At 39.5% G+C, this 72,089-nt stretch overlaps 1 protein-coding gene across 3 annotated transcripts; it reads left to right on the top strand.

The window, feature by feature from the left end:
* The first annotated feature begins 388 nt into the window (after positions 1-388).
* SS18 (SS18 subunit of BAF chromatin remodeling complex) lies at positions 389-44,955 on the top strand. 3 transcript variants are annotated; one of them, XM_050915774.1, is made up of 11 exons: positions 389-458; positions 4,289-4,365; positions 5,682-5,766; positions 19,021-19,174; positions 24,593-24,814; positions 34,227-34,394; positions 35,115-35,219; positions 37,413-37,505; positions 38,226-38,348; positions 40,967-41,100; positions 43,249-44,955. In XM_050915774.1, exons 1-11 carry the CDS (start codon positions 390-392, stop codon positions 43,273-43,275), a joined length of 1,257 nt encoding a protein of 418 aa, XP_050771731.1. In that variant the 5' UTR covers position 389; the 3' UTR covers positions 43,276-44,955. The 3 variants fall into 3 exon arrangements, with proteins under 3 accessions (XP_050771731.1, XP_050771732.1, XP_050771733.1); XM_050915775.1 differs by lacking the exon at positions 37,413-37,505; XM_050915776.1 differs by lacking the exons at positions 35,115-35,219; positions 37,413-37,505.
* The last annotated feature ends 27,134 nt before the right edge of the window (positions 44,956-72,089 follow it).

Below are 72,089 nucleotides of genomic sequence, written 5' to 3' on the forward strand. Positions count from 1 at the left end.
CCACTTCGCCGCCTGTCCGGCGCTGAGGCGCGTTGGGCAGGAACGTACCAACGCCGCGGAGGGAAAGGGGTAGCCAAGAAGGTCGCGTGACAAGGGGAGGTCATGTTCAAACGGCGCCGCGCCGACTCTCGGTCCCGTCGTTTTGGCCGAGCGGGGCGAGGCGGCCACGGCCCCATCGGAGCTCCCCCTGGCAGCGGGAAAGGGGGAGGAGCAGCCGGTCCTCCTTAACCCTTCCCCGGCGGGACGGGGATGGGCCGTCCCGCTGGGCAGCCGCCCCCGCCCCCCCGCGCGCAGCGTTCTTCCCGGATCGCTGCCGCCTCCCGCCGCTGCTGGTTCCGCGGGGCGCGTGAGTGGGCGGCGGGGGCGGACCCTCCTGCTAGCGGCCCGACATGTCGGTGGCGTTCGCGGCCCCGAGGCAGCGGGGGAAGGGCGAGATCACGCCGGCCGCCATCCAGAAGGTGAGGGCGAGAGGAGAGGAGGGGCCGGCCCCGGCCCCGGGGGCTACAGCTGCTTCCTGCCGCCGGGCCGCGCGGGGAAGGGGGTGGCGGCGCCCCGGAGCGCCAAGGCCCCGGCGCGGTGGAGGGCGGGGGGCGGCCGGGCCGCGCTGCGCTCGGGGCCCGGCCCGGCGGGGTCGGCCCTGGCGGGGTCGGTCGGCAAGGCGCTGCCTGTCTGCACTTCGGCACTTGTTCGGGGGTCCCGGGGCCGGGAGGAGGCGCCGAGCGAGCGGGCTGCGCCGCCTGCGGCGGGGCCCGGAGGCCGTGCCTGGGCGGGGGGGGGGCGGCCGGGGCGAGGGCGGCCGATGTCCCTAGGCCTGCTCCCCGCGGCTGCCCCGAACGCTCCCGGGGCTGCGGGCGTGAATTAACCCGTAAGGACTCGGCCTGGCACCGTGGGGAAACGGAGGAGTCGAGTAACTCTTTCCTGTGAGGGGTGCCTGTAAGTCGGACTTTAGTCAGGTTGTTCCTAAACCCTGCCTGACTCTGGGCTCTGCCTCCGCGGGGTAAGCGGCGACTACAGCTCCCAAACTTGGTCGGCCTAGTAGTAAGGCTCCCCCCGTAAACCTTAAGTGTTATTAAAGAAGAACATTATGGTCGGAGCCAATGACAGCGACTCTGGACGACTCCATTTAAGCTTTTGTGGGAGGGAGCAAGTTAACTCGCTAAAGCAATCAAAGAAAAGCATGTATAGGATTTGTAATAATCCACGATGTTTTGTATCACAGAAGCAAAGGAGCATGTTCAAGTTCACTGGTAACTTGGTGGTACTTAGGAACATAACTGGAGACTCACATTGTAATTGGTGTAAATAGCCATGGATCAAACAGATTTCAGATTACTATAAGCTCCTTGTGTAGGAGCCTTTCGGGTAGATATAGCTAACCTTTGATTTAGTAAAGAATGAGAGTGTCAACAAGGTAGGTGTTGCAGGGATCTGGCCCTCAAAGAAGACCTCAGAGTTACAATGGAGACCTCCAGGGTACTGTAGCAGAAGTCAATGCTTGAGAAGTGTAGATGAAAAATATGTACCCACGGGGTGGGAAGCTGCCTAAAGGTAGTCAGTAGAGACTTCAGGTTGCTGGGATGCTGTCATGGTTTAACCACAGCCAGCAACTAAGCACCATGCAGCTGCTCCCCTCTCTCCCCTCCCAGTGGGATGGGGAGGAGGATCGGGGGAAAAAAAGTAAAACTCGTGGGTTGAAATAAGAACAGTTTAATAACTAAAGTGAAATATAATACCAACTAATAATAATATAATAATAATTGTAATGAAAAGGTATATAACAAAACAAAGAAAAGAGAGGAATAAAACCCCAGAGAATACAAGCGATGCACAATGCAATTGCTCACCACCCGCTGACCGATGCCCCAGCAGCGATCTGCCCCTCCCGGCCAACCCCCCTCAGTTTATATACTGGGCATGATGTTCTATGGTATGGAATACCCCTTTGGCAAGTTCGGGTCAGCTGCCCCGGCTCTGCTCCCTCCCAGCTTCTTGCACACCTGCTTGCTGGCAGAGCATGGGAAACTGAAAAATCCTTGGCTTAAGATAAGCGCTACTCAGCAACAACTAAAACATCAGAGTGTTATCATCAACATCATTCTCACACTAAATCCAAAACACAGCACTGTACCAGCTACTAAGAAGAAAATTAACTCTATCCCAGCTGAAACCAGGACAGGTGCATATGGAGAATGCAGACAATTAAGTTTTTCTTGTGCTGTAGTCAGACCATTAATTTGATGGTGGTATGCTGGCAAAACCTTAGTATAGTTGAAGGATCTTTGCAATGTACATAAGCTGTCAGAAGCCCTGGAGGTGTCTTCATCCAGCTGGAAACTAAATTCTCTTTTGATGGTGGGTGTTTATAACTCTTTCAAAGAACTATTTCAATTTTCTATCAGCAACTGCTCAATCAAACTTGTATAAAACAGCGCCTGCAGCCCTGTCTAGGATACAGTTGTATTCCTTCTTGTTTGGTTTTCTCTTGGCCCTCTCATTCCTTGCCTCTCTGCACTTTCCCGCCCCCCCCCCCCCCCCGAGGTCCAGCTTACATGGAGACAGTGAACAATGTGACCATCTAAGTGGCAGTTTCAAGGTCTGCTTGTCTGCTAAGCCTTAAGTATCTGCTGCTTTCCTCTGGAAGGTGGGAGACAGTCGGAGGAGAGCCTTGATTGAAGGCTTCCTTTGCAAGTGCTCTATTAGACTTTGATATCAAAGGTATTGGCTCCTTTTTCTTTATTTTTTCTGCTGAAAATGGCCACTGTGTTTCTTATAAAACTTGATGTTAGTACATGTGAAATGTGTCTGTGTAGCAGCGTGTTTGTGATCCTCCTCAGAGTGCGTAGCTACAGTTCTGCCTAGTTTCTGAGGCTCAAACAGTAATTCAGAATACTGCAATTCTGTCTGTGTTTAGTGCTTAATGACAGTGTTTCCAGATCCAGCAGTTTCAGGCAAAATAATTGCTCAGGGATCGTTCTAGACAGTTCTGGTGAATTACTGTTTTGATTTTAGGAAGACCTGGCTGGTTGGCTCATGCTTACATGGATATAAGTCCTGAGTGGACTGCATGAGGTTTGTGACTCCATACCCTTTTCATAGTAGAGATGGATTTGTTGGAAGAAAAAAAGAATCCGTACTTATTTCTTCTTTTTTTTCTCCACACCGCCCCCCCCCCCCGAATTTGTTTAGGTTGGATTCTTAGGGAAATAAAGGTGAAGTAATAGCACTGTTTGTGCTTTCCTTGTAGAAGCATGAGCTTTTTGGCTAGTCTCAACCATGTCTGGAAGAAGGAAAGAGTCTTGCAGATGGTTGAGATCCTATTAGTTTTGTGAAATTCAGCAGCTGGGTAAAGGGATCTAAAATAGCTCTCCACTGAGAGGAAGCAAAGGGAGAAATCAATGCAAAATTTTCCATTTGGCAGTAAACTTTCCATTTAGTTCACTTGACTTGGGTAACTTGGCTGGTAGCTCAGATTAGCCATGGTTCTACTGACTGTTGTCTGATCAGAGTGTGGGAGAGTGGTTAAAAAGACATGAGTGTGGGGATGTGCAGATCTAGGAAATGAGGCTTAATTTTTTTCCTGTTTATGGAGCTTGGAACACCTTGAATTCATGAGCTTTTTATAGAAAACCATGAGATCTGCAATTTCCCATGATTTTAGGACTATTTTTTTTGTCATAAAATTAATTCACATATGTTCATATTCCTGGACACTTCTGAAGTATAACAGATGTGTTGTGCCCATTATACAGACTATTTATAAAGAGCAGTTTAATTTGAGATTCTTCATGTAAATACGGCCTAGCTTTCCAGTGCATTTCCTTGAAACAACCTGTCTGGTAAGCTCAGTTTCTATCAATAACAATTTCGATGCCTTTTATTATTAAATTTATGAACAGGTGCAGGCTTTAGAAGGAGAAGGGAAACTTGGGGCATAAATTTTTAAGTAAATTTCTTTGTAGAGATCAAACGAAGAAATGTAAAACTTTGAAAACTTCATAAGAACTTGGTGCAGAGCAAGCATAGGTATTTGAGTGGGAAGCTTCACAAGTGTAGCTATGATAGTGATATGAAACCCTTAAACTGAAAGCTGTGAAACTAATTGGAGGGGGAAAATGGGAGCAAAAGAGTGTTCTATAAATAATTGGTTAAAGTAGAACTTTCTGAAATACTGCTCTTTTTGTTGTTGTTTTTAAAAACTCTGAGAAGAGGAGCAAGACTCAAACTTATCTTCAGTTTCTTTCCACAAAAACCATGAAACTTACTCCAAACTTCTTCTTTATCGTTTCAGATGTTGGATGAAAATAACCATCTTATTCAGTGTATAATGGACTATCAGAACAAAGGAAAGACGTCTGAATGCTCTCAGTAAGACATTAATCCAAATCTACTGTGGACTGGGTGAATTTCCATCTAGATCACCATTCCTGATTTGTGTAGCTCACCTTGTAGAACTGTGCTGTGAAGAACAGAAAAGTATTGCTACAGATACTACATTTACAATTTATGGGTTTTTTTATTTGCCATATGGCTATCACTTCTGTCACTGAAATGTTGCAGCTTGCCTACTGCAAGCTGATGTCATGATGATGACACTCATAAAAATGGAGACTGTATAACCAAGATCTTTTTCCTCTACATCATAATTACACTTTGGGAAAGAGGTAGTTTTCTTCTCAAACCTTTCAAAATCATGTAGGAATGGACCTTCTTCCTGATGGCATGTTTGAAAACTACATGCTTACCACTTGCCCAAGAACAAGCAGGCTTGTCTTAGAAGTTTGGCTTGCCAGAATATCCCATGTGGACTTGCTGTCTAGTGGGGTCTCTGGAGAGTGATCTGAGAGAACTGTGGAAGGAGTGAATTATTAAGGAATATTATTTTCCCATTACTCTTTTCTGGTATGGGAGGATCATGGCACCCTTGTAATCGGAGAAATACGGAGTCATGTGACAGACGGGGCATCACAGTGTGGCTCGAGTCCCTTACTAAGAGAACCAGTAGTCTGGGAGTAGAAGGGGGGTCAGAAATAGTAGGTATTTTTGCTTTAAGGGAATGCTTTTATTGTAGCACAGTTACTGTATTAAGCTGTTTGCAAGCCTGTAGTTATGTATTCGTAATCTGTTCCTGCTTTCAAGGTTATTTTTGTGGCTGGGCTAGATGTTGAGACTCTGGAATGTGGTTCTGTAGCAGAAAAATCATTCCATAGCAAACTTCCAAAGCTCAGGGTCCTGATGAAATGTTTGCACTGTTCTTAGTCACGATTCATATAAATCTATGATATCTTCTATCTGGGGACATAATAGAAGGAGCTCTCTTTCCCTAGTGTTTGTGATGGAAATTACACCAAACAGCCACACACACACTCTATATGTCTCCTGGTAACTTAGTTTGGGGCAGGAAGCGAAATAGGTGAGAACAGTGTCACCCAGCTTCAGATTTTTCATAGCAAGACAGAAGTTATAGAGAAGATATAGGCACAGATTTGATGGAGATGTTCGGAAAGATTGGGTAATAGGTAAGTATGAGGGAAAAGGCTTAGGATTCCTAATAATGGTACTCTTGTAAGTCTCTTGAATCTTGTTTTACATAGATAACTTTCTTCATGTGTAGAATTAAAGTAAATTCTGATGTTATTGTATTTGTGACTTAAGATCTGTTTTGCTTTTGTTTATTTTGATAGATACCAGCAGATGCTGCATACAAACTTGGTTTACCTAGCCACTATAGCTGACTCCAACCAGAACATGCAGTCTCTACTACCAGCAGTAAGTACAAAATAGTGTAAAAGTAGCAAATAGATTTCATTTGGGTTCCTGGAGGAAAAAAAAACCAAAACCAAACAGAAGTGTTTGAGGTAATGACCAAACATTTAGCCTCTGATTTACTGTACAGTGAATACATGGTGCAGTGTCTCTTCATGCTGTATTTGGAGTAATCTCACTGCTTAGGTCTTGCTCAAAATCTGGCTTGTTTAACTGAAGACTGTTATTCTGAATTAAACGCATAGTGCACAGATTATCTGGCCTGCCTCAGTCTTAGATTGTTTCCCCCCCTCCTCAACTGAGAACTCTAGTGGTGTGGCTCCTACAGCAGTACTCTATTTTTCCTCTTACATTAGTGAAGGGTTTGTGGGGGTGGGATTTCGCTGGAATATCATCTATTCTTGTGCCTCAGTGGAATGAGGTTGGGTAAATCTTTGCTTTTCTGTACTTTAGGTGAGTCTCTTAAATTCTTTGCCTCTCCCCTGTATCAGAAAGCAACGTTTTTTAAGGTGGATAATGATAATATGCAAGAAATAAGGTCACATAGGCTTAACTTGAAGCACTGCATCGCTTTATCCAAGAAATGCTTCATTTGTAGTACTTGCTATATTTTTTTTTTAATCTGGAGTTTTTGGAATCTGTATACCTGAACTCTTTATTTTACAAGATACCTCAATTTTTTTCCCCCATTCTTTTGTTATGGAGCAGTAAGGAAAGGTACAACAAACATTAAAATAGCTTGCTATCTGTTTGCTTTTTGTGTTAATCAGAAAGCTTGGGGAGTTCATTGTGAGTAACACAAGGAAGTTCTTTGGTTTTTGGTAATAAGACTTTTCTTGAATTAATATAGGCTTGATTCATTTCTGTAATATGAAGTTAAAAAGAATGTCTATAAAACAGCCATTCCTAGATACTAGTTTTCACCAGCTGAAATTGAATTACTTTTTTTTTGGTCTCTGGAGAAGTATTCTCCAATCATTGCTACTAGCGAAGCATCCTTTCAAGTTGGTACCTAGAGGACTATAGAAACAGTGCTTCATTATGTCCAACCTGTTGTGCCTGTAGAGGCTTCTCTTTTTATAAATCCATGCATGTAGCTGAGGGGGAGGGAAAGAAACCTTTAAGAGGGCTGTGTGTACTACTCAACTAATACGTTTTTGGAGACTTAATTCATATCCTGGTTCTGATGACAACTGGAAATGAATTTGACCTTATCCTAGTCCCTGGTGAGCAGCCCTGTTCTTAAAGTTGAATGTGATGACATTCTCTTCTTAAAAGAAAATGAAGGTAGGGCTGGGAAAGACTTTTGCAGATCAGGACTGAAGTGCATTTCTGATCTTGACTGTAAGCAATATTCCACAGTAGTGAGAAAATAGCGCAGTGTGTTTTCGTGCGGGGGGGAGTCCCCTTTGGACAACAGAGGGGGGGAATAAAAAGGTAGCTTCTTGGTTTTTCTTTTGAACTAAAATACAAAATGAAATTTAGATGTTCAGTCTTACCTAAGTGTAGATGCTCTGACCTACCAAGTCAAATTTTTGAAGGTTTGCCTGAAATGTGGTAATGTAATCGGATAAAATGACTTTTTGTTGGGGGTTTTTAGAAAAATATTCTTTAAATTCTTTGTGTTCCCAACAAATTTTAGCCAGAAGAATTTGGGAACATGGGAACATGTGAGCTAGTGCTTTTTTCAATGCAAGATAAACTACTTTAGACTCTTTTCCCTTATTGGCTTTCTGTTTAAGAACCAATGAGGCTCAAGTTGACTTGGAAGTATTATGTTTCTGTTCACCCTGCTTCTGTGTCAGCTGTTGAACAGTCTTACTAAATTCAAGGGTTGTGGGTGGCAACAGTTAAATATGGAGCAAGATACTGTGTGTGTAAACATCTACTACTTTTAATAATAAAATACATCAACTTTATGATACTTCCATTGCAGTAGTTTCCCACATAACTTAGGAGGGCTTGAGTCTGGATAGCTTCTGAAGTTGAATTGTATCTGATCTATTCATATCTGAAAGATTGTTCCCCTAGTAAACTATACTTTATTTTTCGTTTAAATTTTATCTTGTTTTTGTTTTAATCAGGTAAATACACTCTCAAGAAATTTCACAACTTAACTATTACTTTTTATAAAATGCTTTATATGATAAAATGACATTGAAAAGAGAATACTGCTGTTAAGATAGCATTCACACTGAACAAAAGAGCTAAATGATCAGGGTCACTGAAGTTTTTAATACAAGCTTAGATGACTTCAGCCTGATGATAACTTCATTGTATCCTCTCACAATACTCTGTAGACTTAATGCTTCATATTGTTGGGAAAAACGCTTGTAGTCAGCTTCTGTGCCTCTGTCCACATCTTTTAGAATGCACTATTCTAATCAAGTGACTGTACATCCTTTCTGAAAGGGTGGTATTACCTGTAGAGAATAAGATAAATCTTATACTAAAGTATAGTGAACCAACTGTGTTGTGCAGAGAAATGCTTTTATAAAGGGGGCCTGGAAGTGAGGAAAAGGTGAAACGTGAAGCAAGCATTGCAGGGCGTGGTCAAAGGGAACTGGAAAGACTTTGAAACCTAGTGTCATAACAAAGCTCCTGTTGTCTTTTTATGCATGATAAATTTAGAGTATTACATTATGACTTCTGGGGTAAGAGACCTTCCTTCACATCAGAAGACAAAAGTGCAAGATTAATGTCCTTGAGATTAGCCAGTCTTTTTTCAGCCATGTGAACAGCAGCATTATTAAGGGCAGGGCTGTTTTGGACTGTATTCCCAGCTGGATGAGAGTGGTGGCTAAGTCCATGTGTGAAGTTGATGCAACTTTTTGCTGCCTCTTTCTGAGTTATGGCAGGTATTCTCTTTCTTGGACAGCAGTTGAAAGTCTGTTTACCACCACCATATGGGATAAGCTAGCTTCCCAAAAAGGGCTTGTTTGGTGAGGAACACAACACTGTTGTGTTCTTTTGATTTTCATTGGTACTACTTTTGAGGATGGCAACAGCAAAGTATTAGTCTCCTTGAACTGTAGAGAGCAAAGATGCAATTAAAGTTTGTTACTGGGACTCCAAGAGAACCTCCAAAAAATAGTAGTGAAGTATTGTGTCATGTGTTTCTAAACACATTAAATCTCAAACTGCAAAACAGGCGTTTTATCCTCCCCGACTTTTTTTTTTTCTTGAGAGTGTTTAGTGCATGCAAAAGTCAATGCAAACTATTGAATGTTTATTGAATAAAAAAAAAAAAACCTTATCCACTTGGACATTTTCCCTCCCCCATATGTCTTCATTTTGCCAAATGTTTATAAGAAAACAACCCATGACCATCACTTTATTGGGAAAAGTAGAGGGGAACTTTTGTCCTGCACTCCACCCTTTTCATTTTGGCATTAGTTTTATAACAGGCAAATATTGAGGTCTGCAGGAATTATTTGATTGGGAACATTTGTTTTGGTTTTTTTTAAACACAAAAAAAGTGATTTTTTTTTTTTTCAGAGTTTTTCTTACATAATGCAGCTTGCCTTCTGTCAGCATGTAGAGCACTTGATTTCAGTGTGTATTTCAAGAAGGCGATGAAAATAAATGCTTATGGTTATTACTCACTTCTATAATGTACCAGTTTTCTTTTATATTGAAAGTGCCAGTTTCTTCCAGTAGCAAGCTAAACTCTGTATGTGAAGTGACTTCCAAGAAAACTCATTGTGTCTGAGTTGTAGAAAAATGTGCACATTGCATTGAATTGTTTTTCTTAATTTCATAATATTGGAAAGGTTATTAATAAACTTATTAATCAAAGAGTGATTTTTTTTCTTGCTTGAGATACTTCTCTCAAAACTAATGCTTTTTGTAGGACTTGTGAAAGCCCTTAATGTATGCTGTTCCCAAACTTGTCACACAGATTGGGGCGGAGTCTGTGCCATTTCAGTTACAAAACACTTCTATATAAAATGGTGATTGCTTTTTATAAACACTCAACATCAACAAACACTGAAATGCTGGTTAATTCCAAAGAAACTGCTTCAAGAGGTAGAACCATTAAACATCATTACTAGCACCTGACTAAAACTTTTTTCAAGCTCCTTATTGGAAGATTGGGTTTTTTTGCTTTTTGGTGTTCTTTTAAAGCTGTGGAGTTTGGGTGGCTGAGTAAGAGTCTTCAATGTAAGAATGGTTTTACTTAATCAGTGGAAAGTTTCATATGATCTTAAATACACTTCAGTATTTTTCAAAGAGGTAATGTTCAATCTATGGTTTTAATGTACTTGTGATATGATTAGTTTGTAGAAACAATTCAGAGTCTTAGGAACTGAGCAGTGCACTTTGCTTTTTTTAGTAGCCTTCATTTTGAACATAAAAGTTGTCTAAAATATATATGTTAATTGAATTATCTTGATACTGTTTTTCTTGAAAAAAGCAGGATGGCATCCAGAAAAGAAAAATATGGCTCAGTTTTAACAGCTTAAAATAAAATTTGCAAATAGAACGCCTGTTACTGAAGATGAGAGGAATCCTAAATTAATAAAATTCTTGTCTGGTTAGGTACCAAATGCCTGGGAAAGTCTGATATCTGTGGTAGTATAGCAGAAAGTCTGTTCGTGGTATCTGCTTTCCTGCTGATCACAGCTGGCATCGGTCTTTAAACCTCTGGCTTAATTCTGTGTATATTGAATGTTAGTGTGTTGATTAAATTAGTTTTAAAGCAGATACGCGAAGCAGTATGGTGTATTATTTTGCATTAGCCTTTCAGAACACAAGTCCATGCCAAATTCAACTATTTGTAAACTGAATTAATAGAGAAGAGAGCAAAAGAAAGGTTGAATGTTTCCTGTCAAGAGGCAAGTGAGCTATTAGTCAGAAGTGGAGCTTGGTTTTTGAAGAATAATTGCTCTGATTAAATGTTTCTCTTAAAAGTCTTTAGAAATTATTATGATTTTTGAAAACTGTTTAAGAGAAACATTAGATAGCACATTTTTTTGAGAAAGTGAGAAAAGATGCTGCATTCATACCTACTGTATTATGTGAGTACACGCCAAGGAACTTTCCTGCTGCTCTTCAAACGAGAGGCAAGTAGAGCCACTGTGGTTGGGATGGATTAAGCTTCACATTCCTGTACTGTTATTAGAAACTATCAAGCTACTGCAAATCCATAATTGATAAAAAGCTATCTATTTGTGCTTGCATCCTCCCTGAAGAACATAATTTCTTAAATTATTCCTTCCTCCAACTCTTCATACTCAACTTTTTATTTGCTCTGTTGATTTTGCATAGAAAAAAAAAAATTTCCTGTGTTTTGTGAGCAAGAAACACATGGGGTAAGCCTCCTTTGGTAATAGTCTCTAGCCCCCAGTTAGTTAGGCTTTGTCGCTAAAGAATGAGAAATGTGAGACATTTAGGTTCATGTTGTAGTGCCACATTACTCTTCAGAATTCAGTGTTACCACTGTGTTAGTGATCTCAGAGACTTGGCGCTTTGAACAAAATGGTAGATAAGACTTTTCCTGAAGTTGTACACAGTATTATGGGTCTGTTAGAGATGAGATTTAATTCTTTATTGCTGTCAGTAGCCTAGTTCTTAGGTATGACTGCAATAATCAGTCATAAAAGCAATGCATTATGATCTAGCTGTGTAAGTGCTTACAGAGAGGTCTGGTGTGCCTGTATCACTTAATTGTCTTTGCTCCAAGCCCAGCACGTGATCATCTGTATCCATTTTCTTTTCTTTGAGGCTTTGCATGCTATTTGACTTCTGACCTCTCAGTGAACACTCTGATCACTTACGTGTTCAGTGTATGTAAAAATGTGGTTATGGGATATTAACCAAAACAGAACTAGTTTTACAAATAGCTACTCAGATTTTTATTTTTTTTTCAGTGGAGCATGAAAGAACACAACCATCATTTATACCAGGACACTGAAAAACTACTCATTATGGGAAGGAAGTCTTGTAAAATTGTCAGTAGTACAAGCTTTTTAGAAGACTTAAAGGCAAACCAACCAAATTTGCTATGATTTAAGTTTTGTGGGTTGTTTCTCCCCTAGCCTATTTGTTGAATCTCTGTAACACCACCAGTCCTTGCATTGATACGCATCTTTTGGGGCCAGTAGCGTCATCCTGCTTTAGCAAAAAAGAATTGGGTATGCTGCGTTTTTAAAAAAATTTTCAGATTGTGGATCTTCAGTTTATCCATGTATGCCATGGTCTTATAATAAAAATTGCTTTTCCACATTGTTTGTTTTGCTCCAGAGAGGCTTTTAAACGTTGGAAAGAAGTTTGGCTGTTGTTTGACAAGATTTCTTTTCGACAGTAATGGTTATGCTGACATAACCAGAGCTGTACTCTCATCAGCTGCAGTTCTGCTGTGCAATGTTTTAAAGTTGTTGTATGATGAACCAATCTGGAGAATCAGTCCAGATTAACTAGGTGGAAAGGGGGATATTTTCATTCTGGATTAGTTCAGATTAACCTCAGGGCTATGTAAATGGCTGTGTTGGCACAACTGAAAGGGTACTATTGGGGAAATGGAGAGCTGCTGGAGGAAGCTTCTTAAGCCAGCAATTCCACTGAAAAAAAAAAATCAGAATATGGGAATTTAAGTTGTTAGCATGTTAGGAGTGAATTCATAGACCACTGGGGTACTCCACTTCAAATAAGAGGATCACTCTAACCTCTGTAAGCTACTTTGCATGTATTGCTAATCAGGTGTGTCCACATGGGGAGCTAGTGCACTGTACACAAAAAACTGCTTATATTGCCTACTAACTTCTGTGGCTGATTTAGAAATCAGTAAAAATAGCAGCCAATTTGAATTAGGAGTATGCTCTAAAGTGTAATTCTTTCATACCTGAAGATGTGATTTGCCTCTCTGTAGTACAGTATCTGCACAATAAATACCTATTTCAACCCTAGGCAGTTTGCTGAGAGCTGTACCAGGCAGTCTGGTAACATAGATGCTGAGTCCTTTAGCCTGTACGGTTTTGCTGTTTCCCCAATGAAATGCTCTGAGGGTTCTGCAGGATTCTTTCTACTTTAATTGAGTTTACATCAGGCCTTCTAGCTGGAATAGAGGTAGAATTTTTCTCTTAGGTTACTAAATGCAAGCAAAACCTGTAAATATTGGACCAGGTGTTAAACCATCTTAAAAGCCAAAGAGGCAGGAGGTAAACAGCTGTGGAACAGAAAGCTCCTGCTTTTGAGGACAGATATGAACTGCATTTTATGGGGGAATGATAGAGTACCTCTGAAGTTGCCTAGTTTCTGTAGTTCAGTGTTCCCCAAGTTAATGTCCACAGTTAACTTACTCCTAGTCACTTAAAATAAAACCATCTGAATTCATACCAGATTATTTAAGTTTTGACCTAAATGATTTGTAGTTATATCAAGAGTTAAGAATTTGGTGTGATTATTTTTTAAGTATCAGAAGAGCTATTGCTATGTGGACATTAATTATTTTAGGGTTAAATTTTCTAGTTGTTAAAATGATGCTAAAGAATATTTGTACAGTGAAATATTTTTATACAGTGATATATGCAGTTTGAAACAACTAAAGATTCCAATTTCCTCTTTAAACAAAGTGTTTAAGTATTACATTATGCACTAGTTTAACATTTTGTTTAAATATTAAGGCAGAGTTTTTCTGATTTTTGAAGATACTGATGTAAATCAAGATTTAGAAACTGGTTGTCATTCTGTATTTAGAACTCCTTACTGCTAGTGTCACAACTAGTACTCCAACAGTGAGAGCACAAATTACATTTGTAATTAACTTTACTATTTAGACATGATTGTGAATGCTTTTCACGTAGAAATCCTCCCTACCCCCAGATATTACACTTGCTGAGAATTGATATAAGTTCTTTATTTTTTTTCATTTAAGATACTCTTAGTACTAGAATACCCTGCACCTTGTAGAAGAAGAGTCATAACCCAATTAAATAAATCTCACTTCTTTCAAATCTCAAAAATGTATTCCTTTGTGATCTTATTTCCCAGTCTGACACCTCAGTAAGTACTCTGCAGGTGCCATCACCACTGATCAACAGTACTGTTCTCTGAGACTGGGACAGGTGCTGTGATACTAGCAGGGCAGGGTACCTCCTGGGATGGGATATTTTCCTTTGCAGAAAATGGGATTTGAGAACTGAAAACAAAGATGATTGATTAAATCCTGAGTTAAAGCTTCTCTTAGAAAGATCAGAAGGCTTTTATGTTTGTGTTCCATGTAGCTTTTTAATTGTTATTCTGAGAGAATTTCAAGAAAATTGTATTTTTGATAGCATACTTTAAATATCTATTGCTATTTGTATTGATTAACAATACTGTGTTTTAGTGTGCTTAACAGTGTTTCCTGTCTTTTACATTTTATTGATGACTGAGTTGGTATTCCACCTCAGTTTTTGTAACTATAAATGTTCCATAAACAAATCTTTCAACCTCCTATTGATGATAAGAAAAATCTGATAGGGCAGGGAAGAGATGATAGATGAAAGTTCCAGGTGTACAATTCCACCATGGCAGCTTTTATTGTTTTCTGTCTTGCATTTGATCTAATTTATTATTTAAAAGAAAATCCTCTAAAAAAAATGCAGTTTGGCTATTGTTTTAAGTGTATACTTTTAAGTAACTTTTGGGTTTAGTAGGATTTTGTTTGCTGAAAGTTGTCAGTTAAAATCTAATGGGTTTTTTCTTGTCTCTTGTTTGGTTACAATTGCAGGTCAGTTTCAGTCTTTTTCCAGTTCAGCTTTCCAGAGTTGGACAAAATAGCTTATAATTTATTTTTTTCATGCTCTGATAAATTTTAAATGCTCATAGCGGCTATAAATTGTAATCTGTGTGTTTGGGGAAGTAAGCCAAAAATCAGTGTTTAGCAAGTGAAGCTGTGTCTAACATCTTTTAATTCTTTAACTTACTTTTTACTGATAGTAAAATATTTAACATTTTCTACTTCATAATTGGAATAAAATCAGCAGTGATTTTTAATTTCCATTCCTATCTGTACTCATCCAGCAGAAGGAGGGAAGTAGCCTTTCCTTTGGTTCTGTTAACCTAACTACATTTGGATGTCATTTCACCCTTCATGTCTAGACTTAACGGGTAGGATTCATGTTGGGTAACTTTCCTTTCACAAAGGGTGGGGAGTTTCTTCTTTTCTTTTAATATTTGGCTTTTGAATACTGTGTGGTCACTTTGTATTTTAAAAGGTCTTCATCATGCATAGTGCATATTACTGAGAGTAGCCAATTTCCTTAACTTCTGTAAAGAACAAAAAAGGTTAAATGACCCAGGTTTTGTGGGGTTTTGATGTTGGGGGTTTTTTTGGTTTGATTTTTTTTTTTTTTTTTAAATCTTCTTTTAAGTCAGCTTTAATTTATCACCTGTAAAAGCCTGGATTAACTCTGATAGAAATAGGGAAGTTGCCATTTTAAAACAATTCTTTCTTGTTTTCTTCTGTCTGCGGCCAGTAGAAAAATACTCTGGAGGAATTTCACTGGGGAATAATTATATCTGCAAGAGACATTTCTTTTTAATTACTATCAGGTAGTGATTGGTTTATGACCCTGACATGAAGGCTTGTAACACACTTTTTAAATATCCCATATAATATCCTATATAATGTAACTGTTTTGATTGCATGTGTGTATGTGTAATTATCTCTGAATCTTATTTAAACTTTGTTCTAGTGTCTCGTGTTCCTCAGGTTTATGTGATTTATGTGGTGTCTTGTATGTTTAATGTTATTCCTCAATTTATTGACTATTCTCCTGGGGTTTTCTTTGTTGTTAAAGCATAAATTGGATGATCTACTTTTTGTATGTATCATACATTAAATTGTATTTCTGTCATAGCCTCTTACGTTCATTTCCTTTCGATGTTAAAAAAAAAAAAAAAAAATGTGTCCTTTTTGACTTGTTTCAGGTGATAACATTCGAAGTCTTTAATCACTGGTTGCCTGTCTTTGGAATCCTTCTGCTTTTACAGTATCTTTTTGTGATTGCTTTTCTCAAACCGAACATGTGTCATTATCACAAATACCCTGGCATTTTTTTTCTTGATATATCAAAAGTGAGGTACAATATGCAAGTACTGCAGGTAATCAGAAAGTGAACACAGGTATTATGAATAGTTTTTATGGATTCCCCCCCCCCAACTGTCTGATTTTTTTTTTTTAATTTTTTTTTTCTGGATTAGTTACAATAGGAGTTTCCTCTTTCTGAAGAGAGAGTGGTTCAAAATTCAGTGTAATTGCCGTATATTTATCCATGTTGAATTTTACCTGGCACCATTCTGGTTATTCTTTCTTCCACAGTTTTCAGTAATTAATGTTGTAACATCTTCAGAAGTTGATATTGACTAACAAATATTTTCAGGGGACCTCTATATGTTCCTTTATTTTTTGAATGTCGTGTAAGGTTATTGCTTATTTCTTCCCTTTGGGCAGTTTCTGATCATTGAAAGTGTGTACCCCTGGACAACATATTTTTCCAAAAGGCTTTGTCAAAAAACTTGTATTAAGTAGTTTTTGTTAAATATGCAGCTAAGTGGTTTAATTTATATTTTTGAAAATTTCTAGTAGATTAGAAAGATATGACTTCCCTATATTGACACTTTACTAACTCCTCTTTATTTTTATCATTCTTGGAGTTTTACAATACTCTAATTATTTTCATCAATTTACTTGTAGCTTGGGGATCAAGACTCACAGATTTATGATTCCTAGAATTGGTCCTGTTACTTTTTTATAAAAAGAGGTACAGTGTTTGCCTACCTTCTAGTCATCTTATGGGGTAGTTCATTAAAATAAACTATTGCATTTTTTTAGCAGCTTGGACCTTTTTCTTGCATTATTTTCAAGAATCTGAAATGGGTTCACACAGGTCTTTGGGCTGTTTCCATATCCGGAAGCTCCTCTTGCTAAATTATTTTCTAGTAGTACCTTTTTGGGTGTTTTTAATTACTCCCTCAGTTCTCTCAATTCCCTGTGGTTTGTGAAGTCTCTTGCAGGTTTTTGTATCTAATGGGATTTTTAAAATCCTTAATACTTTTTTTTCCATGTCCTTGAATGTTTGCACTCTCGATGCAGTGATCAAAAAACAGCAGTGTTTGTCTTAATGTTAAACAGTAGGTTTTTTTTTTTTAAACTTCCAGAATAAATTTCAGAGTTGGAATATATAGTTTTGTCTCAAATAACCTTTGGAGTCTTTTTCGTCCATCTTTCCATGCATAAGGGCATGCCCGTGTTTGTGCAATAACACCTGCAGGATAGCTAAGACCTAGGTATGATCTAATATCTTTTAGTACTTTGTAGTATTTTTCATTATCAGCATGTTGTGTGAACACTGGATTTACTAATGATTTATGCTTGGAATCTAAGAAGTTCATTTTAATTCTGCAAATATCAACTTTGGATGGTTTTTGGCTTTGCTTTCTGTTTGCTGACATGGGGGGGCTGTTACGCTCTGAGCTCTAGCTGTTCATGTGGGGGTACCAAGTGTGGTGGTTTTGCTGGTATTCCAAAACATACTTTCTAAATAAAAATTAAAAATAGTCTCTTTGTTTCCTTTTTTGTTTGTTTCTCAGTATATCAGTTTTAGATCATTTCTATTAGATGCAGAAGTAGGATGATAGCTTTTGAAGGTGAAGGGAAGGAAGAACTGAACTGAAGCGGCCTTACTTTGAGTGCTCACTAGTGGAGGAGGATCAAGCCAAAGGGAGCAGCATTTCACTCACACTGCTCAGAGTAGAGCTGCCTTTCACTCTTACCTTTTCTACCTTCTGCCACTTCTGCTATAGGATGAGGAAGAAACTTGCTTATAAAAGATCATTCTCTTCGTTGTGGAGGAATGAAAGGCATTTAGTAAGAGAAGTGGTCTACTTGCTTGCGTTTTCCTTCATCTCCTTCCTTCCTCCTGCTGAAAAAAAGCCTTTTACTCATTTCTGGAGGAATTTTAAAAAATATTGCAGGGAAAATAATACCTGCTTAAGGTATTTGAAGAAATGTTGAGAAAATAAATTAATACCATTCCCCCCTTTCCCCCTGGGAAGTGAATACATCTGTGTATCTCCATATTACCCAGATGTTACCATCTCCAAGGCCAAAAAGGGGTCCTGCATTACACTCATTTGGAAAGCGTTATTCTTTTCTACTGTATTACATCTTGTCTTTATGAATGTCCTGATAAGTAGGTATAAGGGGAGCTGGGCTAGATGGGTACTTAGGGATCACCTCCTTGGTTCTTTCTATGAAGAGAAATGTTGAAAAGTACACACGTTTGTCTCACGGGAAGGGTTTTGCATGAATAGTTACGGCCTTTTAGAGAGGGTCCTCAAAAGCCGGAGACCCAGGCGTTCGCTCTCACAGAGATGATTTTTATTCCCCTGAAAGCATTTGGCTAAGGTATGTGAGGAGGATTGTACAGTCTCGCAGGTGTTTTTAATAGGAACACGAAGCAGGCTACTAGCAGTTTGTGTCTCCTTACATTGCCGTGAGTAGAACCTACTAGTAAATTCCCCCTTGTATTTACTGTTTTTCTTGCTCTCCCTCTTTGAACTCTCAAGGTTATTCAGTTATTTTCCTCACAATTTCATTAGGAAATTTGCCAAAAACATCCTTTCTAGGCAGCTGTCTCTGGACCTTTGGAGGCCAGCACTAATGTGCTTCCAGTCTGTAGGGGGTGTTTGGCACGAAATTATGAACTAGGCCTTCAGTGCTTCGGGGGAGAGAGGGGAAGAGATCGCAAACATTTTACCACACCCAGGTGCAAATTTTTGCTAGTCTATGGGCATTCAGAGGCTTTCATCTCTTGTTGTACCTGTTTTGTCCTGGTGCAAGGTCTGTTAACAGCAAGAAATTGTTGATGTGAGAGAATTATAATGGAAGAGTTATTTTTCTGTTCATCGAATGTTGCTTTGAAGGAAAGCTTTTGTGTGTGTGGGAGGGAGCGACTCCAGCAATCTTAAACTGTTCAGATATAATTTTTTAATGAGGCATTGATTTGTTTTTGTTTTTTTTTTTTATTTTAAAGTGATACTTGAAGGTGCTGTCTGCATGTAATACTTCACGTAAAATTGACTGAAATATTAAAAGTTTTGCCGAAATTAATATTGGGAGGAGTTAAACGTTATCAGAGCAAGAAATGCATTTCAGTGCTTTCTTTCATATCCCGCTGAACAATATAGGCAACTGCTGTACCATATGTACGTATAATATATTTGTCAGACTAACTGCTTCTCGTGTTTGACTAAACTGTCTCCTTTCAGCCACCCACACAGAATATGCCTATGGGTCCGGGAGGGATGAGTCAGAGCGGCCCTCCCCCACCTCCGCGCTCGCACAACATGTCTTCAGATGGTATGGTAGGTGGGGGCCCTCCTGCACCACACATGCAGAACCAGATGAACGGCCAGATGCCTGGTAAGTTTTTCTCCTCTAAGACATTAACACCAGCGTTGCCTGGCAACTGAAACGACATGGGGGCTCAAGGGATACTAGATTGTTGATGACAAAACTGCTTTGAATGCCCCCGAGTACAAGCTCTCTTAGAGTTTGTTAGCTACAGAGCTACGTGACCTGTATTCAGTGTTTATCAGGCTGCCCTTGGGCTTTGATGTAGCTGACACACAGCATTCCTCTGATGAACAGAACTGGCTAAATTTAGTCTGTTTGAAACCGTGCAGTACAGCTGGCTTTAGAAGGCTTATTGGGGAAAGGTATTGGCCTGTGGCTGAGTGAACACAAATCTTTCCATAAAAAGATAATGTGAAATCATTGTAGCTAAATAATTAGATAATAATAAAATAGATACATCTTAAAGAGGGCATTTTGAATGTGGGTAAATGTTAAAAAAAAGATCGCTTTTATACAGAAAGTCATCCAGCTTCCACTAATCCTCTGTGTTCTTTATTGTTGAAGATGTGTTGAATCGTAAGGGATTTGTAAAGAAATGGCCTCCAGATTATTGTTCTAGGTGTAAATTTTAAGTCAGTTTTTATGCCATCGTGTTTTGTAATAAAAAGAAAAGTGCTTGGGAAGTCAGAAACAAAGCAGTGAAACAAGATGATAAAATTCCACATTGTACCTACCAGTACTGGCTTTGGGGTAACTATTCCCTTTAGCAGTCAGATCAGAATGGAGTAGGCCCTGGAAAAGCTTGCTTCTTTATATACAGGCTGTTTTCCAGAATTTCCACTCATAAAGTCATACTGCCTATTTCATGTGAATTGGCTTTCAGCTTAAAATTGCATTCCCAGGACTGCTTTTGTTCAGGACCCTTTCATTTTTTTGTATGGAGGAACTTTTCGTACAGAAGCTCTTCAAGGTATTGATTCTTCCAAGAAAGAAAACTGCTGTCAAAGGATCTTTGAAAACTCATCTCTCAGTGGTCACAAGGATAAGCTCCATGACAGCAAACACGATAACTAACTATGCAAAACTTAATGTGAAGCAAAATATAACGATTGCTGTAGTCTCTAACTTCTGTGCAAATCTTGATTAAAATGAACCTGATAGTGACAGCTTTTCTGAGAAGAGTAGCTGAAGAGCCTCCAGAGGCCATGTGTAAGAAGTGTAATAAAAGATCTAGAGAAGAAGTTAGTTTCATCATGCATGTTGGTCATGGTCTGCATTTGGAAGTGGAAAGACCAATATATGCTGTTCCCGAAGTAGGGCAGAGATTCTGGTTGTGGAGTCCTCTATCCATCTAAGATCCATCAGCTCCCATGGAGAATAGAATGCTATTCTACAAATCAGTCTCTTTGACCCTCTGGTGTAATCATATTATTGTTATTATAATGATCTTTTCAAGGAGAAGGATTACTAAGTCACAATGTGAGCATAATGACTTCACTGCAGAGCCACGGGGGAGAAAAGTCACTCCTTAAACATACATATTTTGTAATTAGATAGAATAAGAAAAGAGCTCTTATGAAAATATGTGAAAGGTAAATAGGTTTGTTTTGGTATTCACCTAGACAGATACGTAAATACAGTTTCCAACTAAGCTTTAATTTAGCCTTTATTGCAACATACTCCCTTTTTTGAATGCTGTTCCTTCCCTTCTCTGTTTAAGGTTGTCTCTGAGGATGTGAAGATAAACAGCTTAGGCTGAGGGCATCTCTAATGTCAGAAAGGCACGCTAAAATAACTTCATAGTTAGGTGTTGGAAAAGGGGAAGCAATCATCTTAAGTGGATAGCTGAATGATATTTTTTTTAAGTGTTTGCTAGTTTGCCTGTATATGAGCCTTTCTGTATTTCATAGACATGCATTTGTAATAATTTCTGCAGTGTATGCATTTGCTTTCTGTTTATAGGGCACTTACTCTAAAGTTACGTAGACACTTCGTAATTAGAAGCAAGATACAAAACCTTAAATATCTGAAGAGATGATGTGTCCAAAAGGAATAAGGTCACTAACATGCAAACTGAGAGAATCCAGGGTCGACAACCGCGAGTTGACCAGCCTGGAAGAAATAAAATGCAGGCTCTTAAAAATACTAGCTAAGGATTTCTGGAAGGCCTTATCTGAGTAGGAGCTTCCACAGGCCTGAGTATGGGTGGAAGGGTTGATGGGAGGATTAAAATAACTGTCTAGTGATGGTCAGGGCATGAGTTGATTCAAAGTTCTGCCGTAGACCTGTGCCATTACCTAAAGGGCAAAGGATGATTTTTCTCATACTTGCGTTCTGGTTAATAAAGGACCTGAAGTGATGCTGAGGCCCTTAATTGCATCCACTGACAAAAGAGTGTCTGTATCCTCTTACCAGGGAAGACAGTCATGACAAACCTTTTCTAGCCTGTGGTAGAATTGAGTGTTACCTGTACCTGTGACAGATTATGGCTTTACCTGAAAAAATTACTGTCTGAAGAGTTACATTGACTGAGAGTTTGTGTGATGCAAAGAAAGGGTGGTCTGGATTTGGAAGGAGGCGATGAACTGGGTTGTGCTGGTGGCAAGTTATCTTCCCGATTTCTTGAGCTTGTTTTATCATATGTAGAAAGTTGAAAGGTAAGACTAGCTGTAGGGTCCTCTGACCTTAGTCCTGGCACTGGTAGGTGACCTTCCTGAATAACAGGTGCTTGTCTATTACCAACAAGTTCTCTCAAAGTCTTCTTTCCTTCCTGCAAATGTAGTCTCAAATGCACTTAGGCTGGCTTACAGCTTCTGAGAGCTAAGATACTGTCCATAAGTGGTTAAGAGGAAAAAGGACTTCTGTTTGTAGTCAAGATAGATACTTATTCCACTAACTTCATTATAACACAGAATCCAATTAATATAGCATTTAAAGCAGTTATTTTAATAGCAGATATGCACTTCATGTCTCATTCATTCATATTTCATTCATATTCCATTCTTGCTATTTAATTTATTCATATTTTAAAAAAAGAACATCAACTGATGTGTCCTTATGTGCAGGAGAATCCCGTGAAGTATTTTGGCAAACTATAAAAAAATTTATTTGTAAAATGTGTTCTTACTATTTTTCATTTGCTAGGTTTTTTGATAGTACGGTCTTAGCTTTTCCTCTGTCTTTGTTTTCTAGCTTTTCACTAACAAACTACCTGATTTTGACCCCAGAACATACGCATGTCTGACATTTCATGTGCCAGCTTTTTCTTATGAGTGCTTTGTCCTATTTTGGTGCTACCCAAGACGTGAAGTGTAAACCAGCCTTTTAGAGAAGGTGTTTTCTTTTTTCCAGCTTCTCTCCTGCGATGATTTTTTTGCCTTCCCCATTTTGCTTCTTACATTATCGTAAAATGTAAAAAACTTAGTAAGTTCTAAAAAAACTTATTCCACCATGTGCTTGGCTAGCTCTCTGAAATCTATTCTTGACAATTTCTTCCTTTAAACGAAAAGGAACAAAACCACTCCCGGGCCCTGACTTTCTGGCACTAACCCTGTGTATTCCTTCCTTTTCTTACGAAAGAGATTAAGAAAGTAGTCTTCTAGCAGTCCTGCAGTAGTTGCTTGGCACTACAGTCGAGCTTTTCTTCACCTTAGCTTTACTTCAACACATTGATGGTTGATCTCATGGTTAGAGATGATCTCAATTTTTCAGAATTAAACTGTCTCTATGTTCTCACTATTACAGAGTTAGGCAGTGTTGAATTGAAGAGGGGACAGTATAGGCATCTATAGTTCTCTGTCATGGTCGTAATCCTATTCACTGAGTTATTTTTTCTGTATTTGTGGTAGATCCACCTTTGTACAGTTCAGCAATCTCTACTCACCTTGTTTTGCAGGAGCGGTGAACTGCACATATGATACCTTTTTCAGCTTTTTCACTTTCCGTGATAAAATAAACTTACGTGTTCATTTCAGTAAGGTGTCTTGAAAAGGGCAAGAGACTAAACATATTCTTAAACTTATTCTCTGTTTCTTCATGTTGGCTTATAGTAGCTGTGTTCCTTGATCATTGTTACCTTTTTCTTCTGCATCTTTTTGTTTGCAGGTCAGTTTGTATTGCCTCTGTGACCTTGTGTACGACTCTCTATGTCCTTATTTTTGCCTTCATTCTGTCCTAGATCAGTGCAATTATTTCTTTAGCCAAGACAGGACTCGGGATCTGTTTACATCTGAAGGCAGATACATTTATTTTATTTTATTTTTGCATGGGGAGATATGTAAACAAATCACTATCTTCCCACAGCTCTGCTGGCATAGTTTTTTTTTAGGTTCCTCTTCTAAGTTTTCTGTATTCCTTAGGGTTTTGTAGCTTAACAAAAAACCTGTGGCATGTTTGGCAACAATGGCATCTTGGTGAACTCTGTATATATCCAACACTTGCCTTGTTTACAGTTGACCTACTCTGTCACATGTTCTGGTTGTACATATCTTCATGAACTCTTCATGTGGTGCTTGTCATATGCATAATCCTTGCATTTCATTTACTTTTTTCCACTTGTCGTACTTACGTCCAGTCACACCTCTTACTAATTTTACTCCTAGTAGCTGCTCGCTTATCCCAGCTAAAGTAATGAGTAAACTGATCAGACGGTGTTGGAATGCTTATACTTTTAAAAATACCCATTGCGAGTAGATTTAATTCAGAGAACAATCCAATTCCAACCTGTGTTGTCAGGAAGAGGGGAAATAAAAGGTGAAGAGATGTAGTTGGCCTCATGGTATATGAACAAGTTGCTCTTCCTGTACAGCTTTGCAAGCGTGAGAGGTGAGCTTATAATTTGGTGGTTGTCCTTCCAGTCATTATCTCCCACCCTAGTAATCCGTAAATACAGTTGCAGAATATTGGCTATAGATTATACGTTCAAACAATGTTAAATATGCCTTCAGCCATTTTTATTCTACATGTATTTGTACCATGTCAATGTTAATACTGCCTGACTTTTGGGGTTTGTGTGGGGGGGAAATTAACTGTTCCTTTCAGAAAAGTGTCTAGTATGGTTTGTTTGAATAAACAGAAGTGTTACAGCTGTTGTAACAATTACATAGCTGTGATAGAGCTACCAAGCTGGCTGTTAAACCAATCTTGTGCAATTCGGGTTGAAATTCAGGGTGTGTTGTGTGAGTACTAAAAAGACTAGTTTTGCATATGATACGAATATAAGATAAGCTATATGATAATTTACACCTTTGTTTTAGTACCTTCAGCTGCTCAACGAAAGAAAATGTATTGCATACTAGAGCTGAACCTTGACTGTTGTTAACTTTTTTTTAATTTAAGTTGAGAAATCATGAGCAACTGTTCTAGCTTTGTTTTAATATAATTGTATTTAATGACTTTAATTTAGTTTTGTGATTCGTTATGGCTATATTTACTTGTTTTATGATACTTAATGTAGAACCTTTTTCCTTGTTTTTCTTTCTGAAGGACCTAACCATATGCCTATGCAAGGACCTGGACCTAACCAACTCAATATGACGAACAGTTCTATGAACATGCCTTCAAGTAGCCATGGGTCAATGGGCGGCTATAATCACTCAGTGCCATCCTCACAGAGTATGCCAGTGCAGAATCAGATGACTATGAGCCAGGGACAGCCGATGGGCAACTATGGTCCCAGACCAAACATGAACATGCAACCAAACCAAGGTAAGTGAGGTGCTTGTTAGCTTCTGTAAAAAGGAAACATCTCAGGTACAGACTTTTTTTAAAGGTCTTTTCTTGTAGATTTCCTTCTCTAAATGCATTTGTACCCGTGTTTGGAGGACTCTACATCTCCTTTCTCCCATGTGTCAGTGACTTTTTATTTATTTGCAGACATTGAACTGTTTTCAGTTATTGTGTGAGAATCTGGGAATGTATCTGCTTTCATCAGTTATAAGTTTGAACTACTGTTTATCTTTCTCAGACTTTACGCTTCTATCTAAGCATTATTATTGCTCGAGTTGATAAAATACATCTCTACTCTTCAGTCTCTTGGGTAAATTGAAAAATTAAAGTCAGGTAGCCCTCAGATTTTTATGCCTAATTAATCTTTGTTCTCTGCTGCATGCTGTTTTAGCATGGAATGTCTGTTAATCTTAAAGAAATAAAATTCGGTTCCAGGAACAAATCCGCTACTCCCTACTGTTTTCAGGAGATGTCCTTGTGTATATAGTAAAATTCAAAACTAATTTTGTATCTAGGATATTTGCATAGCATAAACAGATGACGTATCCTGTTGACGTCCTTGTTGAAGTACAAGGACATTGCAGAATTAAAATATTGCATTAGAGTCACAACAGACCAAATTATTAAATTGTATGTATACTGCATATTCTTACAAATGTGCTTTACAAGTCAGCAAGCAGTATTTTCAGCTTACCTGTTAAATCTGTTACTACATTGGATCCGGACATACCACCTACTAGAAGACATACTGCAGAACTTTTTAAAAAAATGCTTCTGCCGCATTTACAGCAAGTATGGTTTTTTTCCAATATGTATGAACTGTTATGGATATATTAGCTGAAGGATATGACTTGAGTCGAGGTTTTCATCTCTCTTCTGATGCTACAGGAGAACTTATCTGTCTTTTTTTCCTAAGGCTCCCTCCCTGATCATTGTAGGAAAAAATAATCCTCCAGTGGTATAGGTTCTTCTTATTGCATTATACTCTCATTGGAGACCAAAGCTCCACTTGGTTACGTAGATACCATTTGTTCCTGAGGTGTACAAACAGACCAGGTCATACTGATCAGTTTGATTATTAGATCACAGAAAGGTTCGAAACAGACAAAAGACTAAGTTAATGAGAGACCAAAAATAATTGAAGACGAAACAGCTGTTTCTGCAATTTTCTTACCAGTAGTGAAAGTGGGAAGTCAGAGTCATTCATCGTCCACATTGTTAATGGCATTTTTCTGAGAATGTAACAGCAAGGCACATAGCAGAGGAAACAATCACAAGTGGGAATATTTTTGACTGTCTCTCTGAACTGGCAAGTCATCTGTGTATTCTGGGCAATACACAATGGAGTAGTTTTGTAAACATTGTAAGATGCTTTGGAAAAGTCCTGTGCATGCTTGGTTGAAATTTCTTAGTTGCAGAGAGTTAGCAGTAAATATGTAGCAGTATGTGTGAGGGAGCCATCCGCTAAGTCACTCTACAGAAAACAACTTTGATGGGCTTACAATTTAGGACTAGTGATTATTCCATCTCAAAGTAGTGTTCTTTACTCTTCCTCATAATATTCCCCTATTGTATTTTCAGTACTCTGTCAAACTTAAAAATTGCTCATTAGAAATTGGGCAGAAAGATACTTAAAAGGTTTCTGTTCTGAACAAATAATAGTACTAAAGTAGCTTTGGGGAATAAAGAATAAAGCAGAATCTAACCAAATTATAGGTTCAAGAACAAGAGCAAATTCTCTAGTTAGAACACGAGCTGATACCATTGCCTGCACTTAGGGCCACAGTAAGCTTTCACTTCGGGTAACTCTTAATTTTGCCAAGTTTTGACCCTTTAGGCTGAGACTTCTTCCATTCCAAGTGTCTGCTTCGAGGCTGTTTTTTTTGTTTGTTTGGTTTTTTTTTTTGCACGGAAGTTTCACAGAAGTGGAGAGCCGTTTCTCACAGTGGGGTGAAAAATTACATTCTTTAAAATATTTCAATGTCTCACAAAAACATTAATAAATAGAGCATTTCATATGTAAATGTAGGAGTGCAGGTGCCCTTGCTTTAGAGCAAGGCTTTGAAACTTGTCTGTGATGCCAGGAAGGTGCTATTTGCTGTTTCAATGAAAATATTGTCCCAAATTAGACAAACTTTAAATATCTATGGGGGAAGAAGTCTTTAAGTCTGAAGATGTGCATGTTTGTTATGTATTGGTAGCTAAGGTTTTTGACCTAAGAATATTTCCAGTCGGGTCTACTTAATACACTTCATTTTCTACTCTTAGTTGTTGTATTTGTATTGAGATTTGGTGACAAATTAGAGGAAATATTTCTGTATCTTCACTCTCTTGTGACTCCAAGACAGCAGGGGAGAGAATGGCAGAGAAATCTGAGAGACATAGGAAGGCAAGAGCCAGTCCAGCTGGGCAGAGGTCTCAGCCAAGCATGGACACTGCAGGCTTCTCATCTAAGTGAAGAAACAAGAATGAGCTGCTAGGAAATGCATTGAGATGCAGTTTAACAAAAAAGGAATAAACAGATTGTGACTTGAAGATTTCTTAACTGGTAGCATGTGCTGCCATTCAGAAATAGAAATGAACCAAAATTTCTGAACCTCAGTATTGTCAGGACACATTTGTGAACCCCTAAGCACGCCTTGTTTCTTTGTCCTGGTTTCCGCTGGGAAAGAGTTAATGTTCTTCTTAGTAGCTGGTACAGTGCTGTGTTTTGGATTTAGTGTGAGAATAATGTTGATAAGACGCTGATGTTTTAATTGTTGCTGAGTAGTGCTTATCCTAAGTTAAGAATTTTTCAGTTTCCCATGCTCTGCCAGCAAGCAGGTGTACAAGAAGCTGGGAGGGAGCAGAGCCAGGGCAGCTGACCTGAACTAGCCAAAGGAATGTTCCATACCATAGAACATCATGCCCAGTATATAAACGGGGCGGGAGTTGGCCGGGAGGTGCAGATCGCTGCTTGGGCATTGGTCAGTGGGTGGTGAGCAACTGCATTGTGCATCACTTGTTTTTTTTCTTTTCTTTTTTGTTATATTCCTTTTCATCACTACTATTATTATTATTATATTATTATTATTAGTTAGTATTATATTTTATTTTACTTTAGTTATTAAACTGTTCTTATCTCAACCCATGAGTTTTACCTTTTTTTCCCGATCCTCCTCCTCATCCCACTGGGAGGGGAGGGGAGGAGGAAGCGGCTGCATGGTGCTTAGTTGCTGGCTGAGGTTAAACCACGACAGTCTTATAAAGGGGTGATCCATATTGAGAATGAGAGATCCTACTATATCTGTCAGTTAATAACAGCACTAGCTAAATATAATGCTAAATATTCCGCAAGATAAGGTCTTAGCATCTCAAGTTGGCTGTTAAAAATTAGTAGATGTTTTTGACCTTAATCTTTCCCTGCATGTGTTCCCCATCTGTAGAGGAATGAATCTGATGGTAAGATTATGATACCATCTGATTTCACAGGAGTGTTGTGAAAGTATATTCATTATGAAGATTTGGACATTTTAGTTATGAGTGCCATAAGAAAACCCATGAGTAAATTAATAATTCTGTCTTCAGTTTGACTAGGCATGGCATCTCACATGAACAATTAGGAGGCAACAAAATATCGAAATAGCTTTTCAGTGAATAATATCTACTGTGTACTGAATGAGGCCAGTAGCTTTAGGAAAAAAGCATGCTATCATATAATAGATAAAGACACCATAACACGCAGATAGGTTTGATCTAACTTTTGGGTGGTTTTAGTGTAACTTTTTATGTGTGTTTTGTAGCAAAACATCTTGCTGTATTTACACATTTTGAGGCAGATGGTGTTAGTAAGAAAAAATGAAAAAGTGCTAATTAAGAAATAAGATGCATAGTAACAGAACTCATTGTTGGATTTACTTTCTTTCTCTACTTTGTACTCATTATTGATTTGCACTAGTTTATAAAATGTGAGCCAGAGGAATATCTTAAATGAGAAGCAAAATTTTCATGGTATTGTTTGTATATAGCGAGTCCAGTTAGAAGAAGAGTTTTAGTCATTTTGGACTTAGGAAGCAGAATGTTTTAAGTGGAAGGTTCTGTAGATGACTCGATGAAAACTGTAGCAGCCTGGGACATCCACAAGGAACATTGGCTACCTTTTTGGAAAAGATAAGCAGCAGGAGCTGAGTGAATGTGGAAGAAACTCCTTTCTTATGGGTGTGTATCTTCTTTTGTATGGGAAGCTACTTATGTTGAATGAAATATTACAAGTGTTGCCAATTTTTGACCTTTCAGAGGGGAGGTGTAAGCACAGTTTTCTGGAACCTGAAACTTATGTGGAAATTCCTCTTATTTATGTTGAACAGATCTTTTACAGTCAGAGAATAATAGTAAACAGTAGAATTCAAATACTTTAAAAAGGACCAAGAAATTATAGCTTAGCCATCTCAGAAACTTTGTTTCTCAGATCCTTTTGCTAAGCTTGGCCATCTCAGAGACTGTGTTTCTCAGATCCTTTTGCTAGGATTCTGTTCCCTTGCCAGAACCGCTTGAAGCAAAGTTGCCAAACTCCCCAGTCTGTATTTAATGAGCATTATACGTTGCTTGGGGTGAGGGAGGGGAACTAGTTTACTTTTAACAGGTGAACTCTACATGAGAATATCATGTTGACTTGGTAATTTGCAGAAGACCAATTGTCGAATCTGGTGCTGAGATTTTTTTTAATGACATTTTCATTTATATAAACTTAGAAAAATTCCATTAAAGTTTCAGAGCTTTTTCAATTACAAGCAAATACAAAGAGATCATGGAGACAGCAGAGATGAGGCAGGTGCGGAATTTCTGTTCTTTTGTTGTCCGCATAAAGAAAGGAACATAAAGATAGGAACATCCAATGTTATCTGAAATATAAACATATTCAGGGTATGACAGATCAAGATAAAATGATTTCTGAGGTTGAGGACCTTTTGTGAATGTCTTGTCATCTGTTCATTCCCATGTAAGCAGAGGCTGTTACATTTCAATACCTCAGCTGCTTACAGTAGCCATGAAGTCATGGACAAAGCAGGGCAGTCTCGATTTTTTGGACATCTAACCTATTAAAGAAAAATAAAATTGCCTCCCCATTCTGAAGTGCCATCATGCTATAGCTGGATTTGTAGGATGTCTGGCTGTAGAAGACACTGCAGTTCTCCTATTTTGAAAAAACAAAGATATAAACAGGTGCCACAGTGCTTGTTCTTTCATCTTTCTTCCCTAGTGTAAAACATGAAAGGCGATGTTGGTAACTAAGGAATTTTTTTGTATGACTTAATTTTTTTTTTTTTTCTTAAATGACACCTGAAATTATGGTTCAGTTTGAGATGAGAACTTTGTGGAATAAGTGAGTGTGGAGAAGTTTTGACTACCTTTAATTTGCAACCTGAATCATACATTAGGAGTAGCAAAAAATTTTGTATCCTCAAAGTCTTTTGAGATAGTGTTTAAACTGCCCCTCATGTTAAAACACCTTTAAGATTTTGGTTCATTTGACCAAGTACATCTGAATTGTAGCTTTTGTCAAGAATTGAGAAAATTGAAAGTTAAATTTACCCTACGGTAGAGTTCCTGAGATAGCTCTTGCAAGAGTTACTACCATCACTTATGTTTAAAAACAAGCATTTTTTTTGTAAACATGAAGAAAAACAACAAAAAAGTTTTGCTGAGGGCTACTGCATTTCTAGGTATATATTTTGTTGTTTATGTAACAGTGGACACAATGATGAGATTGACCATGGTAAATCTGGCATGGTGTACTTTGCTGATACTCTAGATGTGGATATCAAATTGCTTTATCGATACAAGCACACATTGTGAAATGCCTAAAGAATAGACCTCTTCTTAGCAACAAAACCAACATGTTTTTGAAGACTGAAGAAATAATAGCTTGTACTGTTGGTTTTTTGTTATACCCAGCTGCTCCCATAGCTCTTCAATCAGAACAGCAGAGCCACCAGTTCATTTGTGAGTGTGGTTCCTCACTTCTGCTTCTTCAGAAGTTTCAACTATGTGAGCAGTTATTCTTGTCATTTCATAGCATTTACCACCAGTGTCTGAGTTTCAGCAGACGAGACAAAGCTAAGGAGACCTTTTTAAACCGCTAAGTTTTTCTGCAGCTCTTTCATTCTCAAGTGTGCTTCTGGTCTCAGATTTGTTAGGTTTATCTGGGACCCACTTCTAGTTTGCATTTCTGTTTCTCTCTATTCATCTTACATGTCTGAAGACTAGGTTGTCAGTTCCTTGAAGTCATTTCTTGTCAGGAGACTGCCACCAGGTCACTGTACTGACAAGAAGATTGGGTACCAGCCTATTTTTACTTAAATCCACATACCTTTTCTTCCCTATATGTGAGTCCTCCTTATGAGACACTGGCTGGAGCAGGAACGTTTTTTTTTTTATTTAGTAGGTGTAGATGACTTTGAAACAAGCAGTTGAGGAAAATATTGTGTATTCTTGATAATGTGGACTATTTTTAATTAAATTGAACAATGAGCAGTTCAGTTTTCACCTATTGCCTGGCTTGCTTTATCCGTTCACTTACTCGATAAGACTGATTTGGGTCTACAGTGTGCATTTTTCAAATGCCTGTTTAATGACTACCAAAATTGCCTGCACTCCTCACAGGACCTACAGTATTACTTCTTAGCATCTTTTTCTTCAGACTTTTATCCCAGGAATGCTTCCAGTATATTGACATATGAAGGCTGCCTTCTGAATATACAGAAACATTTGTAGGGCTTTTGTACTACTAAAGTTAAAATAATTTCTTGGAAAGACAATAGTCTGCTTGTGTACTTGCATATTTACAGGGATAGTCCTACACAGTATTTTCTTGGACTCATTTGGACTCTCTAAAAATCAGCTATTTTGTCCTCTCTGCAATAAATAGTTCTAGAAATTCACCAAAAAAGAGTTGCTGAGGAGAGTTTTTGAAAGCAGTGAGCATTCTCTTGCAGCGCACAGTGTTGTAAAACTTCTATGTGTGAAGTCTTATATCCAAGCCTGGAAGAGATCATGACTTCCACTGAGTGTAGTTTGTGTGACCTGATTGGGGATTCAAGAGCTGTGTTTTAAGTGGGCTGTAAAAACATGTGCTACAAATATTAGAAAGTCCTAGATCATGAACTAATGGTCCTAAGTTTTTGACTTAAGGGGAAGGGAATCTCTGGGTTAGTTTTATGTCATATTAAGTATTATATGATGAATAAATGTAGCTTTATTGTAGACTTGATTTTTTCAAAAGAAAAAACAAATTCAAAGTTCCCTCACCCCTCAAAACTACCGCATAAAATGGTTCTGTTGCATGAGACGATAGAGACCATGGTTCTTCTTTTAGGTATCTTCCTAATGAGAGAGATGTGAACCAAACTGGAAGGAAGCCAGGCACTCTGTTATTAACAGAATACACAGTCTGATACAGGGTAGTGAATTCTCATTGTGGCTCTACAAAGCGTTAATGAAGTTCTAATTTAAAAAGCAAACAGAAAACCTCTACATTGCACCATGGGGACCCAACACATTTTATCACATTGTATTGTGACTAATATTAATATTGTTAATTAACAAGCTTTCTTGAGATCTAGGAGTATTATGGCAACAAGGTTTTTTTTTTTTTTTTTTTTTTTTTTTTTTTCAAGGCTGCCTAATGTTTCTCAGTACCTCCAAACAGAGGAGCAGTGAAATGGAATGATCTAAATTACCTACTTGTTTAGAAGATCAAAAAAAGAAATATATTTTTGCTAAGTGAAAAATAATTACAGTATCTCAATTTAAACCATTTTTTACTTCAAAATCAGGACACAGAAACTGCCATGCTGAAGGATAGAAGCATAACTGGATCATTTTAAGAGTGGCCGATATTTATCTTCAGAGGAAAATGAAGCTTAACAGAACTAAGGCCACTTTACTTCTCACTGAGAGATTCCACACAGGGGTTTAATGGGATTTAACTAACGCGCTTTGAATTCATACTATTAATTACTTTGGCTTAACTTTCTCTCGTAACCCCACATAGACAGGATCTAAGTGACTATGTATTCCTTTCCTTATATAAATCCGTTGTCAGTATTGACTGTATCTACATAATTTTCCAGTACTGTGGTTTCATGTAGGACTTTCTGCTTGTGCTCCAGCACCTAGTTATTTAAAAATATTAAATGCAATGGCAAAATCTAGCATACAGAAAACTAGATGATACCTTCGTTTTTTTCCTGGAATGGAGCTAAGGAGTGGCCGTGCTAGTTTGATATTTTGATTTGTTTTGTTTTTTAGTGAGACTAGTTACTTGTTGTCTTTGTAGTTTTTAAAAAAATTATAAAGGTAAAAAAAGCTTAGGATTTCACCATTAGAAATTGTGCAATATATGTTAAGTGGTTTGAATTAATGTGTTATAAAACTATGTTGTTTAAGAAGTTTAGCTCCTTATCACAACTCTTTCCTCCCGATATTTTTAATACTGGAATAACTCTTTTCTGAAGTGGTACTACAGAGGAAGTGAAGAAGCTGTTCTTTGTTAGAAGTTATATCAACCTGACCTGCAATCTCATATAATGAAGTGGCATAATCATAATTTTCATTGCTGTATGGTGTCAGTAGGGTGCTCTTTGACTGTCTGTTTTCATTACTGAAGTTTGCATTTCTCCAAGTTCAGCCTTAATCAGATTTTCGCAGTTGATAAAACATGGACAGTGCTTGATCTCTCCTGGTCTCTTTCTGTGGTTCATAGAAACTTGGTGCACCTTGGTATGAAAGATGATGTTTGTTACAGGCTGCTTGGGACTGTTCAGTGGTGGGCAGAGCATGTATTCCTGTGGGCCTTTCTGCATACTGCCTGTTGTGTGATTGCCTGACTCACTGGTACACGTGGTTTGTCTTTACAGGCTAAATAAAATTGTTTATTTTGTGATAACAGCTAAGTGGCTTGTTGATGGACTATGACAACAACTACATGTGTATTAAAACTATACCCGGAGGAGTTCACAATGTTAAATAATTTTTTTATGACTTGTCAAAGTTTCACCATCAGGTTTTCATCTACACTTTCTTTGCAGATGCTTTTTAAAACAAACAAACAAAAAATGGTAAAAGTGTTTCAGTTATCTTTGTGCATGAGTAAACTAATGTCTTTGTAGTTTGAAGAAAAATCATCTAGAAAGCAGCTTTATTTAGGCTGAGTTCTATTTTGTAATTTGGTTACTGAATTGATCGCCTGCATTTGCATGGGTCCAGAAACAACGAATCCTTATGAGAGCACTAGAAATACAGAGCCTTTTTTGGTCCGTTTTTAAAGGTTGGAGTTTCCATGTTCTTTTTGAAAGATATAATCACAAGTCATGTGCTACAGTAGACATATTTGTTACTTTTTCTTTTACAGGTCCAATGATGCACCAGCAGCCTCCCTCCCAGCAATACAACATGCCACAAGCAGGTGGCCAGCATTACCAGGGGCAGCAGCCACCTATGGGAATGATGGGCCAAGTTAACCAGGGAAATCACATGATGGGTCAGAGACAGATTCCTCCATACAGGCCACCACAGCAAGGTAGGACTTCAATTCAGTGTTTTTACATTGATTTTAAATAACTATCTTTAAAGCTATTTTAAATCACTTCCTTGGTTACACCAAATTTCGATCAAATCATTGGGTGTCACAGGCTTTGTTTGCAGACTCTCTTTGTTATCCTTTTAAGGGTGGTTCTTGCAGCAACAGATTACTGGTATCACCATGAAACATGAAGACAAGTATTTCTTTTGTTTTGAGTTCTTTCTGACAAAAAGTATCTAAAAATACGCATCTCAGATATGCTGATGCAGATTTCTGTTTCGATATTTAAATGATAGGTACAGAAAAGGAACAGAGTACCTGCTTGGTTCTGAATTCGCTCAGTTACAAAAAAGGAACAATGTTCCACAATCTTGCTTCTCTTTTTCTTTTTTTTCTTTCCAGTCTTTTTAGAAAAGGAATAACTTTATTTTTAACACCTTAGTCTGTTATACACATGTTTCTAAAATGAGCTCAGAACTGAAGTTTGATATATATGTGCTCAATCTAGTGCAGCCAAACAACTGTGTGTGTGTGTATATATATATAGATAGATACTTTTTTTTTTTAAGTAAACCAGATTGCATATGTTGTCTGAAATGCAACGATATGGGTGGGGAGTACATTTGAGAAATATTTCTCATACTAAAATCAGAAATTAGCAGGCTTTATAACAGAAAAAACAAGTTATTTACGTATTGACTGGTTGTGGTTTTTCAGGCCCACCACAGCAGTACTCAGGCCAGGAAGACTATTATGGGGACCAATACAGTCATGGTGGACAAGGTCCTCCAGAAGGCATGAACCAGCAATATTACCCTGATGGTAATCTCTCATAAATGTTAACTTTCCCATTTTCTATACCTGCCCAATACTAATGTAGTCATATGCCCAAAATTAGGGAATGAGGCAAGAATAGAATAGTAATTGGTGCCATACCTCACATTTGCAAAACCTTCCAAATTCAGAATTGTTACTACAGTTTAAGTTACTATGACTAGTTAATTTTACAACTTATTCAAAGCATGTAATTTGTAATACTCCCATTTGAAACTCTAACAACAGTTTTAGTATTTCAAAATGAAGTTCTGTAATTGGTTTATCTAAAAGTATGGAGGGTTCCTTACCATATCTAATATAATTAAGATGAATTAAAACAGTCATAACTTTATGATAAATAAGAGAGGGGGCGATATCCTTTTACTAAAGATTTTATTGAAGTGGAAAAACTTGCTGAAAAGATGTGGTTTTTTTGTAAATATTCTATTTTTTAACTTAGTGTGTAGTTTTCATATCAGTCACACAAATGTGTTATTGCTGCTATGGCATGGGCCTTTATTTTAAATTTTTACAAAGGAATAAAATGGTCCCTGCCCTGAGGAGACTGTAATTGTGAGTCCTCTTTAGAAGTCCCCCCAGTGCTTTCAAGACAAGACCGGAACTTTGAATTTCATAAATCTGTCCTCCTACCTCTTGGAATTTAGAGTGCTGAAGGCTATTGGATTGTGTTATAAGTTAGAAAAGTTGCAATTAACCTGTTTTTAGGCTGAGCAGAGACTGGGAGAACAAAGATGCTGACTCATGACTACTGTGATAACTGTGTGTGCAACTTAATGGTATCTTACGAAGTTCAAGGAATGTGGTAGATGTTAATGTTTTAAAAATGTATACAAAGCAAAGTTGTGTAACTGCCAAAGCAACTACTCATTGCAAATAAAAGGATACAAGTTAGTTCTTTGAATTTTAATTTCTATTAAATTGATTTTAAGATACGTCAAGCCACGTCTATATAAGCTTACATGTGTTATTTTTGGAGATACACGTGCAGAGTTATTTTACAAGTTGTATTAACTTGTAGTTATTAAGCTTTCATTTTGAAACTTTATGTTATGCACATGAATTTTAAATGGTTACAGGCACTTTACTGTAGTAAGGGCAATTTGATGTTACAATCAACAGCTCTGTGGCAGCACAGTTTACTTCTCTAAGACCTATTCCTTTTAAAGATTTGTTCTTTATCATTACCTCATTATTACTTATATAGAACGTAAAGAGAATATATTGTAAGACTTGTTTTAATGGTTATTTATTTATACGTCATTGACTGAATCTAATATGGTACAGTTGCAGAACTAATTACAAAGACCACTTAGTTTTAGAACTGTTTTCTCCTTTCCTTTATTTTTATTTCAAAATTTTATTCCAAATTTATGTAACTTGTAGAATTTAATTTCAAATTTAAACAAAATTTTGTCTTGTGTTCTTGACCAAGTTGGCAATAAGATATATTTTGGTCATCTGTAAGACAAAATATGTTTGTTCTAAAAACAACAACAGGTGGGGTACTCACTGCATATATTGGTTTCTTAATCAGAGATGCCTGTAGTCTCTGAAAAGGAAGGTTTGTTTGTAATGATCCTACTCAGGACTGGAAAGTAAGAGGAAGAGTTTTCTTAAGACTTGTAGGAATTCTGTTTGTAGGGAAAACCTTGAGAACGTTATCTTTCTGTCACTTAAAAGCAAAATCTAATGTAGACTCTGGTCCATAACTTCATTGAGCTTTATTTGTTATATTTCACACTGCTTTTAGCATATGCTTTTGAATTGGAGATCAGCAGAACAGGTGTTAGACAAAGTATGATAATTGCTTTCTTTGTTCATTCTAATTTAATTCAGGTTATTTACATGTGAAAGGCCTAAATGCTTTCTTTTTTTTTTTGAGTGAAAGATAAAGTACTTCTCCCCCCTCCCCCCCCAACAAGGATTATCAGAAGGTTAAGACCATCCCTTGCTGTGATGTTGCTAAAACTACTGCATTAAGCCTTTTTTTTTTCCTGTCACATGTTAATTCAATATGAAAGGAAATCATTAATAAGTCTTTGGCTAATACAATTGAAAATTCTTTTTCATGTATATCCAGTTGAAATTTTTTTCATTTTTCTGAGAAATGAAATATTTTTAGGGTTTTCACTCAGAGGCCATTAACGTTTCTTCCTGTCTCTTGTCGAATTGATGTAGGTCATAATGATTACGGTTATCAGCAACCGTCGTATCCTGAACAAGGCTACGATAGGCCTTATGAGGATTCCTCACAACATTACTACGAAGGAGGTATCTATATACCTTCACACACATACGCACATACATTCCCTTTCCTCCCCCACCCGCAACGGGAACAAAAATTCTTGCACAACACGACTTATACCCATGCAAAGCTCTTGTAGAATACTAGTTGCTGGCTGTCTTGAAAATTGCAGGGAACTTGAAGCGTTCAGAATAATTTCTTGCAAACACCTAAAATATATAACCACAATTTGCCATTTCTAACAACAGTAAAATGACTAAAACACTCTAGAGATTTTTTTTTTTTACCTCAATGGAAATTTTTATTTAAACATAAATTTGTTGGTTCAGTTGTGTATATCTTTTTGTGTGTGTATATATTTTGTATAATTATAGTGCCGTTAGGAAACAGCTTGCTGATCTTGTGTAGCTAGTCTGTGCTCTTGTAGCTGTCCTTAATTTTGTCTTTTTTTATTTTATTTAGCATAGTCATGATCTTATGACTGTGATGTTCCAGTAAATGTAATGCTCGTTTGGCAGAGATGCTGAAAATGCTGCAGTTCAACTTTGCAAAATTGGCTTTAACTGCAGTTTGTTTGGCCGAATTCCTTCTGTTTGGTTTGAGTTTTCTTTGTTTTGTTCAGTTTTTGAAATCAATATTGCATTTTCATTTTGTTCTTGTGTTGTTGGCTGTGCATCTTAGAAGGAAAAAAATTAATAAAGTAGGTATCTTCATAAGTTTTTTGCTTTCTTGCAATCATCTTACAGGAAACTCACAATACGGTCAGCAGCAAGATGCATATCAAGGACCACCCCAACAGCAGGGTTATCCACCACAACAGCAGCAATACCCAGGCCAACAAGGCTATCCGGGACAACAGCAGGGTTATGGTAAGAACCTGAAGACACAGACAGCAATCACAGAAAAGACTAAGAGAGATCCTTGTGTCTTATTCCATCCCTGTTTTATTGGGTTGAAAGGCCAGGCTTGTGCAAAAAGGTGTATGCCTGTGGACAATGTTATAACAGATGTCTGTAGTTTAGAAAGACACAGAAAGACTCTGCTCTCTTCTGTCCTCTGTAGGTGAACAGAGTCAGGAGGGCACAAAGATGGCAAAGAGTCACTTATACCCTTTCATTCTTGGATTTGCTGTTCAGGACAAAATCTTTTAAAAACCAGTTTAAAATTTCATCCAACATACATGAATCATTCTTTTAAAATTCTGGTACTGATCAGTAAGGAAGTGAATATAAGCATTGCCAATGGAGCTTTCAAGAGAGTTTGTCTTACAAATTTGCACTAGTAGTGCAAACCTTCTGATGTATGGCAGGAATGAGAAGTCATCTGCCACAGGTGAGATAATGTAGTCCTTGGATTCAAGGAAAACCTCCCAAACAGGAAACTTATAGTAGTAGTATGTAATTTTTGTGCATTACTTCTGAAAACTTGAGGTCAGAAGAGCATACTGAAAATACTGCTCTTAAGTTTTCCTTGCTTGCATGTTGTAAAGCTGTACATATTTATCTCAGAAGGAGGAATCTCTGAAATCTAATTCCATATATTTTAACTTTTAGCTTTGTTGCAGGTTTAAGTGCTAAAACTTTTGGCACTGTAGGTATGCAAGGAAGTGCATGGATGACGTGTTTGCTATGTAGATAACTGCCAGATTTGCATTAAATCAAGTTATGTTGAGACAGAGTTAAGTTTTAAGAGGATTCGCTGAGATTCAGCAAGTTTTGTCCTTTTGGAGGTTATGGATGAATTGATAGTTCTAAAATAATATTCATGTACTTATATTCTGCTAAATGTAACATAGGAACAGAACGAAGATCAGAGTTAAGGTCCATCTAGCTCACTAGTCTAAATTTTGTAAGTAAAGAAATAAAATCTGACTTGTTCTGAAAATTTAGGTTAAGAAATACTAGAGGAAAGGGATGAAGAAATCTGGAGCGTCTTACCCACTGTAATTTGTAAACCCAAATAGCATACTTCTCAATTTCTATTTTTTTAGCAGAAATACATGTTGAAGTTCTATTTTTATTTTAATAAAATCTGTCACTGAGTATTTAGAATTCAACTATAAAGAATTACCATGAATAAATAAAACCAAGTTTCATTTGTCAGAAGAACACAGCACTTTTTAGGATGTAGTATCCTTGCTCAATTTAATATTTAATTACTTTTCTAATTTGCGAAAATAAATGAGCATCCCAGTCATTATTATCAGTCTTCCAGGTTTTGTTCCACTGCAGAAAGCTGAAACTGCATAGTTCAAGGGGATTTGAGGCCTGAGGAGAATGGTCATAGCCTATGGAGCTTTTCTTCTCCAGGTCATGTTTTTGACTGTCTTATAGATCCAGACTTACTGAAGGAGTTACCAACTGATGTCATCTTAATGTCCAGTACCTGTAGCTAAAACTAGCCCTCTCCAGCACTGAATCACATTATTGCTAAAACACATCTGTTTCTTGCGGGGGGGGAAAGTGTTGCTTTGTTTAAAAGAAAGCACTTCTGAAAAGCTGCAAATCTTCCTGACTCTGCCAATTTTTAGCGGGTGGTGTTGAAAAAGCTAACTTAGATCCACTGCAAAAGAGTGGATTGTCACTCACATATGGAGTGTCACTGAAATACACAGTACACCATCTCTCCCAAGGTAGGAGGGAGTGAGCTTAATTTTGTTTGGAACGTGGCTGCACTGCCTGATGGTAGTAATGTGCAGCTTCCAATGGTAGACAGGCCGAGTCCCTGTGAGTAGTAACAGAAAGAGTTTGTATTGACAAAAGAACTTCTTCCTTTTACAGCCAAGAAAGGCTGGAGCCAAAATTTTTTTTCCTGTCCTTTTCCTGGAAAGTTAAGATGACCAGAGGAGTATGGAGTAGAGGGTGCTTTTTTCCATCCCACAATAGCATTTGCTGGTTGTCGCATCTCACATTTTATGCATGTAACTTCCTTGCCTGACATTCCCTTTATGATTGCCTGCTGTGGTGTGAGAACTGACTTTCTGGCAGTGCAGCGCTGCTAGTCTCTTCAAAAGGTCCAAATGCTAAACGCAGCTGATCATCTGGCTGCTCCTGGCATTACAAAGTTCTGGAACTGGAGCAGCATACAGCAGGAGGAGAGTGTGCCTCTCTAAATCCTGGAAAGTGCTCATGTTTACGATTTGTCATTTCTTGACTTGTTCTTTCCTGTCCTATGACCTCGTGTGTGGAACTACATGCATTGATAATAAATAATGAATATATAAATAGAGGTAAATGTTTCTGTGGTTGGAGCACAGGCCCTGTCAGCTAAGGTGCTTTGTAGGGTGAGAGGAGGACCACTGATCCCTGGTATGTTTGTAGGTAGGAAAAGACCTGATTGCACAGTAGTGATACTTCTTAGCCCTGCTCAATTGTAAAATTCAATGCTTTTACTATTCTCTTCTTTCTAACACCTTAAGCAATCTTGTTTGTTTGTTTGTTTGTTTTGATTTTTTGTGTTTTTTTGTTTCCATTTTAATGATCTCCAGGCCCCTCCCAGAGTGGTCCAGGACCTCAGTATCCCAATTATCCACAAGGACAAGGCCAGCAGTATGGGGGATACAGACCCACACAGCCTGGGCCACCACAGCCACCACAGCAGAGGCCTTATGGATATGACCAGGTATTCTTTCATTTGATGAGAAAATTGTGATTCTTACGCACTCATTTGATAATCTTAGTTTCTTGCGGACATTTAAACTAATGAATTTGAGGACATGGTCTCGCAGGTGTGTATATACAATTCTCATGGATTTTATTTCCAGGTGAGTTAACCAGAATTATTTGTCTGGGGGTGTGATTAGTCATTCTCTTCTGAGTTTGCCAAGTTTTAATGCAATTTGGCAGAGTGAGGGCCTCCAGGCAATATTTTTGGACCTTAGAAATTAAGGTGATCTGTTTCATAGCCTCATGGTGAGTGACTAATATGAAAGATGAGGTTCCTAAATCTCATGGTGGATCATTCTTCATTGCTGCTTTGCAGTAAAAATGGTTGAATTGATTTTCCACAAACACAAATCCAGTAATTCTCCTCTCAGTTGCAGAAGCACCTCAGGTGTGCAGCTGAGGTCCTTCTACTGTAGGGCTGTGTGGGGAGACATGAAGCCTATTTTTGCCCAGATTTTCTCTGAACAGTATAAAGGAACACTGAACATGGGAAAGAAGTGACCTGAAAATCAACTGCTTCTTTCCTATCACTGCTAAGATAAGTTTAAAACAAACAAACAAGAACCACCAAAACTCTAGGCTGGAGTTGTAGTGGAGGACTCCTGTAAAAAAACCTGTCTTCTAATCAAAGGATGAAGCGGAGGTTTTATTCCTGTAGAAGGTACTAAACTGTAAAAATATAATCTTTGCAATATGAATCGTTCAGAAATGTCATTATTACTTTCCTTGGCATAAATGGAGATTAACTAAATATGCCATATGATCAAGCTGAGGTTCTAGTGTTTAAATAAAATCCTGATGTGTTAGTAGAAGATCAGTTGAACTTTCAAGAAGAACTTTCCCTTGGAAGTGAGAATAGCCACAATTGCCCACATTTTTAAAGGAGAACAGTTGGCTTCCTCTACAGAAATCAGAAAAGACAAGGAAGAAGGAACAAACTCTTTCAGTGTGGTAGTTTAGAGGTACAATTACTTCTAATTATTTAACAGATAAACAAAATGCTTGTGCACTGAACTGATAGCTTCCTTCTGCAAATAATAAGCTACAGGAAAATGCTTTGCTTGTGGCAAGTGTAGGGTCAAGGAAACAATCTCAATTTGCTCAGTTTCTTCAGCTTTCTTTGCAGTAGAAGTGGATAACCCTCTCTGTAGATAGGCTCTACTCCTCCAGTTTGTGCAGTCTAAGTTCCACTGGGAAACTCAATTACAGGAGACCTCTCTTTCATACTAGCCATTCCCATAGGAATTGCACTGCTTAAATTCTCATCTGGCAGCTGTTCTGAAACTCTTCTTCCTGACTGATTGTCATATTACAATGGAAAAAACTGACATTGCAATGTAAAACTGGAATTTAAAATACTGCCTTATCGTGGTGGTATTTAACATGGAATGGTGGCGGGACTGCAGTTTGGAGAATGTTCACTTCCTAGCACACTACTTGTTTCTGCAAGCCTTGAACCCTGTGGTGAAGGATCATGGTAAGCATGTAGCATTGATGCTTTCACCTCTGCCCTCCTCTGCAGTACATGATGTTCTGTCAAAAGAAAGAGAGAATATCAGTAAGGGTAATAATTCTATGTATCGGATCTATGGAATAATTGATTCCCATAGGATATGTTAACTAGTTCTTTATGTTCACGGGGATGTGCCTTGGTTTTTGAGATACATTTATCAGTCCATTCTGTGATGCTTGATATATGAATATTTTTAGGTATCTCTGAAAGCAGGTTAGTTCCCTAAATTACTTCGAATTTGGGTGACCTTATCTTTTTGAAATAATTTTCAAAGTTTAGGTGGGAAGTAATTCCCATCTTTTATTTTTGACGGTGTTCTGCAAATTTCACAGCAGTCTATTGAATTTAAAGGTATACTCTTTTGATCAAATTAGGTTCTTGGCTTTAAATATGTATCGTCCGTCTTTTACATTAAAACACAAAGAATTTTTAGTGAGATGAAACTGTACCACTTATATTGGTTTATCACTTATTGTTATTTGTTTCTGCCTTTTAACATCATGGTTTATTTGGATGATCTTCTGATTTGAGCTTTTAATACAGGAAAATATGCCTCGTAGTTTAATTATGTATTTTGAATTCTTTTTTTAGGGTCAGTATGGAAATTATCAACAGTGAAAAAGTATTCACATTCCAGTAGGCAATATCTATTAGCAGCCATATTGTCTCCTCAGCACTGTGGACATCTTCCTGAGATGAGAACCTCCCATTCCATCTAGCTTTTGGAAAAATCTTGTGGCTGTTTTATGGTATACAGTCTTTATGGGTTAATTGTTAAAGACTGTAGATTCTCAGAAACTGATTTCACATCTCTACTCTAGATGGCAATATTGGACAGAAAATACGGGACATAACAATTTGCAGTGAGTTGAGAACTGTATGTCAAATAGACTGTTACAGACCGAAAGGTGCAAACAGCTTTGTATGTTTATGAAGGTTATGGGAATTTAATATTTTTTCCACAGATTTTTTTTGTAGGGGGAAAGGGGAAATGCACACTTTTTACAGCAGCAATATTTTGTATATTATGTTTTTCATGTGGTGAATATGCAAGACAGTACACTACTCGCTGGGCAGAATAAGAAATCTACTGTTGAATATAGGTAGGGGCATAAGTGCTTGATTGTATAAGTCTCGAAATGGTGTACAATAAAGATAATAGTGAAAAAAGATGGAGAGCATCATATATCACTGATAGGTTCATATACAAAGAATGAGAATCCCAGTTATCTAAATGGGAACATAATTAAGGACAGTATAATATAGTCTTGTGCAAAGATTAATTTTTTAAGCTTTCCAATTTTTCTGAGTGAAGCAGTTTTGTAAATTGTTTCTAACATAGTTTGACAATTTTCTGCAACATTTTTTGGGTAACAAGATAAACGTTTGGGTTTTATTTCTCAAGTGTTTTGTCACAGCTTTGCATAAGCAAGCTGTAATCCCTCTTAATAATTGCAATAACAAAGAAAATGACAAGTGTTAATTTTAGTTGGCTTGAATATGCAAAGAACTTGAAAAAGAATATGGAGGACAAGACTGTATTGTATAAGTGTATTTTAACCTTTAGTTGAATAATTTGTATGTATCAAAATAGCCTAGAAGACTTTGTAAAACCTATCTAAACTTTCCTAACTGGGAGTTAATATCTTTAGAAAGGGGGCATTTTTTGTGTGTGTCCATTTTTCTTATTGGTTAACATGAGACCAAGGGATGTTTTATAACATCAAATATAAAACCCGTTGGTGAGGTAAATGCCAAATTTTGTTTTGAACTGCATTAATGCTTATAGTGTTGCATGTGAGATAGAGGCAGCACCTTGATCAATAGCATAGTACACAAAAAATTGGTTTTGAGACTGTCCTGCAACTGTGGATCAGATAAATAAATGGATATTCTGTTGTGCAGGAATATATGCATTCAAGAATTCCTGGCAACTTTTATAAAGGACAAAACTTAACTTAAAATTAGCCCAGGAGTAAAATAGTATTTTTATTTTTTTTTTCAGTTGGCAATCATGTTTGGGGGGAAAAAAAAAACCAACTGGTGTTCCTAATATGTATGACATTATGCATGGAAGACAAGATTTTCAATTTGTTCATCATTTTCAAAGGGAAAACAATATTCTTAAAGTCGACAGAAAATACACATCAAGGTTTGAACAGATATGGCATGAGGAACATTATTATGAATGAAATGCTTGTAGGTTCTGTGCCAATTTCCCACCACTGTGTACTTCATTGCTATTTAAAACTGTACTCCATCAATTCTAACGGAAGAATAAATTATTTGTGATTTTAATTTTCTCATTTGTTTCTTTAAATTAGATCCCTATCACTCTGATGTCTCATCTGGAGACTCTGCTGTGGGTTTTTATTTTATAGAAGTTTGGCCAGAATAACCGAATTGTATTTGCATTCTAGGACTTTATCAAAATTCTCTTGCCATAGCCAAGTTAATTAGAATTAACTGTTCAGTAATCAGCATGTTGTGTAGGTTGTTTGTTGCAAAATTTTTTCCTCTGAAAATGAAGGTCCATGAGGCTGTAATCAAGATGACTGAATTAGACAAATGAGTTGAGGAGGCAAGAATGTGTTGAACTCAACCTGGTGTAGATATGTTATCTCATTTGAAATAAGCTCAACTGACATTAAGAAATAATTTGTCTTGCCAGCCCATCTTCTGTTGTCTTATTCTCCTTTTTAATGGAAACTAAAATTGCAATTTTAATAAGCAGAATTTCCTCCAGGGTTTCCCTCCTAGAGACTACTGCATTTGCAAGGTTTAATTGTTTTATAACGGTCCTGTTTCGTAAAACTTTTTAATTGGTGGTGACAAAAATTACCTTATTCCTCTGATACTATGCCAGAAGAACAACTTGAGAGGAGACAGCTTCATGCAAAAGTATTTCTACTGAAATTATATATTAAAAAAGAATCAGTTTTCCCTAAACAAAAAAGAAGCAGGAGTGCATGACAGGACCAGGATGAAATAGCAAGATACAAGGTTCATTTTAGTAAGTATTCTTTATTAAATAAAATCCAGCCAATAGGAAACTAGTAAAAAAGGTGTTACGTTTGGCATTTTACGTGTAGAATGTAGAAAATAAGACCTAAGAGGGGGATTGGCACAGCAAATCAAATACGTGAACAGAAATGATACAAATCTTCAAAGAGTAAAGAGGAGTCGTTAATGAATTCAATGACTTTTAGTTATCATAGCACTGTGACTTTTGCCATCATATTTTGCTCTTCCTTTTCAGACGGTTTTATTTTGTTTTCTGCTCTGTGAATGACTCACAGAAGGAGAAGCTGGCTCACTGTTTCAAATGAAATTGACTTCACGATGTTGTAACATAAGTAAGCAAACATGCCACTTCATAGGGCAGGATAAATGCATCTTTTTGCAAATAGTCCTGCTTTTGTTTTCATGTCTAAAACTACTTTTAAATGTTTAAGGTAATTGATTTTTTTGAGAAAATACTCCTGATTGAAGAGGGGCAAGGACTTCAGTACAAAAATATTGTACTTCTACAGTTCTTACCACAGAGGATGCTGAAACACTTTAATGTGATTTAAAAAAAAGTAAATCAGATTTTAGATTGCAAAAAAGGAGAGAATACTTAAATTTACAAAATGAAGAGAAATTATTACGTCAGCAAGTCCAGGTGGAATTCAGCCAGAAGCCCTGAAGAAGTTTAAAAAGAAAGTAGCTGATTTTCCTACACAAAACAGAAGCATAAGGGTGAAATCCTATAAAATGGACCTGAACAAACCTGAAGTGAATAGATAACTGGATAAAGTAGCAAGTTAAATTTAAAAAAAAAAAAAAAACGATTTTCAGTAGTATATTAAATGATATGTTTGGGTTTTTTAAAAAAAAAAAAAAAAAAGACCAAAACATGCCCCTTAATCTGCTAGAATTATTGTAAAAGATGATAGCACAATCTGATGGAATTGATCTTTATTTGTATGTTCACAAAGCCTGAAGTTCTCTGAGAAGCTGCTACCATAGAAATAAAGCATGCAGTAAGGTGGACTGTGAAGCACTGGAAATTAGATAAGATGGGGGGAGAATAGGAATAAATGCTAAATATAAAAAATGATGGAGGTTGTAACAAATTATGCCAGAGCTCTACTGGGTCCACTGATTAACGCTTACCAAATAAACTGGAGAAAAGAACACATGTTCCGGTAGCAAAATGAGGTGGAAATGGTGCTACTTAGATGATGCAGGACTTAAAACTTTGTGGAAATGCAGTGGACCATAGCAGAACTTAAGAAATGGCTGACGTTCACAGATACAACAAAGTAGGTACCAATTCACTCATACGCAGTTAGTCGACTGTCAGGAGGAATTCTGCGGCTAGCGCAGTAAAACTTGTGTTTCAGTGGGTATCGGAAGTCACGGTGCCACCACGATGTTCCAGAAGCGGTGGTGTGGACAGCTTAACAAAATACCCTAACACTGATCAGAGTTTTATCAACACTCTGAATTACTGTGTCCATCCTTGTCTCTCCCATATCAAAAAAGGATAGCTCAGGTAAAAGATAAGTGGGTAATGAGTGGCCAAGAGTGAATGAAGTATGTTTGGGATTCTTGATTTCAGAAGTCGGTGTGTATAAACCAGCGGTACGTAACAGCGTCATTTTTGCAAGGATACGGACAACATGAAAATTAAAGGCAACACCTTTAAAATCGGTAATGGGAGATGCTTTTAACGAAATGCACAACTGCAAACTCAGTCCTCAAGATATTATTGAAACCAGGGGCTTAGTAGGATTAAAAAAAATGAATTGGATATATATATGAGAACATGCACAGTTACATTGGATCAGATGAAACAGTTTATTTTGAAAGAATGTAAAACCTCATGCTTCGCAGCCTTATGCAATAAGCAGCGTGCTAGTGTTTGGAAGATATTTCTGTTGGTGCTTTGACAGTAAATATTGGGAGTATATTTAGATTTCTTTTCAGCATAACTTTTAGAACCTTACTTGGCAAAACCTGGAAGTCGGCAGCATTAGCAGCAGACTGTTGGTTTAGGTTGCAGAATTAAACTGAAATGTAGATCTGAACTGGAGTGGCAATGTTCTGTTCAGAAAATTATTTTTTTTCACTATGGTGAAATATATCACCCAAATAGTACAAATAGTGAAATATTTATGTTTCAAGCTAGCGAGATGCTGGATGCTTTCACTCAATTCTCATAAGCTTCCTGTGACACAGTTTTTCAAGAGAAATTCTTGACTAATCTAGCAGAATGTATGATTTCCTATGCCTGAGATCTGATGATTTTACAAGAGGAGGTTTTTCAGTTTTCTGTAGATAATGTTTTCCAAATTTCCCGTACTGTTCTTCACTTGGTCTTTAAGAAATGAAGGTAGTTCAGTATGTCAGTGGCTTCACATATGTACACCTTGGGTTTCTGGTGGGGGAAGAGCTGTGGGGCTGGAAGGAAGCTGCTGGAATAGCCAGAGCTAATAGTCTGTGAACTCTTCAGAGCACTGCGTTATGTTCACTTGCCTCGACACTTTTTAAACAAATGGCGTAGGTGAATTGCCATATAAATGCTTTTGCTTTTTGGTTCATAATTTTCATTTAATCGAAAAGTTAATTTTACACAGCATAAATTCTAATCACCTACTGCAGTTGGTGTTGCCAGAAGTTTGCTGGCAACTTGACACAGGTCCATTACAGATACTTTTGTAGAAAAATGCCATTTGCTAGGGCAGGCTTGGTAGAAATGCACATTTTGTTTTTATGAAATTAAGTTACATCAGTTATACCTCCTGATTGTTTTTTAGCAAACTTCAAATCAAGTGAAGAATTTTTAATCTCCAATATTAAGTTCCCTTCTTTACATTTTTCCAGTAATAGGTTTTCTCATCCCGGAGCCTTTAGACTTCCTTTCCACAGGGCTACAATATAAACAAGTGCCACAGTTCTTAAGAGTTTCTATCTGAATACTCGTTATGGCCTTACTTGTTAAGATAGTTTCTTGCCAAGTTGATATGGTGTCAATCTCAAAGGTTAATGATCTGTATGTCTCTTTCTCTCCCCCCCCCCAGCAACGATACAGATCATTTCAGAGCTAGCTCTTATTTGAGCACCTAGATAACTACATCTATTTGTTTGCTCCCAAGGCTGTTTCCAGCTTGGATAAAATGTTTGCCTTCTATCGTGAAATACCTTATTTAGAAACTTACTGTTGGGGAAAAAGGGTTCTGCCTATAAATGCCAGAGTTTTTAATTTTTTTAAGCCCAGAGAGCCTGCCCATTTGAGTATGACAAAGTATTTTGACACTGGTTTCAGATTTATCATCTGCTTCAGTATCCGTGTAGGCTCAGGAAAGATAAGAACGTAGCAAAACTGAGGCAGGCATGAAGGTTTCTGTTGTATCCGCTGAAGTTTTTGGCTGATGGCAAGTGGTTGATTTTAGGACCATAAATAGGTGCTTGATGGGTACTAGGATATCTGTAACCACTACAAGTACCTTGTGTGCATGCTAACATGTCTAATGGAGCCTGGTGTTCATTGGTGCTTGTTGTGACTGTTGCTATGCTCTTGCTATAAAGACAGCACTGATCCTTTATTACCTCAGAAGCTTAGTTCTATGTGGCCTGTGTTATTTGCCCTTCAATTTCACATTGCTTCCTGTTTTCCTGCTCTCTGGCAGCAAACAAGGAAGGCAGAAAACCAGGAATCTTATGTGGCACCCACTCTGCTGAGGAAGGAGCAAGGAACATGGCGATAAATTTTGACTACTTCAGTAGTTCTTTTGCCTGTTTAGAAATTTGTTTAAAATGTGGTAGACCTGAGGTCTGTAGGCCAAGCACGATAGAGGTGACTTGCGACTAAGTTTTCTTGATACTCTGCCCTATTATCATTATTTAAGTGACCACTGACAGCTGGGTTGCCATTTGAATGAACGTTTGGCAGTATGTCTGCATGACCAATTTGTATCAGTTTTTTTGAAGTGAGCTAGCGGGCCGAAGCACCTTTTGTTGAGCTGCCTACGTTTCCACTGAGAGTTGTTGCAGGAGGATGCTGCAGGGTGTCATGCTGGCTGGTGTGTATTTGTGTCTTTGCAACACATTGGTCCAATGACTCAGTAACTTGTAGGCTACCCCATGTTATGCCATCAGTAGTGCAGACAGTTTGTATATTTAGATGAATATTGAGAAGCTCTCTCCCTTGTTGCTGTTTCTCTCTCTCATCATGGGACCGTGTTGATCATCTGTTCTGCTTTTGTAAGCCATGACAGCTCACCTTTTGACCATGCCCATCTTCTAGAAGGGTAGCAGGCAAGAGTCACCTTGAAGCCTGACAAAGATGCAAAGGTAGAATTGCTGCTGGAGATACTGGAAGATGTCTGTGACAAAGAACAGATAGATAGCAATTATTTATGGAACTGCCCTCGTGGATAAGATTATCTATAGTTCCTCCTTTGGTATGTGTTTGGGACCACCTTCTCCATTGTTATGAGGAGGCTCTAAGCCCAAGAGACAGCTACGAATTAGTGGATTTACATCATACTTACCATTTGGAAGTGAAGATCTCTATAGGGAACTGCTCCCTGAGTTTCTAAAAGAGCACGCCACCTTCCAAGCACCAGTATATGTGAGGGAGAGGGTGCCCAAAAGGCTTGCTTCTATTGCTCAGTGGCTGATGACTTCGGAGTGGGAAAGTCTACTGCAAGGAAGATGGACAACAAAATCTGCCTTCTCCTGACAAAATCCATAAGGTCACATGGAACCTCACCCAGCGTTGAGTCCTCAATTTCTAGCACTGTGGGCTAGAAAACAAGAAGAGTTTACTACTCCTTTTATATGAGGCTTCATGGATTTCCACAGATGTACTGACTGGCATCACTGGCCCAGTCTGGGACACCCCTCTCCCCCTCTATTTCCTATGCATGTAGATCTTGAGAGCAGGAGAGACTGGTACTCCTTTTTCTCCAGATAAGTGAATATCCAAGGAGAGTAGATCCCTAAGTGCACTCTGGGCAGCAGTGCCAACAGTCTGTAGCACAGGGTCATGAGAGCGTAAAGGGTCCATTTATCCACCATACTGTACACTGATGAATCTGAGAGCTATGTAGCCTTTGAAAGCAAAAAATTAATGTTTGAGTAAAGGGAGGGTGTAGAAAGCTGGGAGGAGGAAGAGATGGTGAGACTTAGAAACATCCACAAGCATAAAGGCTTCCTTAATGTAACCACAGGAGACTTGCAAGGAGGGCCTGTAGCACCAGTGCCAACACAGTAGGGAGAGGGGAGAACTTGATGTTTTACAATGACTTTGATGGCTGATGGCATTCTCAGAAGGCAAAAAATCAGATCCTAAACTAATACACATTGGAAGGGACCTAAGGAGGTCTCTAGTCCAACCTCCTGCTCAAAGCTCGGTCAATTATGAAATCAGATCAGGTTGCTTAGGTCTTCATCCATTCAGGTCTTGAAAACCTCCAAGGATGAACATCTCTGGGCACCATGTTCCCCTGCCTGACTTTCCTCCATGTGAAAAAGTTTCTTCTTTTAGCAAGTCTGAAGCTCTTTTGCTTCAGCTCGTGCCTGTTGTCTCTTGTCCTCCAACCATGCACTGCCATGAAGTACCTGGCTTGGTGGTCTTGCTAACCTCCCTTTAGGTGCTTGGAGGCTGCCAAAACCATCTCATCTCAGCTGAACAACCCCTGTGCCCACAACCTCTTTTCAAAGGGCAAGTGTTCCATCCTGGTGGCCCTCCACTGAATTTGCTCCACTTCATCAATTTCTTTGCTGGGGGTGGGACAAGGCTGGACACAGTACTGCAAGTCCATGCAGCTCCCGATGCAGCCAGTCCCTAGCAGTCAAAGATGTCAGTGCCCAGGAAAAGAAAGTGTCAGGAACCAAAGATGATATAGAAGGAAGTGTTAATTTATAAGATCAGAGGAGGAGCAAGAATGAGGCTAGTGAATCGATATGCTTGGAACTCCAGATGTCTGTATATAAATGCAGTAAGTACAGGAATATACAGAAAGATTCTTAAGTGTATGACCAAAGTTATGACTGCATTGGCATAGCAGAAACATGGTTCTATTTATTTATTTACAGGGCTTGAACATTAACACATAGACAACTTCTTTCAAGAAGGGCAACAAATTGAAGAGAGAAGATACTTTGTCAGTGAATAAGGCAGCATGTCTTCTCTGAGGTATGGAAGATTGACCAATTGAGAATCCGTGGCAATAACAAATGGGAAGAGAGCAAATGTCATTGTGGTGAGAGTTTACTATAGACTTTAAATTAGATCTGCCTAAGGTGCACTGGGCCGTTCTGCAACTGATCAAGCCGAGTCATCTGAAATGCAGGAGCTGATGGTACTGGGGAATGGTAACTGTGCAAACACGTCTTGGGAAGGGGATGCAGCAGAATACAGGCAGATTCCTAGGAGAGTTTTGATACAGAAGGCATGGGGAAAGCAGCCAAATGGAAGAGGTCTTCTGTGTTCATTCTCACCAGTGAAGAGGAATCGCCTCTCAATGCAGGGCTTAAAGGCAGCTAGAGTAAGAGATCATGAGGTGGTAAGAGTTTACTCTTAGAAAAGAAAGGAAGGAGAGGAGCAAATAATGTTTGAACAGCAGAACCACTGTTGCCCATTTTTGCATTGTAGTATCAAGACTAACTTTATGGTTGACTGATGCCTAACGAGTTGAGCTTTAACAACAGCCTATGCTGAACTGAGGTATTTATCAAATCTCTTTTCTTTCCTAGTTGGGTTGTTTCATGACCCTTGTAGGAATGTAATGTCTTGAAACATCTCTCTCGGAGTTGAGTAACATTTGTCAAATTTGGTTGAAATTTGTCAAGGAGTTCACTTCTCCTCAGGAAGCCTAACAAACAGCAAACTTCCACAAAGACGACGTCTGCAATCTCAGAGAACGAAGAGGAAACCTGTCATGGGGAAAAAAGTCTAAAGAAAAAGGAGCTCAGGAGAGCTGGCAAGTCCTTGAAGAAACTACACTGTGGGTAGACGTACAAATTATCCCAATGTGGAGGATCAAGAGCTCATCAGTGCCTTCAAACAAAAGAGGAAGTGCACAGAAAGCTCTCATTGTTAGGATTAAGCTTAAAAGAATAGTAGAACACATTGAAATAAAATCAAGACAGGCCACAAAATGAACTATAACTATTCAGAGATACTGGTAGAAAAGGAAGAGGTGGTCCCTTACTTCACAGAGAACAAAAGCTGTAGACAGTGTTACTGAAGAGTATTCAAGCTTAGGACATTGCTCCTAGACTTAAGTAGGGATAATCAGTTACACAAATACCTGGTGAGGAACAATTCATTAGGTACATATAACGTTACTATAGTTACAGCAAATTATTAGATTGCTACCCCTGTTTTAGGATCAAGGAACTAGTAAAATAACAGCAATAATAACGATACAGTCTAGATTTGTTATCTTAGTGCCCATATCGGACCAATTTATGGCAGGAGGAAAGACAGTGGGCACATTAGAGGTAGGCTGTTGGTGGGGATAATTATCCCCAAATGACTACTGGCAAGAGGTGAGTATGGAGAGATGATGGTGGGTGGATCTCAGAGGGGAATAACATGTATTGATTGTATTTATCAAACACAGTGAGCTGACCACAAGATCCATAATAGTATATTGGCTCATTATAGTACAAAACATATATTAGCTCTAACATAGATTACACCTTTTCTTTTAATCCCCACCACCGCTGAGGGAGCCATGAACTTCCAGCAAAGGATCTGAAGGGGAGAGAGTAAATACATGGTCTTGCAGAGAACCTGCCAGCTGCCACATCCCATGCTAAATGGATGCTGGGAAACCAGTAGGTAAAATTGTCATTTTGAACATTAGTTGCTGCTGCTATTCAGTTGGACTGTTACTCCTTTTTAACTTCAGAAAACTTCCTTTAATTTTAAACTTTGCCTACACAAATTCATGATGTTATGATTCAGTGGGTCCCATACTCCTGAGTGATTTTCAACCTTACTAAGCATCAGTGCAGGTTTCCCAATTGGTGCGGAGAAACTGTGGCTTTCAGGAGGGTGAGGATCCAAGTTCTCTACTAAATAGGCTGTTCTTAGGCACCACCGTCTTCAATGGTTTGTTTCTCTTCTTGAAACTGAGAACCTAATGATGCTCAGGATATCCTTCCATCATCATCTTCAGCTGAGCTGGAGATGTCCCAGCTGGAGCTGCAGACAGTGCCTGTGCTAGGGAAGGAGGCTGTATCACCACCACAAAAGGAGTTCCCATTCCCTAGATACCCTTGCTTGAGCTGGGAGGAAGAGGAGGTAAAGAAGAGAAGAGCTGGTATTCTTCCTTTTTCTCTGGAAGAAGAAGCAGGTCTGCTGAGCAGCTGGGTGCCAAGCGCAGGGAGAGCTGCGCTTCCTAGGGGAGCACTGGGCTGGCACCGCAGAGTCCCTGCAAGACACAGAGCTCAGCAGAAACTGTTTTTCAGAGTTATTTAGTTGACCTGCACCTACTGCTTTAGACTATGCTAGCTGGTGCGTGCACAAAAGCAAGTACTTCTTCTGAGGTGTGCTGAAAAAAAATATGTTTTGCACCATCTGTGGACATTTCCTAGCTAGTAAGCACAGGCACTTGGGAGCAAGGGGGGGTGGGAGGGCATACTGGGGGATGACAACCGTATCATGCATATTTTGGCACTTCTGGGAACATCTGAGACCACAGGAGCAAAACAACTATTTCTATGTTATCTCCAATCCCCTCACATTTTTAAGAAAAACCATTCAGACTCTCCTTAAGGGTTTCTGAACAGAATCCTAAAGACTGCAGCTCTCTTTAGCAGCCATAGCTCTACTAAGCCATCAAGACCTAGTACTTCAATTTCAACATCCTGCTCTCTAGCAAGTTGTTGAAGCTCCGTAGCAAAGTTGAGTACTTCAAATCCTGCCAGTTAGAGCTCAGTCCTCATTCCCACATAAACACAACCATTTTGCAAACATGATCTGATATTAATTACCCCCCTGGCACCAAAAGTCAGGATTTCCTGATGTAGCCCGCTAATGTAAAATGCATTAGTGAAAATGCTGGCTCCAAGGGGTTAGGTTCTCTAAATAAATACAGCAAAGTTCTTTTTTATTCGCAACTCCCAGGCTATTCTGAAAGACTGATTTCTCCAACAAGAAAAAAAAAAAGACTAAAATCATCCTTGGGTTTTTAATAGGTTATAAATGCCTTTTTTCTATTCAGTTGCAGGAACTGAATGTCAAGTTGTAGATCAATGAAATCTGACTCTTTCTTGCCTTAGAATGAAGTTTGTCCAAGCTCCTTTCTGTGGTCGTGTGCTTTGTGTTGTGTCTCTAACGGCAGATGGCTGAGATCAACAGGATAGGAATGCACTTCCGACTTTTGGGCTAAGATGGCAACACTAAAATTTGTGGGTAAAAAAGGAAAAGTTTGTAAGAGCTAGGGAAGATTATTATGTAAAAAACCTAAATCTTAATTTCTAAGGCACTGGCTTAGAATTATTTTTCTTCCACTAAAAATGGGAAGGAGGACTCAAACAAAGCCAGCTTGCAGTGAATGAGAAATGTTCAGCTCTGTTAACGAAATACAGCTGTGAGGCCAGTCATTTCCATCTGAGAAATTGCCCGTGTCCTCATTGGCAATACCAGCTTAAGGCATTGCCACCTTCTGCCAGTACCACAGTGCATTGCCTTCGCATTTGCACCAAGACTTGGACATGATCCGCAATTTGATCTGGCTTGAGCAGAAAAATAAGGAAACATTTTTCTTAAAAAAGCCAAGATAAATCCCCCAAGCCACTCCCAGCACTGTCACAGGCAGCGTTGTCCTGGGACACCTGCTAGGCACAGTGAACGGCGAGAATAAGAGACAGCAGCAGCAGGAGCTAACCCAGACACGCTTGCCCAAAGCTACCTATTGCTGAGCTGCTGCTGCACCCCGAGTGCCAGCAGCAAGCAGCTGGGGCTGTGACCTTGTGGTTTGTGCCGGCAGCGTTCGCAGGGCGAGAGCTGCCTGTCCTGCCTGCGCAGGGCCCGGCACGCTGGGGTCGCCTGGGGAGGATCCCAGTGTGGGGCAGGACTGGAGAGCATCAGGGAGGGGTGAGCTCCGCTTCCAGATGTTGTCCTGTCTCTTGCTGCCCACGCCACTGGATTCATGAGCTCCTCCAAAGTCCCATGCTGTAAAATTTCCACCCTGGCTAATAAAAGGCAGCCTTAAAATGCCTGTGGGAGATGCCACAGAAGTCATAGACCAACAAGTCATAAGCCAGCTTGGACTCCCCTGCCTCACTGACAGGTCCCCATCCTATTTGTACCCAGGGTTTTAGAAGGGTCTTTGGAAATGACACCCAAAGTATCCATCCTTGTTCTGCCTCTTCTATTGTTTGCATTTCCCTACCTTTCCCTCCTTAGGGATCAGGGAAAGGGCGTGTGTTAAAGCCCTAGTCCTTTTACATGGTATAACGAGGCTGAAACAGTAGTGAGGATTTCAATCCATAAATGGCAAGTACTATATAACTAGATTGTCAAAATAATGTGTACTCAGTCTTCTTCCCATTTCAGAGCAGCTAAAAATATATGCACTGGTATGATAAGATCAGGTAGCAATACAAGCACCTCATCCCCACCTGATTTGAAACACAAATGCCTGTTTAATATTACTCCACTACAAATAAACAAATTTGTATCTGAAATGCTGTCCAGCACGTGTAATAAAATGTGTTCAGCTAATGGTCCCGTCACATTTATAAGAAGGGCTGAAACCTGCAATAGGTTGAAAGAAAATTCAATTACAATTTCAACAGAATACTTGTACAGATCAAATTTTGTTTGAATCATCTAATAAGGCACACTTAATTGCTGGGAAACTGCAGCATTTTTTAGAGCAGTTTTCAAACGTTAATTCTGAGGGTAAATGCAGCTTTTTATTTCAACAGTTTGTGAATGCCATGTTTGGTTAGAAATTTAACTTTCTTGATTCCAGCTAAAATGAAAACCCTTTCTGTCTCGGTATTCTGGCCTTGCATATTCTATTCTTTAGTTGAATCACATCCTAGAAAATGTTTTGCTTTTGTCTCACACACTTGTGCAGGGACGAGTGAAATGGCAGCTTCAGTGTCCTCCAAAATTTTTTCTTAATCTGAAAAAAAAGTTTGCTGTAAAAGTTTTCTACCAGGGTCAAGATCTAGGGGAGGGGGTAGAGGATTCTAAAATTTCGAAACTAAATACCTCTTTTCTACCCAGAGTTTTCAGAATTCATTCTTTGTCGCGCAGGTCTGAAAGGTTAAAAATAACTGTACCTCCTGAGACTTCTCCCTGGGCTGTGCTCTTCCCTGGGATTCTGTAAGCTTTTTCCACCCAAACTGGGTCAGCCTCTGTGCCTAATTTTAAAATCTCTGGGATCCAACGCTTTATAAAAATCAATGAGAACTTTCCCATTATATAATCTCAGCAGTCACATATGATATGCTCTGGCCTGATTCTGCTGAAGCTTGATTTTATATATTGAAATAGTGATTATTAGTTTCAAAGAGCTGCGAGCTCCTTATGGAAAATTATGAGGAAAATTCTCATATGTGGAATCTTTTCTCTGTCTCTTTATGCAGACGCTTTCCTTTTCAGGCAGGAAGACTACAGTTAAAATGAGAATGTTTCCTGATTGAACTTAGGAAATTGTCTTTTAAACTAAAGGTTGAGAAAGTACATTTTCTTACACTTGCTCTGATTGTGTTTGTGATCCCTTTTACTCTCTGAAAGTAATTACAAGAAATGGTAATGGAGATCACAAATATCTCTACAAATATTGTTTTTCTAGACATTTTGATACCACAGTTGTTCATGCAGCTAGCCTGCGAGGTCTGGGAAGAACTCAAGCAATATTAAATAATATAGGGGACCATAACTATCAGATCAATGAATAAACCAAAATGATTTAGGTATTTATGTAAAATACCTCATTGTTTTTCCAGTCTCTGCTTAGAGAGACTCTTCTCTGCTATGATGCCTACAAAATATTTGACAACTGTTTGACTGCTCACATGCTAAACCAGTGTCCATCATACTCATCTTTTTCTGTGCTCTGGCTTTTCTGGTGATATCCAGCTGTTTCTAGACTTAGACTGTGTATTGGAATAAAATTTTTTTGATCTGCGTTTATGCAGCACCTAGCACAGTGTCATCCTGATGCATCGCAGGGACTAGAAGATGCTCCTGCAAAGCAAATTAACAGTGTCTTTGGGATTTGGAAATGACATGAAGAATTATTCAAGATTCAGCTCCAGAAAGTAAATCACTAAGTCCAATTGTTAACGATAGCTATGACAGGCCGCTTAGTAGCAATGCATGGTTTGGAATATCATCGTAAACAATTTGACAAATACTTTAGATAATGAACGAAGTAATAAAAAATCAATGTCTGTTCCTAGATAATTTGTGAAAAGGAAAAAGGAGTATATTTATCAAATATATTGTTTCTGCAAATAGTTCACCTCATGATTTCAGAGGGGAAATAGGTAGGAAGAGAAAATGAGCTCAACAAAACAAACATCGGTTTATATGTCAATATCCTTGTAAATGGCAATGACAGAAGGGAAATACAGCTAATACGATATGGGAGCAAAGTCGTTTCTAAACTGAATATTTTGTTGTGACTCTCCCGAACCTCACCAGCTCCATAGCAATGCCGAATCCGAGGGGTCACACACTGCTGCCTGGCACGCTCCGCCACCAGAGACGGAGCCACAGGAGAACCCTGGCTGTGCCGCTCCAGTAGCGCTTCCTAGCTCTCCCACTCTTTCAATTGCCATCTGGCACCATATATTTCCTTTTGCTCTCTGTTTGTCTGCGGCAAACGGCTGTTTGGGAAACAAACAGGCACGTTTCTGAATTCCAGGGGAACAGCAGCCTGGCTGACAGCAGATTTCCTTATGACTTTTTAAGGACAACATTAATATCATTTATAGTTATATTAATCATTCTCTTTGACAGAAACAACCGCAGAAGAGGGAAGCTTCTTCCAAGAGATTGACTCTGCCTTGCTTGTGGTTTCCCCCTTAATTAGGAAGCCAGAGGCATATGTCTGAAACCTACCTAGGATGGAGCTGGGCAGATTTAGAAGCCCCAGGACATCAGCCACCCCAGACCCTAGCCAAGGTGCAGATACGTCTGCGTGACCTGCTGTCACATCCTTTCCTCGGTGGCATTGAGTTTTGCGGCAGCTCCCCTCCCACCTCCGAAGGTTTTCATTTCAGTCTGGTGAATCACCCTTCTCCTGCTGTTGGGGTTCGCAGGCGGAGGGGAACAGCTGCTCCAAAGAGGTACAATAAATTATTTTGTTTCCGATTGGAGTCATTGTGATTTTTTTATGGGTTATTTTTAGTCTGATCAGACGTAGGAGAGGAAACAGGTAACGCCATAACTGAGATCAGGATGGAAAGCAAAGCCAGAGAGTACAGAAAACCCGCCTGTGCTCAGACCCCCCTCGCCTGCAAAAACACCAGCTTATGACCTGGGAAAGCAAAGCAGTCGGGTGGGTGGGTGGGTGGCAGGGTCCTGCCGGTGCCCATTTGCTCTCCCTTCAGTGCAAACGCTCCTCCTCGCTCCTGTGGGAAAAAGAAGAACATGAAAGTTTGAGGTTTGCATTTTCAGCTCCCATCTCCTCGCTCGAGGAGGGTGGCTGGCGTTGCTCTCACGGTGATGAGAGCTGCCAAGCACAGCGTGCCAGTGGCAGCAGCGCTCTGCGCCCGGAGAAATCCTGCCACGCAATCCACTCCTGAAGAGGAAAGCAGGGCAGTGGTCTTCTGCTGATGGAATAGCGCACAGGGAAGTGGAACCCTCAAGCTGCTTGTGGGTCTTGGGGACCTGGCAGGGTGAAAGGAGGCCCTGGTCAGGGCTGGCAGCTGCTTGCTGTGCTGTCCTCACACCGTGGCTGTTCAGCTGTGGGCTGCAGCACTGCTTGCCGCTCCCCTGGGTGGCTGAGGAGCAATCTCAGAGCTGGCCTCTTGAGATCTGCGGCCACCCCTCAGATCTCTGTGTTTTATTCCCCAAAATGGAATCACATTAGATTCTAGTGGGGGAGACTCTCTCTGCAAAAAGGATTTTCTCTGCCAAATACCAGGACCCTAAATAAGAATGAGACTGCAACTGGAGAATAGGCTGAGTGTCACAAACCCCTCAGGAGGTCTCTTCTTTCCCATTAAAGCCCTAAAGGTAGGTGGCACTGAGCTCTCCAGCCTCGGCTCTACATTTGCTCACACCGCAGCAAATATTTTTTTTCTAGGATCTCGGGGGCAAGGGGGGTGCTTGCATAGCTTAGTAATAAATGCCCGCAATATTCAACTCATTTTGGGGTGTCAGATGTTCTTCTGCCATTATGCCCGTGCAAAGTCAAGATACCTTACAGCAGGGAGTTGAGTAACAGTGCTTGGCAGCAGACAGTAGGCACTGAACACTGCTATAATCAATGAAGGTCTATGCAATAAATGGCTTGTAGTAGTATTTAAATCTCAGACGCCTGTGGAAAACACCAACTTGAAGAACTTTCTGTCCTCATTACTTTAGAGTGTGTTCATTCAAACTGAACACAGAGCATCGAGGACTCTAAAGTTCATTTAAAGCCTATGCAAAGTTACAGCCTCAAATTCACATTTAAAGCGCCAAAGAAAAGGAAATCTGACTTTCAAAAAGTGACTGTAAGTTCTAGTTTTAAAGGTAGTAATGAAATGCCCATGGAGGCGAACTGTGTATCATATCCTCTTTTGTTGGTTTCAGACATACTCTTTGGCTTGGAGAAAAAGCAAAGAGTTGGGAAAGCCATTACAGAAGGGATTGATTTCAGTTTGTTGAGGTTATGCAAGTCTCGCCCTGACTGCTCCTGTTCTCCAGGAGGCTAAGTGGTTATCTTAAATGTGAGGGAGTCTCTCCAGGTGCAGCAGCCAGTCAGGCAATAGCAAGGATCCAGTAAGGATCTTAAAACACAAACAAACAAAAACCAAAGAAACCCAGTCCTGGTCTGCCCAGAAACAAGATTTTTCTTTTACCTGCCTGACCTGATTTGCAGAAACAATACTAGCAATACTAGCATTTTTCCTTCAGAGAAGAATGAATGTCCTTCTACAGACTCCAGCTCGCCATCTGCACTTTGCTTTCCCTTGCACAGTCTGAATTTACTTTTCTGGAGGACCGATGAGCACAAAGACCAAATAGCACAGTGCAGGGGGAATCTGGCAAGCCTCATCCTCCTGATGGGTGAAGTATTACGTCTCACTGTACCTGATGACAAACTCTATGTTTTGATAGATTTAGATGTTAAGTACCAGTTTAAAAGGTGGCACAGAGATTCAAGCATCTATAACCTATTGGAAATCAGTGAGGGCCTAAGTCTCTTTATGCTAATTCTCAGACTCCTAGCCAGAGAAGTCTGGCCTTCCCATACAATTTTCATGCTTGTAATTCTTTGGGCATTTTTAGGATTGTTTTTAAGTGTTCATTTTGCCAGCAGCTGACATGGATGCCCAGCCTAAAGCTGTTTAATTCCGCAGCAGTCCTTCAGCTGAGCTTCACAGCCTTCCAGAAGATCCATAATGTCTGGTGCCTGGCTGGTACGATGGTTTGATACAGTCCATCACGCAGCTGGGATGACTTTCCCCTCTGTGCCTGAGTGCCTGGACCACTCCTCGGGCTGATTCCCCGGGTGTGAGTGACCCACAGCACCCACGCTTCGTGGGCTCCGTGCAGCACATCCTGGCATCGGCTCCACAAAGGGACTTTGCAGCTAAACTGCTGCAGATCCTTTGGGACTGATGTTAACTCCCTGCAGCACGAGCTGTCCCTTCCCAGAGCACCACCTCCTCCACATCCCAGTGTTTCGGCTTTCTGCTTTGGGTACGCTGGGGCTTGAAAGCACAGGTAATCTTGGCAAAGGGTCTGAAAACCAAACATTTCTTACAATAGCAGGTACAGAGTATATGCAGAACCAAACAAAACTCACCTCTTTGGGGGAAGACTTTTGCCATCTTGCTTGGACCTGCCATTAAATTGGACCCCCTCTTGCTAAAGGATGCCTCCCTGCCTCTAGAACCTTGAGCAATCAAAAATAATGAGCTAGATTCTCTCAGAAGAATCAAAGTGAAAAGGCTGCCCCCCCAGTAATTAGATTATAAAAAAAAAATTCTAAATAGCGTTTTTTTGAAAAAAATCTGTGCCTTTATTTTTTTAAACTCTTCTCTCCTTCCTTTGCACTGTTTGTGCATCAACTTTATTTGAAAAACCAGCATTTAACACATCCAGAAATTAACACCTCCCCTCGCCTGCTCAAGTAGGGATTCTGCACATGCCAAAGACAAGGGAAATCCATGTCATGCAGCAGTTTGGACTTTCTTGTCTACCATAGCCTCATCTCTCCCCTATACTTGCTCATGTATAAGGGTTTTAAAATGAAGACGGAGGTATATTCTTTATGCACCCACTGTGAAATTATTTTTCAATACATATTTATGTGAACTGCAAACATCTTTAAATGTAAAGTTGTCTTTACAGTGTCAACCATCTTGCTAACTGCTGGAAAACCCCTAACCTAAGCAGTGCTTTTTATAACTCAGCACATTAATTATATTTAGAATCCCTAATTATCTCTTTTCCATAGTCAACTCTAATAAATTCCAAACATTTAAAAATAATTTTAAATAATGCTGCTTTCTTTGCATATTTTCAATCAACGGCACAAATATCTAAATTAGCTGGTGATTATACGACATTTGGTTTACTTTAAAAACTGGTAATTAATTGTCCAATGCAACACTTTCTTTTTTAGTCTCCGTTGTCCCTCCCCCTCACTGCCCTGGGACCTGCTCCTGGGTGCTGGGATGGGGTCCCAGCTTTCCATTGCCCCCCTCTCCCCGCTCTGGCTGCCCCGGCATCCCTCCTTGTCCCCGAGCCCAGGTGGAGGTCTCAGCCCCAGCGAACGGCGGAGGCGGTGGCCGCCGCTGCGGTGGCCGTCCTGCTGCAGCTGTGGGGGCACCACCTCCACCAGCCCTCCGCACCTTATTATTCTGGGTGGCTCCACTGATTGCAAGGTAAGGACTCATTATGTTAGGAGCAACTACAATTGGTAGTAGCTACAAGCCGTTTGGTAGCGGTAGGCTCTGGGTCTCAGTGTGTGAGCTACTCCAGCCAGGTGTCTTCTTGGGAACATTTGACTGTGTTAAATCCTTGCACGCTCCAAGCAGCCATAGATAAAAGATGAACGCAAATAAATTACAAATGGCGATATAAATGGTGAGCAGCACTATGTTTAAGACTCAGTCGTACACATATACTAAACCCTTCACTTATACACACTGTCATCAGTCATGTTAATTGACTAATTGACCAAAAGGATGTCCTTTTAATTAAGAATTTTCTCTACTAATGTTTTTGAAATTTTGCAAACTTCTGTTGTAAAATTGCCTTTAAACGACTTTTACCATAGTTTCTGTTTGGAAAGTAAATATTAAAAAGGAATATCTTAGTTTGTTTTTCCTTTGGGTTTTTTTTTAAGATACACCCCCCACACACATATTTTAACTTAAAAATATGTTACCTCAACAGATCGATATATGTTTTATTAACAGTTCTTGTGATGCTCAAAAACTTTCAGTGAAATAAAATTCCATCCAGTAGAAAACTTTTGGGAAGAAGAATCACATCCAACTTACATCAAAAAAATAAATAATTTTATATGTCTGACCTTTTTCGGTACTCAATAATTTTCATTTGGTTTTAAGCTGTTTTTTATTGTGGGTTTTTTGGTGGGAGGGAGACAGAGGATTGAGGGAGGCAGATGAAAAGAGGACTAAGAGTGTGCAGGGAAACTTTTCAAAGAGAAGGGGAGAGAACATCAGAAAGAAATGATAACACTTGACGTTTTCATTGATAACTCAATTTCTCCTTTTGCTTTACTGGTGCACATAGCATACCGTAGCTGCATAAAGTACCCACAAATAAAGACTCCCCATACAGAAAACAGGTGATGCTACTGAGATGTCTTCAGAGAAACAGGATGATGGCATGAAGGGGGAAAAAATCAATGTAACCTCTTTCTAAAAATCAGAATGAACAGCTCATTCTGGACAGTTTCACATTTGTTAGAGAGAACTTCTCTTCCTGAAGAACCATTGGATCTTTTTCTAGGGGACTTTCTGAAGTGATCTGCCCAGGGAGGGTCCACCTTCCTACCTAGCTATCCTGTTTGTGCTTGCTTAATGTACAGATTTCATAGTGTTTCCTGATGGGACAGAGATGAGGAGTCACAAGTTGAGTGTGAGCTCTGCTACGTCCTGTTGTGTGGCCTCAGGCAGGTCACTTAGCCTCGCTGGGCAGATGGGACCCTCATTGCCTGCTCACCTTTGTAAAGCACTTTGACAACTGTGGATGAAAAAGCAGTTGGAGATTGCTCTATGCTGGCTCTGTGGCAAAAAAAGAAAGGCGATAATAAAACAGGGACTGAGTTTGCCCTTGGGGTAGTCAAAAAGAAGATGAACATTTGAAGATAGTTGAAGAAATATTTTCTGGCAGATCATCTCATGTGAAAGAAGGAAAGTGGGAGCAAAGGGGAAATATGCCTAACAGGAACAGAAAAGAGATTTGTGTCTTGGGGCTTCCTTTTCTGTGCCAGGAGTTCTGTGATGCAGGTCTCCACCCTCTTACCATCCTTTAAATTGCTCCGTACTGCGAATTTCTTACTGTTATTGAAGACTCTCCCAAGGATATATCTGAGCAAACTCTCTCAAAAACTGACAGGCCAGAAAGCCTCTATGGCTCCTGTGAGTGGTGTGCCTGGAGCAACGCTGAAGAGAGCCAAGAGCCAGAGAATGGAGGAAATTGAGCCATGCATGCAGGCAGATGAGGAGAAAACAAAGCTTCTCAAATATTGTCTCGGTGTCTGTTTCCTGCGGCATCAAAGAGGCAACAAACAGCTAGGAAAAATCATGGCACGCTGGAAAATTCAGGATAGATCCTTTAATGGAAGAAGATTAGGAAAGCTGGTGGTCAGAAAGAAAACACCAAGCCTGACATCATGATAACACAAAGATATTTTTCTACTGAAAGGACTGAGAATAAAAGTAAAGGACAAAGTACCTACTCTAGAAATAAAAGTTATTTAATCTCTGTCAGCAGAAAGGAAATGTACTATGCGTCAAGAACTCCTTAGGCTTCTTCATTACTGACTATGAGAAAAATAATAGCACAATTTTACAGATGGGTAAACTAATTGCCAAGGGAATCAAGTTTCTTGCTGTCATCACACAATATATCTCACTCATACCTAGGCATGGATCCTCTACACATCAGGTCATTTGCCTGTCAGTTTGCGTGTTAGCTCTTAAGAAAATACTTCGATTATAAAGAAGGACTATACAATTCACCCAGCAGAAGATGATTGCAAGGCACCCATGCCATCCTTCTCTAGCCAGTCCATGGCACCATTAGTCTGTCCAGGTGAGGAGTTCCCAAAGGCTGGCACATAAAATCTTCATTCACAGCCTGCAAAAGAGATTTTTAAAATTCTGATTGTATCCCAGAGTTATCTTGTTATGCAGCTCCGTTCATGAACAAAACTGTGGGTACACGATTTGTTTTTGCTTTTCACATTGTGTGGCTACTAATATTTGCACAAAGTGGGCAACGGTGTGAATATTACTTTCTGGGTCTTTTGTTGTTTTCCTTGTGTTTTGAACTCATTCTGCACTGTGTTAATAGCAAGATACAAGGCAGTGGAGACTTAGACCAACTGACTACCTGTTCATGTAAGTGCATCTCTGCATGTTGTTTTTTCTGCCTCTCATTCCCATAAAGTGTTTTTCCCTGTGGGATTATATTTTAAGTTGTGTTATAAAGCTGATGCACATTTCCCCTGTCCCAGGGTTATTTGCACTGGATTGCAGCTATAGAGAAAACTCAAAGGATAGATGTGCAACTAAACAACTCAGACGAGATACAGACCGCTACAAAATACATTATTAAGTAAAATGACATTTGATTTGTAGCTGTGAGACCAACCCCTTTTGACATTCAAGGGAGCACAGCTATGGGCTGCCTTGAAAGCCTCCACACATCGATAGTTTTTCTGTTGCTAGGAGGAAGGGTTTTGAAGTGGGAGGAGAAGCAGAGACCCTCTAGTCAACAGAAGGATCCTCATGTAAGGGTCAAGAGGGAGCAGAACTCAGAGAGAGAAAAAAATTCAGCTGACCATACTGTGCTATTCTCTATTCACTTTAATACCTACACTTAATGATATGCTTTAAAGCTAAACTTCAGGAATGTCAGGAGTTTTTTTCTCATGGTGACATCCCATGTAGGAAGAATCTCCTGAGTTTTCCCTTTAAAACAGAAAGATGAAAAAAAACTTGCCTTGGAGAAATTTCCTCTGGATTTGAGCTTGTTGGTGTGTTGTTTACTCAAATGATTTGTGGACTGGAGATTAGTGAAGTCATAGCAACACAGAAATTGCCAAGTGAAAATAAAACCAGCCCTGTGTACTCTTATTGAACATAATCAAGGAAGCAGCTGATAAACAAGATTTTTTTTCCCCGTTATGCAGAGACTTTGTATGAGACAAAGCTGATTCTCGCCTTTCAAAACTTTGAGCAGTGTCTGGCATTCCAATAACTGGCATAATTAATTTGACTTCACCAAATAACGGGGTATTTTGTATCCTGCCATACCCTATATATAACCCACAAAGACTTATTTCCTTCTGGAGAAATGAATGTGTCCTTCTAGGAGGTGAGGGCTGGGAAAAGACTCATTCCCAGCACTGCCACAGACCTGCTGTCAAGTTGCGCAGGGTGACACTTGTCTTTCTGTAAAGCTAGTGAAGAGCCACAGGTCTGAGCTAAGCTCGTCCCCTGGCACCTCCAAAGACCACGGAGAGGGCTGGGCACCTCTGCACAGGGGCAGCATCTTTTAGGATAAGATGAATGGCATCTGGATGACGGCAGAGGGATCCCGCAAGACTACCTTTCAGAGATAGGTTCAGGTCCTCCCCCTCCCCCTCCCCCTCTGAAGCCTCTCCTTACTTTTCTAACCACAAAAGGGGCATAATTAGTATGACTGAGTGTGTTGTCATGCCAGTGCAGCACATCAAAATGGCAGTGCCACTTCCTACTGAGGAAAACAGGGCAGAATAAACTTTACCTGGTTACTCTCAATGTTTGTGGGTTCAACCACTGTATGAAACTCCTTTGCCAGGCCCTGCTGAAGAAGACTCTCTCTTATTTTACTTTTTTGCACAGCAGTGTACACAACAGGATGATGTTTGTGGTGGCTGGAAGTTGCTGCTGCAATGCAGTTAATAGCTCACTCCAGAAAGACCAAGCTTGAAATCTGACCTTGGGAGTGGTGTGACAGGGAGGTGACACCTTGATGGCTTCTTTTGGCACATTCATGAGTGGCCTTGTGAGAGCGCAGCAAGGCTTTGGGATCAATTAGATTATGGTCGAATTATTTATTCGCTTGTATGCAAACAGAGAGCTTCCCTTTATGTAAATCTATTCAGTCAAGGTAGGTAAGTAGAGAGGAATGAAGAGTGTCTGTGGGCCTGGAAACCAGAGGAAGAATAGATAACTGCATCTATGAAAGCTGCCAAACTCTAGCCTAGTGCAAGATCAGGAGAGACGTATGTCAAGACCAGTGAGAAGAGCAATTTGTTGAAGTGGCAATTTAGGGGCAGAAAGATCAGTCCAAGAACTAAATTGAAAGCGTACATCAATATCTTGCTGGTCTTTCTATATGTAGCTGAGTAAAAGCACATCACCTGAAAAGGGGTGAGGAAGGCCAATACTTTTTGACAAGTTCAGGGTCTACAAAGACTTCCTAGAGTCAGGCAAATGCTGTGGTTCTTTGGGGGATGGTCACAGCTTGAGAGTCAAGGATCCAGTCAAGAAGTTGTCTGGAGGCTGTAAAAGACAAAACAAAAGTCCTTGTGGGGATGCAGATAGCAGGTAACTAAGAAGATGGTCATCTAGCAGAGATGCAGATCTGTTGGTAGGAAGCAGAGGCAAGTGCCCGAACAGAGCTGTATGAAGATGGGCCACCCTGCGTGCCTTAAAATCAACATCGAAGAAAGCAATCAGAAGAGCATTCCTCTGCATTGTACATCTCCACATGAGCTAGCAGGTCCTCTGATGTGAGGCTCTTGTGATAGTGGATTATCCAAGCTCCAATCCGTTGGTGTTGTCTGGGAGACAGTTGTCTCCTCCGTTAGATACGACACTCCTGACCCTGTTGGGCTATCTGCCGCGGAAGCCGATGTGTATAAGCAGTATTAGTATCACTGTCCCAGACAGGTTACTGGGAGTTCATATCCTACCACGTAGCATTTCCCTGTCTTATAATGTGGTTGTTTTGGTCTAACTGCCTCTCTGTAGATGGAGCTATGCCAGGACGGCTCAGAGAAGTGACATTACCTTTACCCAGTTCTTATTGTAACAAGAAGGAATAACTTCTTTTTTACTCAGCGCTGACGCAGTGGAATACTGCCAAACCCCTGGAAAGCCTCCAAATCGGCACATTTCTCCTGCCCATTAAAAACTAATACAGTACTACCAAAACAGAAAGCACTGTTGACAAAAACATATTTTTCCCACAATTTAAGATCCCAATTTACATGTAAAATAAACATTGAATACAGATTTAATTCGCTTTTTACATCTTCTGATGGTGTATAATAGGAATAACACCTCTTTTAAAGTAAACTAGAAAAAGGCAGACTTTCATGCACTGAATAAAGATCTCGGCATACAATTTTGGCTTCCTCGGCACACAGCGCTAGTTTAGTTCCTAATTTCCTCTCGAGTGACTTAATGGTACTGTATTGCTTAATTATAGCAGTTGCAAACTCCATCCTCTAAGAAATATCACTGGGACCCAAACATCTGCAAGATTTTGAAGGAGGAAGATACCACATAAAATACCCATTTTTGTATTATTTTGTGTTTATTAGTCCGTCACACGTAGCATAGCTACTAAGCAGATGGAACAAGGCAGCATTTAAATAAGAACCAATGGTAATAAAATACAAGATATTAAGTTACACAAACTCTCTCTCCTTCAAAGACTCAGGCTACAGTAGGGGGCACTTGCACGAAACATGAGTTTTTTAAAAGCAAAATACAGGTGGGCCAGAGATCCTAAAGATGGCATATATCTACCAGGTCATCCTAGCCCATCCGTCCCCTGGCCGGTGAACATTGTTCCCAGCAGCTTATTTATTGCCATTGTGCCACGTCTTCTTTTAAACGTCCCAAGCAGAATTCCCCTCAACACAAAACTGGTTTTGATGAAAGCAGGGCAGAGATCGCTATACAGGAAATAGCATTTGCCTCTTCAGGGTCTCCATGATATTTGAAACCTTAAAGCCTGATAAGCAGGAAGAAAGTTCAAAATGCTTTAATGTAGTTGCTGTTGCTATAGAAACTATTTCCTGGGCATCTGTACACCCCGCACATTTGTCTCACTTGGTCCCTGGCTACCCAAAAGAGGGCCCGTGGGGCTGTGAACGGAGGAGGTGGGGGAAGACGTTAGAGGTACTGCGAGACCATATTGTTTCATATTGCCTTCTCTGGAAAAGGTGTTTAAAAATAGACAATTGGGGAGCGCTGGTCTATTACTAATGGAAGAGAGGAAAAGAAGCATCAAGATCCAGAGAACTAAATTCATCCTGATGGAGATCTAGTGAACAAAGGAGCTCCAAAGGAATTTGCCTTTTGCTGTCTGAAGAGCTTGGTCCGTGTGACCCACCTGCCCAGACGTTTTCTGAAGGCATTTGATTTTTTAAACTTTGTTATGAAAAATGTTAAGTACTGATCTTAAGAGTTTCCCCTGTACTTTCTGAAAGTGATCAAATGGACAACAGCTAAAGAAGTCTCCTGTTTCCTTGGGTTTGATCTCACTTTTGGAATAGCAGGTTGAGAAATTCATGGAAGAACAATAGAAAGGATGTTGGCAATGGAGAGAAAACTTAGCCCAAGGCATTCCCAGAACTTTGTCTCTCCTCTCTGTGTGTTTTGTCGAGTTATTAAAATGTTAAAACTGAACAGGTAGTGCTTCCCTTCCCCTCATCTTCCCCAAGCACAGTGTTTAAGTGGGTCTATTTTGAAAGGTGGCTTTGTTTTTCCAAGCAGTGGGTATGCAATTGCAGCGAGGTCAATAAGAGGTCAGGCAATGCCAGTCAACTGGGAGGTCAGGCAATTTCTTTTCTCTTCCCTGGAGAGAAAATACTTACCTCTCAGCAATCACATTTCTTGTGGGAAGGGAGCAGAATCTGAATGGGGAATGAGGATAAGAATTTATGCATGCAGCTCCTATTAATTGTTAGCTTGGGTTGTGGGTATTAAAATTTGCCTAGACTTTTTAAAAAGTGCATCCTGCAGCCAACAGAAAAGCAGTGCGGTTCTCCTCCTTCGAAATGCAAAAATGAAATAAATAAATATGCAAATCCCCATAAATAGCTGATGACATCTAACCCCAGTCGGTCTTCTGCTTTGCCAAAACTGTCAGCTAGACGTAAGGAGCCTGTTGCTGCTGGTACCTCTGCTGTTGGTCTTTTTGCCTCCACTCTTCTCTCCAAAGACTTCCTCTGGAACAGCAAACTGTTAGCGTAAGACATATTGAATAACTGTCTTCTGAAAACCAGTTTCAATTCCCTTTCACTTCCTAATAAAACCCGCTATGGTGAGGAACTTACATACTGCCCTTCGCATTTTTAAATGAAGACACCTAAATGTTCTCAACATTCTTCAGAACTGTGCTCCTCCTGGAAGGAATTTAAGATTAATCCGCCTCCACAAGAAAATATTCCTATATATCAATTATTAATGAACTCTTTTATAGAATTTCCCTAGCTCCCTGTTGCATGTCTCCTTTGGACATCTTGGCTGTTTTTCCTGGTGGCTTTGAAAAGACAAGGGGAAAACTTTGTTTTATAGACTTCCAATTGAATATTGAGAACCACAAGAAGAGCTAAGAGAGATTTTCGGTTGAATTCACTTTATTCACTGAATAATGCTACTTCCATTTGACCAAAGCTATTCCATAATGAAGCTGAGATTCAATGAATGAGTTGAGCTGAACAAGACTGGAAGAAAAAAGACAAGTTTCACACAGGTGTTTCCAAAGGGAAGCGGACTGGCCTTCGTATCCCCTCTCCTCTTCCAGGGAAGAAGAGCAAACCCTGGGGTTTCAGAAACAGCAACTTTTATGAGCAGCTGAATTGGGGAGGGAAACAAATAGCTCCATGGGCAGCACGGTGAGGGAAGCCTGCCTTCCTGCCGCTTTGCAGCTACCTCTGCTTGCTGCCCTGCATTGCTGCCTGCGGGCCAGGAAGCAGACCTCGGGGGGAGCCTGACCCCCGGGAGCCGGGAGCTGAGGCTGGATGGAGGTGCCTGGGCAGGAGGCTAGGGACAGGCAGCAGAGCTAGCACAGGCAGTCTGACTGTCTTCCCCTCTGCTGAGGCACTAATCAGGGTTTTTCTCCTCTATCCAGCTGTTCATTTTTATGAAACCTGTAGGATCTTAATATCTTTGAGACTTCTATTGCTCTTTTCAAATTTGTCTGAAAGTCGCTAATGGGTTGGAGAATTATTAGGGGAGGACTGACTGACAGACAGCCTGATTGCGGAAACCTCGTTTCCTCCTGAAACCGGGCTGAAAGCAGCTGGTGGGAAAGCTTGTGCCACCTTCTTTGATACAGACTTTTTTTGTATGTCATTTGGATCCCTGCCCTATTTAATATACACCTTTTGCACGTGGACATTTATTACACAGCTAGATTAGCTGTACATAAATTTGCCGCCTATTCAGCTTGTCATCCAGCTTCTGGGAAAACATTATGTGCTGGTTTTGGCTGGGATAGAGTTAATTTTCTTCACAGTAGCTGGTATGGGGCTATGTCCTGCATTTGTGCTGGAAACAGTGTTGATAACACAGGCATGTTTTTGTTGTTGCTGAGCAGTGCTTACACAGAGTCAAGGCCTTTTCTGCTTCTCACACCACCCCACCAGCGAGGAGGCTGGGGGTGCACAAGAATTTGGGAGGGGACACAGCCGGGACAGCTGACCCCAAATGAGCAAAGGGATATTCCATACCATATGACGTCATGCTCAGCATATAAAGCTGGGGGAAGAAGAAGGAAGGGGGGACATTCGGAATGATGGCATTTTGTCTTCCCAAGTAACCGTTACGCGTGATGGAGCCCTGCTTTCCTGGAGATGGCTGAACACCTGCCTGCCGATGGGAAGTGGTGAATGAATTCCTTGTTCTGCTTTGCTTGCGCACGTGGCTTTTGCTTTACTTATTAAACGGTCCTTATCTCAACCCACAAGTTTTCTCACTTTTACCCTTCCGATTCTGTCCCCCATCCCACCAGGAGGGACTGAGCAAGCGGCTGTGTG

The sequence above is a fragment of the Gymnogyps californianus genome, chromosome 2 (assembly GCF_018139145.2).
Source record: "Gymnogyps californianus isolate 813 chromosome 2, ASM1813914v2, whole genome shotgun sequence".
Taxonomy (NCBI): domain Eukaryota; kingdom Metazoa; phylum Chordata; class Aves; order Accipitriformes; family Cathartidae; genus Gymnogyps; species Gymnogyps californianus.

Coding starts and splice junctions, on each gene's coding strand:
- SS18 (XM_050915774.1), top strand. CDS start 390: ATGTCGGTGGCGTTCGCGGCCCCGAGGCAGCGGGGGAAGGGCGAGATC. Junction 4,366..5,681: donor AAGACGTCTGAATGCTCTCA/GTAAGACATTAA, acceptor TTATTTTGATAG/ATACCAGCAGATGCTGCATA. Junction 34,395..35,114: donor ATACAGGCCACCACAGCAAG/GTAGGACTTCAA, acceptor GTGGTTTTTCAG/GCCCACCACAGCAGTACTCA.